This window comes from Podarcis cretensis, assembly GCF_951804945.1.
Source record: "Podarcis cretensis genome assembly, chromosome: 7".
NCBI classification, from domain to species: Eukaryota; Metazoa; Chordata; class Lepidosauria; order Squamata; family Lacertidae; genus Podarcis; species Podarcis cretensis.
The window spans coordinates 92,898,841-92,954,601 of NC_137176.1; the positions used below are offsets into that span (position 1 = coordinate 92,898,841).

The following is a 55,761-nucleotide window of genomic DNA, read 5'->3' on the forward strand; positions in this document are numbered from 1 at the left end:
AAGCAGTCCGTTTCCCCAAAGCCTTTTGCAACCAAAAAACAGGAGGAAGACAGCAAGGAAGGAGCCAGCTTAGTTTATCCAGGGAGGGGGTTCCTGAGTCCCCCACCAAGCAGGCCTGTGAGGGGGGGGCAGGACTGAGAGAAGGGTCTCCCTGGAAGATCCCCAAACCCAGACAGGTTATTTTTAGGGAACAGGGTCTTTCAGACCCTAATGGGGTTCCTTGCTGCTTCCTGAATATTAATATGTTTGCTGCTGCCAAGACTACAGCAACTCCCATAATCCCTAGCTAGCAGGACCAGTCGGAGTTGTAGTGCAAAAACAGCTGGAGACCCAAGTTTGGGAAACCTTGCTCTAGATGTTTCTTTTTTATTAAAGTTTTTCTTGATTTACAAAAGTGTTTGCAATGTCTCTCTCTCTTGTCCCCCCCGCCCCATGTAACATTTTTCCATGTCTCATTTGTTGAGGCATTAGGAAGAAAAGGGGGAAAGAGGTGGGGGGGGAGAGATGGGGGGGTCGGGTGGCGATGTTTCTATTTTATTTACTATATGTAGGGTTTGGTGTCAGCGTTGCTTGTGCAGGTTCTTTGCTGTTCGCTTGTGTTCCTTTGGTGGTGAGAGAGGTTGGGGTTGGCCTGGGATGTGGCTGTTCATTTGTGGTTGGCTGGGGTGGTCTTTGTTTCCGTGTGTGAGTGGGGTAGGTGGGTGTTTTGGGTCAGCTTAGCCATATTGATTTGTATGCTGTTGGTGGATTATTGTCATTGTCTTGTTGGGCTGTGTACGTGATAAAGGGGAGCCATACCGGGGAAAAGGCATCTTCTTCTATTTGTCCCTGTGTCAGTTTCAGTTTATTGGTTAATTTTTCTAGTAAGGCTGTTTCCCATACTATTTGGTGCTCTAGATGTTTCTGAACTACAACTCCCATCATCCCTGGCCCATCTAGGTCAGCATCCTGTTCTCACAGTGACCACTGGCATGAAACTGGCAGGCAGGAGCCGGGCATAACCTACGAGTCCTGAATGCCTCCTCCTTCCTTTGCAATGCCAGAGTCAGACTAGGAGACGGAGGTTCAGTTCCCCCATTCAGCCATCAAGCTCTGACTGGGTGGCACTGGGCCAGTCACCGCCTCTCAGCCTGACCCAGCTCACAGGGTTGCCACTCCAGTATCCCTGCCAAGAAAACTCCGTGGACAAAGGCAACAGGCATATACCAAACTTAGTTGGTCTCTAAGGTGCCAATGGAAGGATTTTTTTTATTTTGTTCCAAAAAAAGGGAGGAAGACCAAGTCCAGGCTTAACCTGGTTGCTCCCTTTGTTGTGCAAATGCCCCACGGCAATTATGCAGGAGGATTTCCTAACAGGGCTGCTAATGGTTGGCTAATGGCTGCTGATGGTGAGGGGAGAGCAGGCACCAACAGGGAGGTCAGAAGGAGGTTGCCAGCCTTTGGCTATGTGGACTTTCTCCCTAGCAGAGAAGGTCTAAGAAAATACTCTGTGCTTGGCCAGAGGAAAGGAAACCATCTCTATAGGTCCCCTGAAGAAAAGGCTATTGTCATGCATTTGCTTGTGTAGCATCAACAACCAGAATAATCAAATTATATAGAGTAACAAAGGGCCTCGTTAAACTAGCAACTTAAAATCCAAAAGAGATGGAGACAATGGATGGCAGAGAGAGAAGATAAGGGGCAAAGCTTTGTTTGATTAAATTTCTGGTTGAATGAGGTTTGGGCCTCCTCCCTTTGGAAAAAGTAGGTCAGCTGGACCAAATTCAGGTGTGCTAATTGAGCCAAATAAATCCAGAGGGAAAGGGTGATTTGTACAAGGCCAGACCAAATTATGCCAAACTATAACTGTACTGGTCCCATCACCTCCTGGCAAATAGAAGGGAAAGAAATGGAGGCAGTGAGAGATTTTATTTTCTTGGGCTCCATGATCACTGCAGATGGTGACAGTAGCCACAAAATTAAAAGACGCCTGCTTCTTGGGAGAAAAGCAATGACAAACCTAGACAGCATCTTAGAAGCAGAGACATCACCTTGCCAACAAAGGTCCAAATAGTTAAACTATGGTTTTCCCAGTAGTGATGTATGGAAGTGAGAGCTGGACCATAAAGAAGGCTGATCGCCGAAGAATTGATGCCTTTGAATTATGGTGTTTAGGAGACTCATTCAGGATCAGGGAGTCCCCCACACCCGCCCGCCTCCTGTCCCCCCAAAACAGTACTGTCTTGTCAGGATTCAACCTCAATCCGTTAGCCGCCATCCACCCTCCAACTGCCTCCAGACACTCACACAGGACCTTCACCGCCTTCACTGGTTGTGATTTGAAAGAGAGGTAGAGCTGGGTATCATCCGCATACTGATGAACACCCAGCCCAAACCCCCTGATGATCTCTCCCAGCAGCTACATGTAAAGGTAAAGGTAAAGGTACCCCTGCCCGTACGGGCCAGTCTTGACAGACTCTGGGGTTGTGCGCCCATCTCACTTAAGAGGCCAGGGGCCAGCGCTGTCCGGAGACACTTCCGGGTCACGTGGCCAGCGTGACATCGCTGCTCTGGCCAGAGCCAGAGCCAGAGCCGCACACGGAAACGCCGTTTACCTTCCCGCTGGTAAGCGGTCCCTATTTATCTACTTGCACCCGGAGGTGCTTTCGAACTGCTAGGTTGGCAGGCGCTGGGACCGAGCAGCGGGAGCGCACCCCGCCGCAGGGATTCGAACCGCCGACCTTTCGATCGGCAAGCCCTAGGCGCTGAGGCTTTAACCCACAGCGCCACCTGCGTCCCCTATGCAGCTACATGTAGATGTTAAAAAGCATGGGGGAGAGGACGGAATCCTGAGGCACCCCACAAGTGAGAGCCCAGGGGTCTGAACACTCATCCCCCACCACCACTTTCTGAACACGGCCCAGGAGGAAGGAGCGGAACCACTGTATGACAGTGCCCCCAGCTCCCAGCCCCTCAAGACAGTCCAGAAGGATGTTATGGTCGATGGTATCAAATGCCGCTGAGAGAATCCAGCAGAACTAGGAAACAGCTTTCACCTTTGTACCCCAACAACCTGGAGAAAGGATGGCAGAAAGCTAAACTCCTTTTTCTCGCCCTCCCTGCTTCTCTATGACCATCTCTCACCGTTGTGAGCTTCTGGGAACAAACGTCTCTTCGTGCCCCAAACAGGACACCATGCCTGGTTTTGTGAAAAATATATCCCTCATTCTCTGACCTTTAAGCAGGAAGAGTGAGATGCTTTAACTTTTTATTTTACCTTTTTCTGAGCATTTCCTGTCACTTTGGCCTAACTGTATTTTGTATTTTGTTTGTGGTTAATTGCAAAGGAACAGGTCTGTTTGGGGTCCTAACATTTATTTGGAGCTCAAGGTCACATGATGCATCTTCTCCATCCTCACAACAACCCTGTGAGGTTGAGAGGCAGAGACTGGCCCAAGGCCAAACCCAGTAAGCTTCATGGCTGAGTGGGGATTTGAATTCAGAACTCCCAGGTCCAAGTCCAACACTGACCACAATACCGCTTTGGCGCTTGTCCCTCATGCTGGTGGCCTTGAGATGGGGAGACTGGCCTTTGTTTTGCTTTGTGCATGGACTGGTCAACCTTTTTGAACATCCCTATTGCTGTGCTCCTTGGAAGGACAGATCCTGAAGCTGAGGCTGCAATACTTTGGCCACCTCATGAGAAGAGAAGACTCCCTGGAAAAGACCCTGATGTTGGGAAAGATGGAGGGCACAAGGAGAAGGGGACGACAGAGGGCGAGATGGTGGGACAGTGTTCTCGAAGCTACCAGCATGAGTTTGACCAAACTGCGGGAGGCAGTGGAAGACAGGAGGGCCTGGCGTGCTCTGGTCCAGGGGGTCACGAAGAGGCGGACACGACTAAACGACTTAACAACAACAAAACTGTACTTTGGCTGCCCCCCAAAAAACCCTCAGCTCTCCTTGAATGACCCACAGAGGCAGGAGGAGGGGGCAGCCCCCTAGCCTCAGAATGGGCCACCAGTTGTAAGTAGATGCTTTGCAAGGTGATCAAATCAGTAGCCGCCACAAGAAAAGTGACTCAGTTGGGTGTGTCAACTGAGCAGGTGAGGCCAATTAAAGGATGCAGTGAGAGATCAGGGCTGCTAGCCCAAGGCTCTAAAGGAGACCCAGGTTCAAATTTCGTTTCTTTGTTAAACCAACAGCATGTAGGGGTAGGCAGGCTTTAAGAACAACAAAATAAATTTTATTATTTGTACCCCACCCATCTGATTGGGTTGCCTCAGCCATTCTGGGTAATCTTTCGTGATATGGTGCCCTGTGCGTGGCCAAAATTTATGATCTTTAAGGTACCACAATACTGTGTTTTTAACATGGTCTAAGTCGCACCCAGAGAAGACCCATTTGCAATCAATCAACTAACCGTTCATCTCCCATAGGCGTGAATTTTTAAGTTTCCAGTTCCTTTTTAAAATAATATTTTTATTGGTTTTTACAATAACAAAACATCACTTAAGGAAAAACAAAAAATCATATATCAAAACATTAAATCAATTATATCTACATTCCATTTTAGATCCACAATTTGGGATTATTAAAATCCCTTGACTTCCCTGGTTCCTTTGTTGTATGTTATTCATGCAGGTCCATAAAAACTTTAATCATTTTTTTCTTTTCCATTCTTCTACCTTGTCTATAATATTACAAGCATTTTAAAAATCCTGCTAATGTATTAAGTTGTATACATTGCTTTTTTATATATATGCAATGAACATTTCCCATTCCTTCTTAAATTCATTTTCTTCATTGTTTCTTATTCTCCCAGTTAATTTAGCCATTTCCAAATATTCCATTAACTAATTTTGCCAGCCTTCTTTTGCGGGGAGGACAACTTCTTCTTCCCAAGATTAAGTTTCCAGTCCCAATCCTGTATTGACTTACCCAGGAGGTAAACCTCCACTGAACACAGTGGGACTTCCTTCTGAGTAGACATGTTGTTGTTGTTTGGTCGTTTAGTCGTGTTCGCCTCTTCGTGACCCCCTGGACCAGAGCACGCCAGGCCCTCCTGTCTTCCACTGCCTCCCGCAGTTTGGTCAAACTCATGCTGGTAGCTTCAAGAACACTGTCCCACCATCTTGTCCTCCGTCGTCCCCTTCTCCCTGTGCCCTCCATCTTTCCCAACATCAGGGTCTTTTCCAGAGAGTCTTCTCTTCTCATGAGGTGGCCAAAGTCTTGGAGCCTCAGCTTCAGGATCTGTCCTTCCAGTGAGCACTCAGGGCTGATTTCCTTAAGAATGGAGAGGTTTGATCTTCTTGCAGTCCATGGGACTCTCCAGAGTCTCCCCCAGCACCAGAATTCAAAAGCATCCATTCTTGGGCGATCAGCCTTCTTGATGGTCCAGCTCTCACTTCCATACATCACTACTGGGAAAACCAGAGCTTTAACTATACGGACCTTTGTTGGCACTGAGTAGACATAGGATCATACAATTGTAGAGTTGGAAGGGACCCAGGGGGGTCATTTAGTCCAACCCCCTACAGTACATGAGGCTGTTGTTAGGAAATACTCTAGATAAATGCAACTTCTGCTGCTGATAGTAGTACGACTCATGTAACACGTTGGTGACTAATACAGTGGTACCTCGGGTTACAAACGCTTCAGGTTACAGACTCCACTAACCCAGAAATAGTACTTCAGGTTAAGAACTTTGCTTCAGGATGAGAATGGGAAATCGTGCAGTGGCAGCAGGAGGCCCCACTAGCTAAAGTGGTGCTTCAGGTTAAGAACAGTTTCAGATTAAGAACAGACCTCCGGAACGAATTAAGTTCTTAACCCGAGGTACCACTGTATACGGGATGCGGGTGGCGCTGTGGGTTAAACCACAGAGCCTAGGACTTGCCGATCGGACTTTACTGGGGCTTGCAGACAACACAGTTCCAAGATAGTTTCCCAGGATTCTTCAGTGGTCTAATCTCAAAGCCTTGATAAGTGTATTGATATTCAATTTCATAAAGAATACTATTTCTTGATTTAAGTTTAAGAGCTTCGATTTGCTTAAGAAATACTCTGGCAAGGACAGAGCTAAAATTGGACCGGGGGTGGGGGGTGCGGCTTTCCAAACCTCTTCCTTTGTGCAGCCCAATGTGGAACCATCCCTCTCTCCCACCCTGAAAGAAATGCAGTGCATATAACAAAAGTCATTCACCACTTGATTGTAGCAAAACTTCAAAGAGACAATTAAACAAAGGTATTTTAAAACACTGAAAAATGGATAAGAAGGAACAATGGGCTAAAAAAGGATCAAAACATGTGTAACTTCTCCGTGTCTGATTGGCTTACCTAAACAAAAATGTTTTTAGCAGGCGCTGGAAAGAGTCCTTTGATGAAGATGCCTGCCTGGTCTCCATCGCCATCGGGGTCTTCTCCAGGGAGTCTTCTCTTCTCATGAGGTGGCCAAAGTCTTGGAGCCTCAGCTTCAGGATCTGTCCTTCCAGTGAGCACTCAGGGCTAATTTCCTTCAGAATGGATCGGTTGGATCTTCTTGCAGTCCATGGGACTCTCAAGAGTCTCCTCCAGTTGTTGTTGTTGCATAATTCAAAAGCATCAATTCTTTGGTGAACAGCCTTCTTGATGGTCCAGTTCTCACTCAGAGAGGTTGTTGTTGTTTAGTCGTTTAGTTGTGTCCGACTCTTCGTGACCCCCTGGACCAGAGCATGCCAGGCACTTCCACTGCCTCCCTCATGTTTGTAGCTTCAAGAACACTGTCCCACCATCTCGTCCTCTGTTGTCCCCTTCTCCTTGTGCCCTCCATCTTTCCCAACATCAGGGTCTTTTCCAGGGAGTCTTCTCTTCTCATGAGGTGGCCAAAGTCTTGGAGCCTCAGCTTCAGGATCTGTCCTTCCAGGGAGCACTCAGGGCTGATTTCCTTCAGAATGGAGAGATTTGATCTTCTTGCAGTCCATGGGACTCTCAAGAGTCTCCTCCAGCACCAGAATTCAAAAGCATCCATTCTTCGGCGATCAGCCTTCTTTATGGTCCAGCTCTCACTTCCATACATCACTACTGGGAAAACCAGAGCTTTAACTATACGGACCTTTCATGGAGCCCAAGAAAGTAAAATCTCTCCCTGCCTCCATTTCTTCCCCTTCTGTTTGCCAGGAGGTGATGGGCCCAGTGGCTATGATCTTCATTTCTTTGATGTTGAGCTTTAGCCCATATTTTGCGCTCTCCTTTTTCACCCTCATTAAAAGGTTCTTTAATTCCTCCTCACTTTCTGCCATCAAGGTTGTGTCATCTCACTTTAAAGACGCTTCGGGTTAAATCTTTTCAGACTGCGTCCCCCGGCGACCCGGAAGTACCGGAAAGGGTTACTTCTGGGTTTCGCCGCTCACGCAGACTCAAAATGACGTCACGCGCATGCGCAGAAGTGGCGAATCACGACCAGAGCACACGCAGACGCGGGTTGCATTCTGCTCAGGTTGCGAATGGGGCTCCAGAACAAGGAACCAAAATGCTTGTTAAAACGGTGTTTTATGGAAGACAATCTCACTCGGCTGCAAGCGATTGCCAAAAAAGAAGAAAGATAAATCCATTGTATTTGCATTCACGGCAAATCCAAACACCTTGATTTCAGCTGTGTTCACACATTTATACTGTTTCTGTTGCGATCCCAGTGGTTAGGGAAGCAGTGTACACACAATGTTACTCATAATCCCAATCTATCCTATAACTATTCTATTCTTTTTTTTTATGAAATACTGTGTTTTCAGCAAACCACCGTTGATCGAAACTGAAGGGCAAAAAAATCTAGCTACTTTTTAAACCAGTAATGTTTCTGCATAGTATTTCTAGGAAGTATGAATGAGCTATCCTATATTCCTTGGATACTTCTCAAATAAATAGGTTTGATAAGAAGGATGAATAAGATCTCCTTTCCGAAGAAGTGAACTAGATTGCAAGAGCTTTTTCTTGAAACCCTGCTCCATTTTGGACGGTGCTGCATGTTTTTATTCTGCTTGGGAAAGGCCACGGGGGCAGAAGTAATAATAATAATAATAATAATAATAATAATAATAATAATAATAATAATTTATTATTTATACCCCGCCCATCTGGCTGAGTTTCCCCAGCCACTCTGGGCGGCTCCCAATCAGTGTTAAAAACAGTACAGCATTACATATTAAAAACTTCCCTGAACAGGGCTGCCTTAAGATGTCTTCTGAATGTCAGGTAATTCTTTATCTCTTTGACATCTGATGGGAGGGTGTTCCACAGGGCAGGCGCCACTACCGAGAAGGCCCTCTGCCTGGTTCCCTGTAGCCTCACTTCTCGCAATGAGGGAACCGCCAGAAGGCCCTCGGCGCTGGACCTCAGCGTCCGGGCAGAATGATGGGGGTGGAGATGCTCCTTCAGGTATACTGGACCGAGGCCGTTTAGGGCTTTAAAGGTCAGCACCAACACTTTGAATCGTGCTCGGAAACGTACTGGGAGCCAGTGCAGATCTCTCAGAACCGGTGTTATGTGGTCCCGGCGGCCACTCCCAGTCACCAGTCTAGCTGCCGCATTCTGGATTAATTGCAGTTTCCGGGTCACCTTCTAAGGTAGCCCCACGCAGAGCGCGTTGCAGTAGTCCAAGCGTGAGATAACCAGAGCATGCACCACTCTGGCGAGACAGTCCGCGGGGAGGTAGGGTCTTAGCCTGCGTACCAGGTGGAGCTGGTAGACAGCTGCCCTGGACACAGAGTTAACCTGCGCCTCCATGGACAGCTGTGAGTCCAAAATGACTCCCAGGCTGCGCACCTGGTCCTTCAGGGGCACAGTTACCCCATTCAGGACCAGGGAATCCTCCACACCTGCCCGCCTCCTGTCCCCCCAAAACAGTACTTCTGTCTTGTCAGGATTCAACCTCAATCTGTTAGCCGCCATCCAACCTCCAACCGCCTCCAGGCACTCACACAGGACCTTCACCGCCTTCACTGGTTCTGATTTAAAGGAGAGGTAGAGCTGGGTGTCATCCACATACTGATGAACACCCAGCCCAAACCCCCTGATGATCCCTCCCAGCGGCTGCATGTAGATGTTGAAGAGCATGGGGGAGAAGACCGAACCCTGAGGCACCCCACAAGTGAGAGCCCAAGGGTCTGAACACTCATCCCCCACCACCACTTTCTGAACACGGCCCAGGAGGAAGGAGCGGAACCACTGTATAACAGTGCCCCCAGCTCCCAGCCCTTCAAGACGGTCCAGAAGGATGTTAGGATCACTCCCTAAAAGTGTCTCCAGGCTGGGCTGCAGAGATGGCTTCCTGAAACCTTGGAGAGGCTGAGCTCCGTGGACCATGGACAGGCCTGGATTTAGGCTGGATGAGGCCCTAAGCTCCCGAAAGTAATGGGGCCCTTTCTATGTCCAGCTGTCCTTTGTCAACAACAAATTGTCACTTTTTTGTGTTGAATTTATGCTATATGGTAATTTATGGACCTCATAGGTATCTCAAGCCATTTGCACATGCAGAATGTAGGCACCCTATATTTAGAAAGGAGCAAACCAGTGATATTTTAGGGAGCAGGCTAATAATAATAATAATAATAATAATAATAATAATAATTTTTTATTTATATCCTGCCCTCCCCAGCCGAAGCAGGGCTCAGAGCGGCTAACAACAGTAAAATAATACAGCATTCTAAAAACAATTCATTATAAAATCAGCTAGCAGGTGGGGCCCATCACTTACATCATAGGAGCCTACACAACACAAAACACTCTTGCTGTATGTCGGTTTTATTTTATTTGTTTTTTATCTTGTATTTTGGAAACGTACATCCAGGTTTTTTTCCCTTTAATTTTTTTTTGGGGCCCCCAGGAGAGTGAGGCCCTAATCTATATCTTGTTTAGCTTATATAGTATGTAAATCCGGCAATGGCCATGGATCTGGGTTGCTGATTTCTGATAAGGAGCTGAGTTATCAGATATCTGAGCTATCAGAGACAGCAAGATATCCTTCATTTAAGCCGATAAGTGAGGAACACCTCTGCTTGGGATCAGGCACCTCCCTACAGACCTTTAAGCGCAGGTTTATTTGCTGATAAAGAGGTTTGTCTTACCACAGAAGAGCAAAACCCTGGGGAAACAGATTGAAACGCATCATCTTTGTGCCGCAAGGCGCAGGATCCTTTGGGGAAAGGCTGGTTCTAATGTTTGTTTATTTCTGTCTCAAGGGACTATCTTAATTTATTTTCTTTTAAATTATTAATTTTATTAGCATTCTCTACACAACAACTGCAAAACAATAACAATAACAATACACAAAACACAAAAACAAGAATACAAAAAAACCCAGAAAACCAAATCCAAACCTTACAAATTAATAATATAAACACTCAAAAGAAAAACAAACATTGAGTTCCACCATCTTAATTTCACATATGTGCTCATGGGGTCTGAACTAGCGGTGTGACGGACTGGGAACAAGACCTTGGGGGGTTATAGCTCCACGAGTATGTCTCCCCAGGGTGTGTCAGCCATGAAAAAAGAACCCAGGAAAGGGATCAGAAATGGAATTGCTGGTCTCACAATGATGTTATGCAAATCTGTGGCGTTGCTGCGTTTGGAATATGGCGTAGTTTGGTCCCCTCACACAAAAAGGATGTTGTGGAGTTGGAAAATGTTTAGGAAAGGGCCACCAAAAATTATCAAGGGGATAAAATGACTCACCTATGGAGAAAAGGTTGCAGGGGAACTGAAACCTTATGGGGGGGGGGCGGGTTCAGGGAGAGATTCAGGATTCCTCCCTGTTTATTTTACGTATTTAACAAAATTTATATACTGCCTGGCTGTTGGTGTTTTTAAAAAGCTCTCTGAGTGGTTTAGGAACATAGGTTTACAAAATAGATTCTCCATAACAAGGTTAAAAAGGTGTGTAAACATATTCTAAAGATGATGGAAATAACCAGGAGCTAAAGTGGAAGAGCCCATGAACCAATTTGGTTTTTGCAATTCCCACCCAAACCTTCCTTCTTTTTGCAAAAGAGTAAAGAATTGGAGCTGAAGTGATAGCATCCATTTGTCCTCCAAGATTAAAATCTTCCTTCAGGATCTCTTAATGCAATCAGTTGTTCAGCTGGACCAAATCAGGCCCACAGCCCAGAGGGTTCCCATCTCTGCAGTAATGGCCAGCAGCTGCAGAAATGAGGAGCTCTTAATTGTTGTGGGCGGCCCTCTGACAAAGACTCGTTTCACAAAGAAACTATAGGATGCTCTCCTGGAGTTTTGTGCATGCAGCAAAGACCAACAACCTACAGGTGAAACTCGGAAAATTAGAATACTGCGGAAAAGTTCATTTATGCCAGTAATTCCACTTAAAAGGTGAAACTAATATATGAGATAGACTCATGACCTGCAAAGCGAGATATGTCAAGCCTTTATTTGTTATAATTGTGATATCATGGCGTACAGCTGATGAAAACCCCAAATTAACAATCTCAGAAAATTTGATTATTAAATGAAATCAGCAAAACAAGGATTGCAAATAGAGCAATATTTGACCTCTGAGAAGCAGAAGCATTCATATGTACTCAGTACTTGGTTTGGGCCACTTTTGCATCAATTACTGCCTCAGTGCGGCGTGGCATGGATGCATATTCAGTTGAATTACTGAAATAAATGAACTTTTCCATGATATTCTAATTTTTCGAGTTTCACCTGTAGACTGCTTTAACAGAGAATTCACAGGGGCTTTAATGGGTTGTCCTGGAACAGATGTTAAGCTAACTGGTCGGTAGCCTCCCGTATCCTCCCGGGATCCATTTTAAAAAACGGAGTCCTTTTCTCCCAGTGGCCAACCATTGATTCATGGCATTGTGCAGTTGGAGGGGACCCCAGGGGTCATCCAGTCCAACCCCTGCAATTAATAATAATAATAATAAGTTCTATGATTCTGACATCTGGCCTCCTTCCTCTGCTTCCATGCCCATAATAATAATAATAATAATAATAATAATTAATAATTAATAATAATTTATTATTTATACCCCGCCCATCTGGCTGGGCTTCCCCAGCCACTCTGGACGGCTTCCAACACAATATTAAAATACAGTAATGCATCAAACATTAAAAGCTTCCCTAAACAGGGCTGCCTTCAGTTGTCTTCCAAAAGCAATGCAGGAATCTCAGCTAAGGCGCCCAACCTCTGCTTAAAAACCTCCAAGGAAGGAGTGTGTATCACTTGGGAAGTCTGCAACCAAGACCCGAGTGCAAGGGCTTTCTCCCCTCCTAAAATTGCCGGAAGCTGACATTCAGAGGCATATTAAGATAGATTTCAGGGTTCCTTGTAATAGCTGTGCTCCCCCTCCAGGAGTTTGTTCCGATCAAAAGCAGGTGAGACAAACTCCTGGAGGAGAATGAGGCTATCAAAGGTTACCAATAGCAATGATTTTTCAACATCAACTCTGTTGGACTGGTCATGTTGTGCGGATGCCTGATGATCGTCTTCCAAAGCAACTACTCTATTCCAAGCTTAAAAATTGAAAGCGTAATGCGTTTAGAGACTCTCTCAAGGCAAATATTTAAAAATGTAGTATAAATACCAACAATTGGAAAACACTGGCCTGCGAGCGCTCCAATTGGAGAACAGCCTTTGCCAAAGGTGTCATGGGCTTTGAAGACACTCGAACTCAGGACGCAAGGGAGAAACGTACTAAGAGGAAGGCACGCTTGGCAAATCCACACCATGATCAACTCCCACCTGGAAACCTATGTCTCCACTGTGGAAGGACGTGTGGATCCAGAACTGGCCTCCACAGTCACTTAAGGACTCACTGTTAAAACCGTGCTTATGGAAGACAATCTTACTCGGCTACGAGGGATCACCAAATAGAATATTCTAAGGCACGGGTAGGCAAACTGAGGCCCAGGGGCCGGATCCAGTCCAATCGCCTGCTAAATCCGGCCCGTGGACGGTCTGGAAATCAGTGTGTTTTCACATGAGTAGAATGTGTCCCTTTTATTTAAAATGCAACTCTGGATTATTTGTGGGGCATAGGAATTCATCCCCCTCCCGCCAAATATAGTCCAATCCCCCACAAGGTCTGAGGGACAGTGGACCAGCTCCCTGAAGAAATTTGCTGACCCCTGTGCTAAGTATTTAAAGGTAAAGGTAAAGGGACCCCTGACCATTAGGTCCAGTCGTGGCCGACTCTGGGGTTGCGGCGCTCATCTCGCTTTATTGGCCGAGGGATCCAGCATACAGCTTCCGGATTATGTGGCCAGCATGACTAAGCCGCTTGTGGCGAACCAGAGCAGCGCACAGAATTGCCGTTTACCTTCCCGCCGGAGTGGTACCTATTTATCTACTTGGACTTTGACGTGCTTTCAAACGCCTAGGTGGGCAGGAGCAGGGACCGAGCAACGGGAGCTCACCCCGTCGTGGGGATTCAAACCGCCAACCTTCTGATTGGCAAGCCCTAGGCTCTGTGGTTTAACCCACAGCGCCACCCGCTGTAGTTGCATGTAAACTACCATTGTGCATCCTCTTCCATGTCTCCCCTAAGGAATGTTAAGCATAGTAGGAAAGGATCTATTAAATCAGTCTTATCCTTCCTTCACTCATGCTAGGAAGTGATGTAGCAGAGCAGACTCCCCTCAATATAGCTTGGAAGCTAGTTTGCAGATTCGTTTGAATCTCTTAAGGTAAAGGTAAAGGGACCCCTGACCATTAGGTGCAGTCGTGACCGACTCTGGGGTTGCTGCGCTCATCTCGCTTTACTGGCCGAGGGAGCCGGCGTACAGCTTCCGGGTCATGTGGCCAGCAGGACGAAGCCGCTTCTGGTGAACCAGAGCAGCACACAGAAACGCCGTTTACCTTCCTGCTGGAGCGGTACCTATTTATCTACTTGCACCGGTGTGCTTCTGAACTGCTAGGTGGGCCGGAGCAGGGACCGAGCCCCTCTATGTGAGCAATTCCTCAACAGCAAAAAAAAAAGGAAGAAGCTGAGATGCAAAAATGTTGGGTCTGGCTACCTCTTCGCACTTCACGGGATGAGGAGAGATGTCTTGCGGTGACACCTGGCACAAAAATATTTCAGATATTTGCCCATCCTTCTCTTTCTCTCCCCTGCGCACGGTTCGCAGCTTTCGAAATATCCCTTTCCCTCCTGTCGAAGTGAAGCAAACTGTGCAGTCCCCATTCCCACCCCACAACCCCGTAGCAAAGCTTTGAACATAAATGCACCCATTTTCCTGAAGCTTATAATTGCAAGGTGAGGGCTCTGTGGGGAATGGTATTCCCAAAGGCAGGACAGAGATCTCCCATAACGCCAGCCCTATGGCCTCATCTGCCATCCTGTATATTCCACCACAACACCATAGTTTGCTGCGGAGTGAATTTGTCTTTATTTATAAAAATATTTACATCCTGCTATATCTTTTTTTTAAAAAGACCAGTTTACAACAATATACATTTTTTTAAAAAAATTGAAACTTAAAAAATTTAAACCAGAGACCACCACCTTACTATTATGCAAATATGTTTTCTTAAGGGCCTGACGGCACAGAAAAAGTTCAGTTTGAAGTGGAAGGAGCCTGCTGAATCTAGTGGCAGGGAGTTCCACAGGGCTGGCTGGGCCGATGACACTGAAAGTTTGGTTTCTTGTTGGGGTCTGATGATCCTCACCAACTCAGGAGGTGGCCAGCAACGCTCTTGCGGATGATCTCAGCGGTTTGGGATAGAAGGGTTCAGGCGATCCCCGAGGTAGAATCGCAGAATCATAAGGGACCCGAGGGTCATCTAGCCCAACCCCTGGGACCAACGTTGTCCCCCCCCCAACTTTTTCCTTTTATTTATTTTTTAAAAACTTGCATTTCTAAAGACAGACTTGCTACCAGCCATTATTCTCAGCAGTTGACCAGAAGGTCTAAAGCAACAAGCTCTTCTCTGCATCTACTTCTAGAGTGCCAATTGATGGGAAAGTTCTGTGATGCAGTAGAAGCTTCCGATTATTAGGTGCCAATTGGCGTAAAGGTCTTTGGAGGTGATCACAGTCCTAGGACTTGAGAGACTGATTGGTGGAAAGATTTGAAGGGGTGAGGGTGGGGGAGATCTCCAGATTCCAAAATGTTGATTGGCCAAAAAGTGCCAGGGTCCTCCTGGGGCAGTGCCAGGAGGAAGCGACTGTTACGTTTGGGCATTGCACTCTGTCTCTGCCAGACACTCTCTAACCAGCACCCGGGCATGAATACCGTATTTTTCGCCCTATAGGACGCACTTTTTCCCCTCCAAAAATGAAGGGGAAAACTGTGTGCATCCTATGGGGCGAATGCAGGCTTTTGCTGAAGCCTGGAGAGCGAGAGGGGTCGGTGCGCACCGACCCCTCTCGCTCTCCAGGCAGCTATCCGCAAGCCTTCGGAGCCCTGTGGGAGTTCTTGCTGGGCTCCGAAGGCTTGCGGATAGCAGCCTGTTCTGGGGGCTGGGGTCAGGGGAAGCTCGGGCTTCCGCCGCCCCCAGCCCCACAAGCTCTGGGAGTGACGGCGAGGTTGCACGCAATCTCGCCGCCTCTCCTGGACCTGTTTTGGGGGCTTCCCCTGCCCCAGCCCCACGGCTAAAAATGAAGCCGCACGCAACCTCTCCCGGCTGGAGAGGTTGCGCGTAGCTAAAGAGGAAGCCATGACAGCCAGCGGGATGGATCCCGCTTGCCGTCTTGGCTTCTTTGCTCTTTGGGGCTTGGGGGGAAAATAATTTTTTTTCTTTATTTCCCCCCAAAAAACTAGGTGCGCCCTATGGTCCGGTGCGCCCTGTGGAGCGAAAAATACGGTAATTCCTCACGTCAGCCTCTCCATAGCACACTAGCTGCCTGCATAGGCAGGTTGAATCTCCCTGCCCGTCTCCTCAGTGACGGAAAGCAAGTCTGTGTCTGTGCTCTGGGAGCCTTGGGCACCTGGGGGCGTCATAGCCTGCACGTTGCCCATCGAAGGGGGCCCAAAATCGTTGAAGAGAGGTCGGAAGGGGGCAGAAGCTTCAGAGATCATCCCCGACTCTGCGCTCTCTGGTGCTGGCTGGCCCGCCTGGGACCAAAGTTGTCGAGGGCTTTGTAAATCAAGACAAGGACCTTGAACCTGGCTCAGCAGCAAAGGAGCAACCAGTGCAGCTCCTTTAGCAAGGGAGTTCAATGTTTTCGCTGGAAGCTCCCGTCAGCAATCGTATCGCGGCTTAGGAACCGGGTCCAAGGGCAGCCCTATGGAGAGCGCACTGTCCAGCCTCGAGGTTCCCAGTGCACCAGTGGCATAGCGTGGGGGGTGCGGGGGGGGCGGCTGCACCGGGCGCAACATCTGGGGGTTAGGGTTAGGGGGCGCAAATCCATGGGTTAGGGAGCGCAAATTACTTGCCTTGCCCCGGGTGCTGACAACCCACGCTACGCCACTGCAGTGCATGGACTATGGCTGTCCAGGAATGGCGAACCAAAGAGAGCTGGGCAAGATGGCACCTAATGGAGGGAGACTGGAATTTCTGTTTCGATTTCTCCGGTGAGATCTGGAACATTTGCAGTTGCGAATCCTGGGTGTTGGAGAGATTAAGCCATGATGTGTCCATGATGCGTCCAACTTTCTTTTCAGAGAGGCAAGTGGTCTGGGGACAGCAGCGCTTCTCCTGGCTGCTGGCCAGGCTGGTAGGGGGCCACCACCGTGCTCCGCAGAAAAGGCCCCGCCACGCTGGCAACTGGGAACACGATGTCGGCTGGCTGGGTCATCCAGGCGTCGAAGACGGTCTTGTTGGGCGGCATGGCTTGGTCCAGGTCAAGCGAGAGCCCCGAGGGATGGGCCAGGGCGGCAGGGGGCCTGGGCAGCAGCTCCCAGTACCCCGGGGGGCTTGCGAAGGGCAGGGGGCTGTAAATTGGCAGGCCCGGGACAGCGGCAAAGGCGGAGAACGGAGGCGGGTAGCTGGGGGGAGCCACCACGTTGGGGGCCACGCACTTGGTGTACGAGGTGGGCAGCTGCTGCAGGTGTGGCCCTCCGGCCCGTGGGGCATCGTCGGAGTCCGAGCTGCTGCTCTCGGGGTCCTGCAGGACCCGGGGGCGCTTGGCCAAGCTGTGGGGCGCGTGCGCCTTCTTGGGCCTCGGCCACCCGGCTTGCCTTCCGTCGGGGGACAGGGACCCCAGGGAGGAGAGGCTGCTGGAGGAGGAGAAGGAACGGAGGGCTGGCAGGCGGCTGGGGGGCCGCCAGGCCAGAACTGGGGGGCCTGTGCAGACCTGGTAAATGGGGACAGAGCCCCAAGCGTCTAGGGTGGCAGAGGGGCTGTGGGGCAGCTTGGGGGCTGCCCTGGGCTTCCCGCTCAGACCCACGTCCTGGAAGTCGCTGAGCAGGGTGTCGATGCTGATGGGACTGTTTTGGGGGGCTCCTTCGCTGGCTGGGAATGTCCTTGCGTCCTCTGGGGTGGGCATGTTCTGGGGGGCCGGGGGTCTACCGTTGAGTGGCCAGCCGTGGTACACATAGGGGGCCAGGTCGGCGGCAAACGCCCGCTCTTCCTGGCGGGAGATGGGGGTGTTTTGCAGTTTTAGGGCCTCCGGGGGAATGCGGTTCACGTCCACAGTCCAGAAATTCCCCTTGGCTTTGGGCTTGGAGGGGTCCTTCAGCACCTGTGGGATACGGAAGGGATGAGGTGCTTTAATAATAATAATAATAATAATAATAATAATAATAATAATAATAATAATTTTTTATTTCTACCCCGCCCTTCCCGGTTCAGAAACCGGGCTCAGGGCAGCTAACAACAAATTTAAGACACTTTTAATTATAAAAGCAGCATAAAATACAGTATAAAAACATGAATAACAATAAAATTCAAAAATCAATTTAGGGGAAATAAGCATTAGATAATCCCCAGGGCTAGCTGGCTGAATTGGTCCTACTTGGGCCAGTGAGGAGGCCAGGGGAGAATGAGCTGTGGGGTCTCAGAGCGGGTGATCTTCATAAAAGGGGAGGGGGAGGGAAGGAAGGGAATAAAAGATCAGGCTAAGTTCAAATTAAAGGCCAGGCGGAATAGCTCTGTCTTACAGGCCCTGTGGAAGGAGGTTAAATCCTGCAGGGCCCTAGTCTCATGGGACAGAGCTTTCCACCAGGTCGGAGCCATCACTGAGAAGGCCCTGGCCCTGGTAGAGGATAATCTAACTTCCTTAGGGCCCGGGACCTCTAAACTGTGATTATTCATGGATCTTGGTGTTCTGTTGGGAGCCACTAAGAGTGGCTGGGGAAAATAATAATAATAATAATAATAATAATAATAATAATAATAATAACCTGATGCTCTGCAATGATGCTGTCCGATTCTGGCCCCTCTTGAAGCGCAGGGTCCCCTTCAGACCCCAACCCTCCCTCCCTCCCTTGCGCCCCACACCTCACCTTGTAGAAACAGTCATTGGAAGACAGGTTGTGGCGGATCGAATCCTTCCATCCCTGGTAGCCTTCCTTGAAGAAGGGGAAGAGGGTGCTGATTTCTTGGATGATCTGAAAAGAGCAGGAAGCAAATGTGAAAGGATTCCTCGCTGGTCAGTGGGCACCGATCCCGGACAGTGGCCCCTAGAAACGCAGGCAATACTGGGAGATGATATATAATCAGTTGAAAAAAATGTTGAAATATACATTTATAAAGAAACCAGAAGCATTTCTATTGGGCATTGTGGGGAGTGATATAAATAGAAAGGATAAAGTTAATGGACTATGCAGAATTAGATAAACTAACAGGAAGGATTCAAAACCGGTGAAACCAGAAATTCATGGAAGACTGGAGTAAATTTACGGACTATTTGAAAAGTAATTGTGAAGAACAGACGACGTTTGTAGGGTTGCAAGAAATTTTGTGAGGAGTATTATTAGAAGTATTGTAAAAATGGATAAGGGGGAGTATGATTTGCTAAGAGATGTAAAGGCAATATAAAGTTAAGAAATGCATAAGAAGTGGTGAAAACGGTGGATCATCAGAGGTGCTGATGGAAGTCCAAAAAGATTGTATAAGTGATAAGCTTTGTGGTACATTTTATAATTTATATGTTAAAATTAATAAAAAATATTATATAAAAAAGAAAAGAAATGAAACGCAGGCAATACAACTCTTGGGGAGAACGACTCTGGATTCTAGGATTCTGCAATATCCTTCTGGAGGGCAGGAGGCCAGAATCTGGTAGAGAGCGCCATCTGCTGGAATGACCGGAGCTCTGCCACGCAGCTGACCGGGTGACCTTGGGCTGGCCAGCATCTCCAAGCCTTACCCGCCTCGCAGGGTTGTTGTGATAAGAGGGTAAGATTGGCTGCTTTGAGCTCCTTGGAGCAAAGGTGGGAAATAAACCAAACAAATAAATTGATTCCTGCGAGGGGGAATGGCTGGCCCAAGTATATATTGGATCAGATACAGCATTTTATATTTTATATATTTATATCTGAGGGCGAGAAGGTGGGACAGTGTTCTCGAAGCTACCAGCATGAGTTTGACCAAACTGCGGGAGGCAGTGGAAGACAGGAGTGCCTGGCGTGCTCTGGTCCAGGGGGTCACGAAGAGTCGGACACGACTAAATGACTAAACAACAACAACAAGCCAATATTATAAATACAATCATCTCAGCTCATTAATACCATGTTAATTTGAATGAATTCTGACAGCAGTAAATATGTGATCTATAGTTTTTTCTTCATGAAGTTGGTAAATAAGGTCGTATTGCTTTTTTCCAGCCAACCCATAACTGAATGTGCTCTATAACCTTAGACATTTCTGCAATATTCCAGCATGTTTTCACTGTTAATGTCATGCTAACATTCCTCTTTGTGGCAATTGAAATTTCTGTAGATGCTGAGAGCTTCATACTAGCTCATAAATATATATTTTTCTCACTACATCATTCAGATAACTTGATAAAATCACTTGAGAGTGCAGAGATTTTGTAACCTAATATTAGATCGCATGTGTGGTTATAATGCATAGTTAACCTTTTTTTCCAGAACAAGTTAATTGAGAAATTAGAAATCTGCTGTATTAGAAGAATTAGAATTTTATTATTACGGTCACAGACCAGTTCCAGCTCACTTACAATATCAGGGAAATCATAAAACACAACAGGAATACATTGAATTGCAGTTGGATATAACAGAGACAATTCAGATATAGCTGCAGTTAAAAATATATGAAATATGAAATGAGTATACCTCTAACCCTGATCCATCCTGCATTCTAGAGTCAAATACCGCATACTTTAATATGTAACATTTAATAATATTTAATAATGATTTCCTCTTATCTCTTGACAGATGGTTTTGACCCAGGCAAATATAAAATGCCGTATCTGATCCAATATATACTTGGGCCAGCCATTCCCCCTCGCAGGAATCAATTTATTTATTTGGTTTATTTCCCACCTTTGCTCCAAGGAGCTCAAAGCAGCCAATCTTACCCTCTTATCACAACAACCCTGCGAGGCGGGTAAGGCTTGGAGATGCTGGCCAGCCCAAGGTCACCCGGTCAGCTGCGTGGCAGAGCTCCGGTCATTCCAGCAGATGGCGCTGTCTACCAGATTCTGGCCTCCTCCCCTCCAGAAGGATATTGCAGAATCCTAGAATCCAGAGTCGTTCTCCCCAAGAGTTGTATTGCCTGCGTTTCATTTCTTTTCTTTTTTATATAATATTTTTTATTAATTTTAACATATAAATTATAAAATGTACCACAAAGCTTATCACTTATACAATCTTTTTGGACTTCCATCAGCACCTCTGATGATGCACTGTTTTCACCACTTCTTATGCATTTCTTAACTTTATATTGCCTTTACATCTCTTAGCAAATCATCCTCCCCCTTATCCATTTTACAATACTTCTAATAATACTCCTCACAAAATTTCTTGCAACCCTACAAACGTCGTCTGTTCTTCACAATTACTTTTCAAATAGTCCGTAAATTTACTCCAGTCTTCCGTGAATTTCTGGTTTCGCCGGTTTTGAATCCTTCCTGTTAGTTTATCTAATTCTGCATAGTCCATTAACTTCATCCTCCATTCCTTATCGACGGTAACTCTTCTTGCTTCCATTTTTGGGTCAATAATATTCTTGCTGCTGTTATTGCATATAAAATTGACTCTGCAATTCTGTGATAACCTAAGTCAGAGGTTTCCAACCAGTGTGCTGTGCATAGCTGTCAACTTTTCCCTTTTCTTGCGAGGAATCCTATTTGGAATAAGGGAATTTCCCTTTTAAAAAGGGAAAAGTTGACAGCTATGGTGCTGTGGAGGGACGCGGGTGGCGCTGTGGGTTAAACCACAGAGCCAAGAACTTGCTGATCAGAAGGTCGGCAGTTCGAATCCCCACGACGGGGTGAGCTCCCATTGCTCGGTCTCTGCTCCTGCCAACCTAGCAGTTCGAAAGCACGAAGTGCAAGTAGATAAATAGGTACCGCTCCGGCGGGAAGGTAAACGGCGTTTCCGTGCGCTGCTCTGGTTTGCCAGAAGCGGCTTAGTCATGCTGGCCACATGACCCGGAAGCTGTACGCCATCTCCCTTGGCCAATAAAGCGAGATGAGCGCTGCAACCCCAGAGTTGGCCACGACTGGACCTAAGGGTCAGGGGTCCTTTACCTTTACGGTGCTGTGGCACCCTGGGGTGCCTTGAATGATGGTCAGGTGTGTCCTCTGTCCCTCCTTCCTTCCCTTCCCTCCCTCTTCTAATGTCTCCCAAAGACTTGCACAGCTGCGGGATCACATTCACCCGGTGCTCTACCAGCTGCACTGGCTCCCGGTGGAGTACAGGATCAGGTTCAAGGTGCTGGTTTTAACCTTTAAAGCCCTATATGGCCTAGGACCCTCGTACCTACGGGACCGCCTCTCCTGGTATGTCCCACGGAGGACCTTACGGTCTTCAGACAAAAACATCTTGGAGGTCCCGGGCCACAGGGAGGTTAGGCTGACCTCAACCAGAGCCAGGGCTTTTTCAGTACTTGCCCCGACATGGTGGAACGCTCTGTCCCAAGAGACTAGACATCTTTCCGCAGGGCCTGCAAGACAGAGCTGTTCCACCAGGACTTTGGCCAAGGCACAGTCTGACCACCTCCTTTGGTCATCCTCATAGAACTCTAGCCCAATGGTTGCCATGAACGTGTTACTTCTGACTTTCGCCGCTCGCGCATGCGCTCAAAATGACATAACGTGCATGCGTGGAAGCGACAAATCGCAACCCGCGCATGTGCAGACGCGGGTTGCGTTTGCTTCCTTCAAGATGTGAACACGGCTCCGGAACAGATACCGTTTGTATCCAGAGGTACCACTGTATTTTAATTAAATGATTGTGATTTTATGTAAACTGTGTTACTTTTATTGTTGTTAGCTGCTCTGAGCCCAGCTTCGGCTGGGGAGGGCGGGATAGGAATAATTTTTATTATTATTATTATTATTATTATTATTATTATTATTATTATTATCATTATTATTTGCAGCAGCCCTGATCCTGCCATTGCTGGCTCCCAAGGTAAGGTGCTGACCTCGCTTTTACCTTTGGCCAGTCTCCGTTGGGCCACTAAGGCTGGGGGCATCCTCTGCCCTGTGGGGCAGCGTGAGGAACCCCCCTCTATTTTTTTTGGGGGGGGGAGCAGCTTAGAGACCAGGGGTGGCAGCAGCGGCTGCCCAAGGGACTCCCAAGAGAGGGGAGAGGAGAGTAACCACGGGGGGGGGGGCAGGTTTGGAAAAGGGTGAGGGGCTGCTGACTCTGCAAGCAAAGGGTGACCTAACTGGATGCTTATGCCCCCCCAGGGGTGCCACAGAAATAATGTACAGTGGACGCTCAGGTTGCGAGCGTGATCCGTGTGGGATGCATGTTCGCAACCCGCAGCTGCGCATGCATTGGTTGCGATTTGGCACTTCTGTGCATGCACAAAGCGCAATTTAGCACTTCTGCACATGTGCGACCACCAAAACGTGGAAGTAACACGTTCCGGTACTTCCAGGTTTCAGCGGTCCGTAACTCAAAAAAAACCCGCAACCTGAAGCAGCTGTAACCCCAGGTATAACTGTAGTTGGTTCAAAGGAGCCATGGACTCAAAAAGGATGAAAACCTCTGGCTTAATTGCATTCCCCACCAGAGATGGAAGAGGATGCCCCCTTCTGGGCAGCCTCTGCAACTGCAAAGGGAGAGACTCATGGAGTCGAGTCCCCCAGGGGTGAGATGCCAACAATGGGCGAATTTTAGCATAGACTCTCCATTTCCAGCCAACACCAATTGAAGCTGAGAAACCACCAAGTTCCCTTCAGCACTCGGTCAACTTCAGACTTGTCCCAGATCCTGCACTGGAGGGGGGTGGACTAGATGACAGCAGGAGGGACCCCTTCCAACTCTACTATGATTCATATTTAATAAAAATTATTATTATTATTATTATTATTATTATTATTATTATTACCCCGCCCTTCCTGGTTCAGAAAACCGGGCTCAGGGCGGCTAACAACAAATTTAAAATATTTAATTGATGCAACAACAAACAGCATAAAATGTGAATAACAATAAATTCAGAATTCAAAAATCAATTTAGGGGGGAAATCCATCCAATAAACATTAGATGATCCCCAGGGCTAGCTGGCTAAATTAGTCCTATTTATCATTTATATTGGTCATCAAATTGTAAATAAGAGAAGCTGTACTTTGTAACGATGCCTTATGAAGAACGGCTAAGGGAGCTGGGCATGTTTAGCCTGGAGAAGAGGAGGCTAAGGGGTGATATGATAGCCATGTTCAAATATATAAAAGGATGTCACATAGAGGAGGGAGAAAGGTTGTTTTCTGCTGCTCCAGAGAAGCGGACACGGAGCAATGGCTCCAAACTACAAGAAAGAAGATTCCACCTCAACATTAGGAAGAACTTCCTGACAGTAAGAGCTGTTTGACAGTGGCATTTGCTGCCAAGGAGTGTGGTGGAGTCTCCTTCTTTGGAGGTCTTTAAGCAGAGGCTTGACAACCATATGTCAGGAGTGCTCTGATGGTGTTTCCTGCTTGGCAGGGGGTTGGACTCGATGGCCCTGGTGGTCTCTTCCAACTCTAGGATTCTAGGATTCTATGAATTGTAACTGCCTGCCGTTCTCAAGCTGTGGGTCCCCAGATGTTGTTGGACTACAACTCCCATCATCCCTGAGCTCTGGCCTTGCTAGCTAGGGGGGATGGGAGTCGTTGTTCAACAACATCTGGGGACCCCCAGGTGGAGAAAGGCTGGATCTGAAAGGCCTCGCAATCGACTCCCAAATTAGGGAGCCCAACACCACCACCCTCTTTTGAGCATCGCTCTTGTGGCTTAGGGCCCTCGTATTTACGGGACCGCCTCTCCTGGTCTGCCCCACAGAGGACCTTAAGGTCCATGAATAATCATAGTTTAGAGGTCCCTAAGGAAGTCAGATTATCCTCCACCAGGGCCAGGGCCTTTTCAGTGATGGCTCCGACCTGGTGGAATTATCTGTCCTACAAGACCAGGGCCCTTCAGGATTTAACCTCCTTCTGCAGGGCCTGTAAGATAGAGCTATTCCACCTGGCTTTCAATTTGAACTTAGCCTGATCTTTTATTCCCCTTCCTCCCCTTTTTATGAAGATTCCGCGCTCTGGGATCCCACAGCTAATTCTCCCCTGGTCTCCTCGCTGGCCCAGATAGGACTAACTTAGCCAGCTAGCCCTGGGGATCGTCTAATGTTTATTAGATGGCTTTCCCCCCAAAATTGAATTTTGAATTTATTGTTATTCCCGTTTTATACTGTATTTTATGCTGTTTTTTGTTGCATCAATTAAGTGTTTTAAATTTGTTGTTAGCCGCCCTGAGCCTGGTTTTCTGAACCGGGAAGGGCGGGGTGTAAATTAAAAACTATTATTATTATTATTATTATTATTATTATTAAGCAGCTGTACCTGCCTCTCACTGCCAGAAATACTAGCTTCTAATAATTAAACGTTTCCTGCAACACACGGGCCGGACTAGATTGACCCTTGGCAACTCGACAATTCTATGAGTCTCTTAATTTCTTTTCTGGGATAGCGGTAGAGGATGCCTGGAACAGGAAACGGAAACCGTATCTCGCCTTTGTCCCACGTTGAGATCCAAAGCTGGCTTCCAATGTTAAAAAACCCTGTTAGGTAACCCTGGCCCACCTAATAATAATAATAATAATAATAATAATAATAATAATAATTTTATTTATACCCTGCCCTCCCCGGCCAGAGCCAGGCTCAGGGCAACTAACACCAATAATTTAAAATCACAGTAAAAACATAATAGGGGGAAAAACCTGAATTTAAAATACAGGTTAAGCTCCTGAAGGTAATGGGGGCCCTTTCTATGTCCAGCTGTCCTTTGCCAACAACAAACTGTCACTGTTTTTTTGTGTTGAATAAATGCTATATGGTAATTGATGGACCTCATAGGTATCTCAAGCCATTTGCATGCAACAAAATACTCGTATTTTATCAGAGCAACTGTTGAACTGAAATACAATACATCCAGGTTGTTTTTTCCTTTAATTTTTTTGGGGGGGCCCTAAGCTATAGCTTGTTTAGCTTATACCAGGGGTCAGCAAACTTTTTCAGCAGGGGGCCGGTCCTCTGTCCCTCAGACCTTGTGGGGGGCCGGACTATATTTTTTTTTGGGGGGGGGGGAATGAATGAATTCCTATGCCCCTCAAATATCCCAGAGATGCATTTTAAATAAAAGCACACGTTCTACTCATGTAAAAACACGCTGATTCCCGGACCGTCTGTGGGCCGGATTTAGAAGGCAATTGGGCTGAATCCATAGCTGTCAACTTTCCCTTTCTTTAAGGGAAATTCCCTGATTCCGAATGGGATTCCTCGCAAGAAATTATCTCTTTCAGCTTCTGCCTTCTGGAAGAAGGTACAGGGTTATAAAGACCAGGACTAGCCGCCTGAGAAACAGTTTCTACGCAAATGAAATTCTGGTTCTAAATGCAGCATAAAGAGTCTCTTTAGTATATTGTATTTTAAAATGGGGTTTCAGAGTTTTTAGCGGGTTTTGGATGTTTTATGTAGATTTCCAATTTCATTGTTCTGTATGGGACAATGACAATAAAGATATCGTGAAATTTACGGCATGTAATGCCCTAAGAGAGAATATTATGAAAATGATATACAGGTGGTACATGACCCCAGTCAAGCTTGCAAAAATTTATCATTTGCCCGATAACAAATGTTGGAAATGTAAAGAGACTGAAGGTACATTCTTTCACCTTTGGTGGACCTGCCCAAGGATCAAGGCTTTCTGGGAAATGATCTATAATGAAATGAAAAAGGTATTTAGATATACCTTTCTGAAGAAACCAGAGGCCTTTCTCCTGGGCATGGTTGGCCAATTGGTGTCAAAGAAAGACAGAATTTTTTTTATGTATGCTACAACAGCAGCAAGAATACTCATTGCAAAATATTGGAAGACACAAGATCTACCCACTCTGGAAGAATGGCAGATGAAGATGATGGACTATATGGGACTGGCAGAAATGACCGGCAGAATCCGAGACGAGGGAAAAGAGTCGGCGGAAGAAGATTGGAAGAAATTTAAAGACTACTTACAGAAATACTGTAAAATTAATGAATGTTAGAGCGATGTTGGGCAGAAATTAAGTGGTTTCCAGCTGTAATGTTTAAGAGATATGAAAAGAAAAAAAAAGGTTTAGAAATAAGTAAAAATTAATGGTGAGGATTTGCTGAACTAACAATTTGAATTGGAATACAAGAAGGGGAGGTATGAGGAGGTCTGGAAAATAAGTTAAAAGAAAATAAGTAATGGAAATTCTATGTGTTTTTAATTATTTTTGTATTTCTGTATTTTTGTTATTTTTTCTTTTTATTTTACGTTGTATTATTTTTTGAAAACTTTAATAAATATCCTATAAAAAAAGACAATAAACATATCGTATATCGTAAGAAAAGGGAAAAGTTGACAGCTATGGCCTGATCCAGCTCCTGGGCCTTAGATTGCCCCCCATGGTCTTCAGAGTTAGGAGAACTGGGGGGGTTCATTGAGTGGGGAAGCTTAGGGTCTGGATGGGGGGACCCAAGAAGCCTGTTATCTCCCCAGGCATCTGTCAGCTGAGCAGGCTCATTCCTCCTACTGTATGTAGTGTAAATATCTTCCCCACATCATCCATGGGTCAGAGATCGGTCAAGCCAGATGGGGATTAGCGCCTGCAGGGTGCAAATTGCTTTGGTGGAGGGGAGAGGAATGTTGCATTGGAATCAGGCAGCATCACTGGAACTCGCCTCCCTGCTGGTGCCCTCTCTCTCCAAGCCCTCTCAATTGTCTCCCAAGGCATTTGCCCAGGAGATCCGCAGGGGCATCGAATCGAGTGATCTGGGTCAGGCTGCACACTTACCGGAGAGTAAGTCCCACTCAACTTAGTGCAGACATCACAAGAGCAAAATCCAAACTTTGGAAGGAAAGAAACTTAATCAATACAGTGGTCCCTTGGTTCTCAAACAAGGGACCCTGCTGAAAAAGTTTGCTGACTCCTGCTGAAGACTATAAGCAAGATCCAGGATCAATTTTACAGAGGGACCTTCCACAAAGCGTTGCCAAGAGGCAGTCCTTGACTCCCAATAGCAATGGCCAAGCCCGACCCCTTGGGTCGAGGGCCTCTGAGAATGCACAGAGTGCCTATCAAACGTATTTATTTATTGCATTTGAGCCCACCTTTCCGCTAAGGGCCTCAAGGTGGCCACGTCGTTCTCTCCCTCCTCATGTCATCCGCACAACAGCCCTGTGAGGTAGGCTCAGCTAAGAAGGAGCAACTGGCCTTTGAGGCCACATCCAGTGAGCTTCACGGCCAAGGGAAGGGGATTCGAACCCTGGTCACTGGTGGAGGAACACGATCCTGATGGGGTGCCATTGCGGCCGCCCCCAGCTCCACCACTGATCCTGGTCTCCCACTTCCTAGTCCAGCGCTCTAACCATTGCACCACCACTGCCTTTCCAATTTCTAAACTTCACCCTGCACCTTGTATGCTGCCCTGTTTTTCAGTCACAATATATTCTGGTCCTATATTGCACGAATGAACCCCTTGCTCCCCCCCACGGATGGCCGTCGCTCCTCCAAACTAGTATTTCCCCAGAATTACACCCATGGCTGTAATTCAGAGGCATAACGCCCACTCTCATCGCCTTCAAAGGACTCTCATCCAGCAGCATCGACATCGAGTGGCAGGGAGTTCCATAGATTAATCCTGCACTGAGTGGGAAAAGTATATACCCCCCTTTGTCCAAAATCTGCTGCAGGAAGAACCACAAATTGTAGGCTTCTGGAAGAGGGAGAAATTCTTCTCATGAGTAAACCCACTCAAATTAATGGAGCTAAATCACTCAGGGTCATTCATTTCAATGGGTCTAGCCTGAGGACGACTAATAATAGATAGAACACTTTTTTTTCTGCGCCAAGTTCTCCATATAATCAAAATTAGAATTAACATGAATGAATAAAACCTACCCGGGCTAATTATACTATGATCTTTTAAACTGGGGGAGGCGGGTATGGATATTGTTTGTTACCAGGTTTTGTATTTTTCTGTTTTTATATTGTAAACCACCCTGTGATCCTTGGATGCTGATGTATAAATTAATAATAAATATAACAACAACAACAACAACAATATTTTCTTATTAAAATCTGAATTATTTCACTCCCTCTTTAGTTTCCTCCACCCTGAATTGCACAAAAACCAAACATCTCCCCCCCCCTAAAAAATACTATCAAGGGTTTTTTGGTGAGGATGGCTTCCCCCATTGCAGAGGTGTTGGAAGGGGGGCGGGAAGAGGAGATTCCTAGGTATCCCAGAGGGCTTTTTTATCTTCCTGAAGCAGCTTAGCACAGCTGGGGGGGAGAAACGGGTACCTGGAAATAAATATTCCCTTCAATTTCAGAGATAATAAAGGCTTGGAGCAAGGCATTTTGCTAAGTGGTTTGGGAAAGAGCAGTCCTTAGGCAGATAAGAGCCCTGGTCTTTGAAATCCTAGCCCTAGCCTGACCCCAGGATGATCTAGAATATTTATTTCATTTCCTAAAAGGTATACACTGAAACCCTCAAAGCATCAGTAAGGAAATTCGACAACAATTTTAGACTTCTGGAAAGTTAAAATAGATGAAAAACAGGATTAAATCTCTCATTGCAGAGGGTTGGACTAGATAATTATAAAGTGCCTTCCAACTCTTCAATTCTAAATATCTAGCTGGGCTGGTCTGAACAAAAATGTTCCCATCGGGCGGGCGCTGACAGTGAATATCAACAGGCAGGGAGTTTCAAAGTGTACAGGTGCCACCACACTAAAAGATTGAATTTCTACAAATGTGGGGAGGGTGTTGTTTCGGATCGAAGTGGTTGAATGGGTGCGTATGGGCTAAGACAATCTCTGATGGGTAAATAGGGAGCAATCCTGATTACTTGGACCAGAATGAAGCCCTGGAAGAGGGGCAGGCACTCCCATAAAAACATACGATGTACCAAAAAAAAGCTGCCTTGCTTTTACTGTCCTGCAGGAAACCCAGGAAAGCAGCGATGGTTGCAAGGCAACGGAGCCCATCTCCGCACAAGCCTAGGGATGTCAGAATTTCAAATAAATCCCATCATCCTGAATGATCATAGTGGAAAATAAGTCCCCATGATTTGGAAAGAGTTGTTGTGCTAAGGCAGCCTGTTCTGCAGCCTTTGAGGGATGAATTAAACACCAGTTGAATTGTGAAGCTCCACAAGGATCGGGCCCAGCTATTCCAGCATCACAGAAATTGGGACAAGTATCCCTGCAAGTAGGCTCAGGAAAGCTCCAAACCTAAAAAAGGTCAAGACAAAATCCTAAGGTTTTCTGGGTTCGAACACATTGCACAAGGCAAAGGATATTAATCCTAGGGCCGCTGAATTCGTAATGGAAGCGAATGCCATTAAGTCCTGAGCAGTAAAAATTTCCCTTTTGACCATAATACATTATCGATCTATTCCAGAATCCTGTTCTCACAGCAGCCAACCTGATGCCCATCGTGGGAAAACAACAAACAGGATCTGAGCACAAGAGTCTTCTCTCTCCTTTCCTGAAACTTCCAGTAACTGCCTCCAGCTGTGGTGGCAAAGCCCAGCCATTCTGGCTAGTAGCCCATGAATTTATCCAATCCTCTTTAAAATCCATACAGGTTGGTGGCCATCTCTGCTTCCCGCAGTTTAACTCTGTGCTGCCTGAAAAATGAGAACTTCCTTTAACCTGTTCTGAATCTCCCAGTATTCAGATTCCTGGGATGCTGCTACAGTTATGAGAGGAGGAGAACGACTTTTCTCTAGGCTCTTTTCCCAGGTCGTGCGTAATTTTACAAACTTCTATTGTGTCGCCTCAAAGGGAGAACCAATTCTAGGAACCTCCCTACACATCTGAAGGCAGCTTTTACAGTCGGATGTATGCTGTAAATTCTGCTGGAAGCTGCCCAGAGTGGCTGGGGCAATCCAGTCAGATGAGCTGGGTACAAGCAATTAATAATAATAATAATAATAATAATAATAATAATAGTAGTTTTTTCTCTAAAGAGTCTCCTTTTTTCATAGGAGAGTTGCTCCATCTGCTCCATCTTGGTGGCCCTTTTCTGCACTTTTCCCAACTCCATGATATCTTTTTGTAGGGACGCCCCCCCTCACCCCCCACCCTTCTGATCATCTTACCTGGGACAATTTGAGCTTCCGGCTTGGAGAGGTCTGGATGGCCAGTGCAATCATTGCTAAATAGGTGTAGGGGGGCTTGGGGTGACGGTGGTAGTTTTTCTTCTTCCTCTTTGCCTTTCTGCCCCCCTCCTTGGCCGGACCCTCGCCCTGCCTGCCACCAGGCTCCTCGGCAGACCCCAGAGCTTCCTTGCCCAGGGTGGGGTCCTGATCCAGGGTGCCATTGTCAGGATTTTGGTGTGGACTGGAGGTGGCAGACATTGCTGCTGCTGTTGCTGCTGCCTCCGCCTGGGAGAGCCTGAAGGGTTGGTCAACTGACCAGCAGGATAAACAGCTTGTTGCCCTAAAGGAGGAGGAAGATTTGGAACCCATTCATGTCTTTATCATGCTGATGATGGAATCTCAGCCTGGAGATGGAGAACCTGCAGGGCAGAAGGGTGTGAGGGGAGGGGCACAGGGGCCAGTTGGCAAACCATTAACATCTGGCTGCTAATCTCTGAGCCAGAGTTGCAGAGCCTGGGTGAGCCCCATGAGATACCTACTGCAGGCATGTAGGTATTTGCACCTCTTGGTAGCAGCGCCTAGTGGTGCTGCCCTTCGCAAGGGCTTGCCTGAGTGGCACGCAAAACATCTGGAGCAGAACCAGGTCCCCGGGCTGAACAGGAACCCACAAATTGGAGGTTTAATTTGTGGCGAGCAACCTATCCAAAGGTCATCAAAGTGGGAAGGGTAGCTAATGCTGCAGAAGACAGAATCGGGATTCAAGGTGACCTTAGGAAATTGGGGAACTGGGGCCCAAACTAACAAAATTGAATTTCCAGAGGGACAAATGTCAAGTTCTGAACTTACAAATATAACATTGGGGACATCCGCCTTACTAGCAGAACATGTGAAAAGGACCATGGGGTCTTAGTACAGTGGTAACTCGGGTTAAGAACTTAATTCGTTCCGGAGGTCCGTTCTTAACCTGAAACTGTTCTTAACCTGAACCACCACTTTAGCTAATGGGGCCTCCTGTTGCGCCACCAGAGCACGATTTCTGTTCTCATCTTGAAGCACAGTTCTTAACGTGAAGCACTATTTCTGGGTTAGCGGAGTCTGTAACCTGAAGCGTCTGTAACCCGAGGTATCACTGTAGTACACAAGCTGAACATGAGTTGACAGTGTGATGCGGCAGCAACCCCCCCCAAACCCCCCCACACTGATGCTATTCTGCATCAACAGAAATCTAGTGTCCAGATCAAGGAAATTCATAGTACAGTGGTACCTCGGGTTACAGACGCTTCAGGTTACAGACTCCGCTAACCCAGAAATAGTACCTTGGTTTAAGAACTTTGCTTCATGAGAACAGAAATTGCGCTGCGGCAGCGGGAGGCCCCATTATCTAAAGTGGTACCTCAGGTTAAGAATGGTTTCAGGTTAAGAACAGACCTCCAGAATGAATTAAGTTCTTAACCCGAGGTACCACTGTACCACTGTATTCTGCCTTGGTCAGATCACACCTGGAAGACTGTGTCCAGTTCTGGGCATAACAATTTAAGAGGGATATTGACAAGCTGAAATGTATGCAGAGGAGGGAAACCAAGATGATCCGGGGTTTGGAAACAAGCCTTGCGAGGAGCGCTTGAAGGAGCTGAATATGTTTAGCCTGGAAAAGAGGAGACTAAGAGGAGATATGGGATCCATCTTCAAATATCTCAAGGGCTGTCACATGGAAGATGGAGCCAGCTTGCTTTCTCCTGCTCTGGAAGGTAGGACTCGAACCCATGGCTTCAAGTCAGAAGAAAGGAGATTCCAACTGAACACCAGGATGCAGTCCTGGAAGGAAGCCCCACTGAGTTCAAAGAGACTTACTTCCGAGTAAAAAGGTAAAGGTACCCCTGCCCGTACGGGCCAGTCTTGACAGACTCTGGGGTTGTGCGCCCATCTCACTTAAGAGGCCAGGGGCCAGCGCTGTCCGGAGACACTTCCGGGTCACGTGGCCAGCGTGACATCGCTGCTCTGGCGAGCCAGAGCCGCACACGGAAACGCCATTTACCTTCCCGCTGGTAAGCGGCCCCTATTTATCTACTTGCACCCGGAGGTGCTTTCGAACTGCTAGGTTGGCAGGCGCTGGGACCGAGCAGCGGGAGCGCACCCCGCCGCAGGGATTCGAACTGCCGACCTTTCGATCGGCAAGTCCTAGGCGCTGAGGCTTTAACCTTTAGCGCCACCTGCGTCCCCTCGTTACTTCCGAGTAGACCCACTGTAAACTGCTCAAGTCACTGTTTCCACATTCCTGATTCTTGCATCTGTGGAAAGCTTTTGTGTGCATTATACTGATGCCTGTTGTGTTTGACTGATGTTTTATGATGAGTGTCCAGCAGGAAGACACAAGATTTACCCACCCGGGAAGAATGGCAGATGCAAGTGATGGACTATATGGAACTGGCGGAAATGACTAGCAGAATCCGAGACCAAGGTGAAGAGTTGGTGGAAGAAGATTGGAAAAAATTTAAAGTTTATCTACAGAAACATTGTAAAATTCAGGAATGTTAGAAGGATATTGGAATGAAGTAATGTGGTTTTAGCAGAAATGATATCAAGGATTAGGTAACAATTGATTTTTTAATTGGTGAAAGATGAGAATGTAAAATTACAGTATATTAAGATAAATTATTAGGATAAAAACAAAGCTGGAAAGGATTTGCTGAAACATCTAATTGAACTAGAATACAAAAAAGGGAGGTGTGAGGAGGTCAAGGAAACAAGCAAAGGAAAGAAAGTTATGTAAAAGTTTGAGCTGTTTTTCTTTTTCTAACTGTATTTTTTCTGTATTTTTTAATTTTTCTTTTTGTTGTTGTTTCTAATTTTCTTTTTGTAATCTTTAAAACTTGAATAAATATTATTTTTTTAAAAAATATGATGAGTGTCCAGCAACCCTGAGTGCAGGAATCAGAGCTGGGGATTCAGTGGTTCTCCAGATGTTGTGGAACTGCTGCTCCCATTTTCATCCCTGACCATCATCGGCCATCGTGGTTGCCTGGAGTTGACACAGAGAGCCAGGGTGCTGTAGCAGTTAGAGTGCCGAACTATGACACAGGAGACCTGGGTTCGAATTCCCCCTCCACCCTGAAGCTCACTGGGTGATCCACTCACTGCCTCTCAGCTGAACACCTCACAAGGTTGTTGTGGGGATTAAAGAGGAGGGGGAGAATTAGATCAGCCACCTTGAGCGGCTTAGAGGGAAAGGTGGGATATAAAAGGGTGAAAGATTTCTGCCTTGCAGGGGGTTGGACTAGATGACCACTTGTGGCCCCTTCCAACTTTGCAATTCTGTGATTCTAAGAAATTTTAAATATGAGTTAGATCCGCCAGAAGCTCTGCTCTGCTCTCCCCGGTCCCGGAAGGATCCTTTTAAAAAGTCCCATATGCTCAGAGACTTTGCGCCTATTCATTGGGGGAGATGGGAAGCCCAGAGCAGTTGTTCTTTAGATGTCCCTTTTATGAAGAGGCATGCAGTGAGACCATTGGTCCCCTACTGGTGAGGCTCGCTGACCTCCCGGAAAAGCAAAAATTTGACCTTCTCCTGTTAGGCAAAGATCATAAGACGACCCAGATGGTCGCCAGATTCTGTGTACAGATCTGTAGGCGCAGACCATCCCCCTGACCCAAACCAGCTCGTTAAGAAAATCCCCAAACACAGTTCCATGGGTGATTCTGGGTCATCTCTCTGCAGTGGCTTATCTTAAAATTTTAAGTGTCTATATGATTATCTCATTTATAAATTTTAAATTTATTGTTGTACATTGTTTTAATTGTTTGTTTTCTTTCTGGGATTGTACCCCCAAGTGTGTTTTATAAACTGGTCTCCGACCGTAATAAATTATCTATTTATCTGAGTTAGATCTGTATGGCCACTCCTGTTATGGGGAGCAAAGAAAGCACTGATTTCTTTTCCTGGAGGGAGAAAGAAACAGACTAGTCTGCTCCCCCCTCCGAATTTAAATTTTGCGTCTGGAGATGCAAGAGACTGGAGATTTTGGCTCAAGCACCCCAGAAGGGGTCCTCCTTTCAGGGAATTATCAGTCTCTTGCTTTCTTTCCTTAGGGAAAGAGTCCTTTTGATTCCTCATCTCAATCCACATGCAGAGAGCTTCAAACACTTGTCTGGCCCCAGAGGGGATCCCATCCTCTGCTTGAGTAGCTGCACTGAATGCCCCTCACAAGCCCCAGGGAGCAGGGAATGGCACAGGAAAGGGCAGACAGGAGCCTGTCTGTCCGTCCGTCCCTCCGTCTGTCTGTCTGTCTGTCTGTCTCTCTCTCTCTCTCTCTCTCTCTCTCTCTGCCTGTCACCCAGACACTCTCCAACTCCACCCAGCCTGCCCAATCCGATCCTCAGGTGGATCTGGCACTTCATATCAAGCTCATACCAAGAACTAACTTAGTTGGTCTTTAAGGTGCTACTGGAAGGAATTTTTTTTGTTTTGATACCCCTCCCCACCTTCTCACTATATAGACTATGGCAGACCAACACGGCTACCTATCTGTAACTGGCACTTCAGTATACCTGAAGGAGCGTCTCCACCTCCATCGTTCTGCCCAGACACTGAGGTCCAGCGCTGAGGGCCTTCTGGCGGTTCCCTCATTGCGAGAAGCCAAGTTACAGGGAACCAGGCAGAGGGCCTTCTCGGTGGTGGCACCCGCCCTGTGGAACGCCCTCCCACCAGATGTCAAAGAGATAAACAACTATCTGACATTTAGAAGACATCTGAAGGCAGCCCTGTTTAGGGAAGCTTTTAATGTTTGATGCATTACTGTATTTTAATATTTTGTTGGAAGCCGCCCAGAGTGGCTGGGGAAACCCAGCTAGATGGGCGGGCTATAAATAATAAATTATTATTAATTATTAATTATTAATTATTATTATTATTATTATTATGGGCATGGAAGCAGAGGAAGGAGGCCAGATGTCAGAATCATAGAACTTGAGAGTTTGCAGGGACCCCAAGGCTGCAGGATCTGATCTCTTTCCGCAGGGCCTGTAAGACAGAGTTGTTCCGCCTGGCCTTTGGCTTGGAATCAACTTGATCCCCTTCCCCTCTTTCCTCTTTCCTTTCTCCTTCTGTGATGGAACTCCTATTTGGGGACTTCCCTGGCTTTTTTCTGGCCCACGTAGGACCAGTCTGGATAGTTGGCCTTGGTGAAGACTTGACGTTTTCATCCCCAAAAAACTTTTTGATTTGAGTTTCTACTGAAATGAGGCTGCATTTTAATGTTGTATTTTTATCTTGTTTTTAAGTTGTAATGGTAACGGTAACGGTAAAGGGAACTCTGACCTTTAGGTCCAGTCGTGGCCGACTCTGGGGTAGCGACGCTCATCTTGCTTTATTGGCTGAGGGAGCCGGCGTACAGCTTCCGGGTCATGTGGCCAGCATGACTAAGCCGCTTCTGGCGAACCAGAGCAGCGCACGGAAACGCCGTTTACCTTCCCGCCGGAGTGGTACCTATTTATCTACTTGCACTTTGATGTGTTTTGGAACTGCTAGGTTGGCAGGAGCAGGGACCGAGCAACGGGAGCTCACCCCGTCGCAGGGATTCGAACCGCCAACCTTCTGATCGGCAAGCCCTAGGCTCTGTGGTTTAACCCACAGTGCCACCCGCGTCCCTATTTAAGTTGTATTTTAATCAACTGTTTTTATACCTGGTGTTAGCTGCCCTGAGGCCTTGGCTGGGGAGGGCGAGGTATAAATAAAAAATATTTATTATTATTATTATTATTATTATTATTATTATTATTATTATTATTATTTTCAGTCCAACCCCCTCCAATACAGGAATCTCAGCTAAAGAATCCATGACAGGTGGCCATCCAACCTCTGCTTAAAAACCTCCAAGGAAGGAGACCTCTGTTCCACTGTCCAAAAGCTCTTACTGTCAGAAAGTTCTTCCTAGTTTTTAGTCAAAATCTCCCTTCCGGTAACTTGCCTCCTCTTTCCCAGACTAAACATATGCAGACCTCTGGGCATTTTGGCCACCCTCCTCAGTTAGACTTCTTCACCAGCTGAGTGTATGTAGCGACTGGGTCGTTAAAATAAAAGGCTGCCCACAATATCTTTGCTTACTTCTGTTTTGAATATATAATAATCAAACAGCTGCAACTCACCACCCCTCACAACTCCATGCCAGCGCTACACAAAACACACGGTCAACTTAAATACAGTTTTCAAATAATCAATTACCCTACCACATTACTGCATTTGGTGCAGCAGTTAAACTCCCCCTCTAATTATTTAAATTGTCGAGAGACCACAGGTGTGTTGAATTGTCAAGAGCTCACAGGTGTGTTGCCATTCAGATCAAGACTACAAACATGCTTCTGAGTAGCACCATTCACCACCTCCATATTAGGAAAACCCAACATCCTCTGCACACCTTCCAGCTTGTCAACATCCTTCTTAAATTGTGGTGCCCAGAATTGGACACAGTATTTCAAGTTGATCTGGACACTAGATTTCTCTCAAGGCAGCCATTAGCTTTTTTTGCTGCTGCATCACACTGTTGGCTTGTGGTCTACTGTTGTTGTTGTTTAGTCATTTAGTTGTGTCCGACTCTTCGTGACCCCCTGGACCAGAGCACACCAGGCCCTCCTGTCTTCCACTGCCTCCCGCACTTTGGTCAGACTCATGCTGGTAGCTTCAAGAACACTGTCCCACCATCTCATCCTCTGTTGTGCCCTCCATCTTTCCCAGCATCAGGGTCTTTTCCAGGGAGTCTTCCAGGGAGGTGGCCAAAGTCTTGGAGCCTCAGCTTCAGGATCTGTCCTTCCAGTGAGCACTCAGGGCTAATTTCCTTCAGAATGGATCGGTTGGATCTTCTTGCAGTCCATGGGACTCTCAAGAGTCTCCTCCAGTACCAGAATTCAAAAGCATCAATTCTTTGGCAATCAGCCTTCTTTATGGTCCAGCTCTCACTTCCATACATCACTACTGGGAAAACCATAGCTTGAACTATATGGACCTTTGTCAGCAAGGATGTTGTCTCTGCTTTTTAAGATGCTGTCTAGGTTTGTCATTGCTTTCCTCCCAAGATGTGGTCTACGAAGACACCCTAGATGCTTTCCACATGTCCTGCTGGCAAGCCAGGTGTCCCCCACCCTATATTTGTCCATCTGTCATGGGTGAAGCATCTTCTTGGCACTCTCAATTCCATCTTCTTTCCCTCCCCTTCCCTCACCTGTTGTTCTTTGTCGGGCCTCTGGTCCAGGACCAGGAAGAAGACCTTATACTTATACACCTTGCTCAGTATTGTGCAGCCTTGACTGGCAGGGGCAGCCTGACCTGGATATGTCATGGCCGGCTGGGTTGAGGGGAGTTGTAGTAGTCCAGGCTGGCAGAAGTCCCACCATTCCTTCTGCCTACCCAGAGCCTTTTGCACCAGGCGCAACACAATCACAAACCCTTCCAGATCTGTTGTTGTTATTGACACCTGTCTGTCTCAAGAGGCAATGGAGTGTGCCTCCAGGGACGAAGCCAAAATGCTGCGTTGGATGAAGCGAAAATGCTGCGTCAGTAGCACCAAAGTGATCTCGCTGGGGTGCAAGCCTGGGTAGGGTGCTTGGAGGTCCTGGGATGCTCAGATGGCAAGACCCCTCTTTTGTTTTCGTTTTTTTCATAAATATTTATTAGATTTTTCCAAATTAATGCAAAAAACAAACAAAAAACAAAACCACACAAAAAATAACAAAAATACAGAAAAACAAAAACAAATGTAATTTTCATTACTTATTTCCATTAACTTATTTCCCAGACCTCCTCTCACCTCCCCCTTTTGTATTCCAGTTCGAATTCTTAACTCAGCAAATCCTTATTATAACTTGTTGTAACTTATTTTAACTTATTACTCAACCTTTACATTACAGCTGGTAACCACTTAATTTCTGTCCAACATCAATCTAACATTCATTAATTTTACAATATTTCTGCAAATAGTCTTTAAATTTCTTCCAATCTTCTTCCGCCGACTCTTTTCCCTGGTCTCGGATTCTGCCGGTCATTTCTGCCAATCCCATATAGTCCATCATCTTCATCTGCCATTCTTCCAGAGTGGGTAGATCTTGCGTCTTCCAATATTTTGCAATGAGTATTCTTGCTGCTGTTGTTGCATACATAAAAAAGTTCTATCCTTCTTTGGCACCAATTGGCCGACCATGCCCAGAAGAAAGGCCTCTGGTTTCTTAAGGAAGGTATATTTAAATAAGACCCCTCTTTTGACCTTGATGATGTGGCCCAAACGAAAGCAGAACGAGACGTTTGGCACCAGCTGGGCTGCCGGAAGGAGGCAGACAAGGCTCCACTTAACTGTCTTAGGGACTCCACTCCAGTTTTGTGTAGGGTTCACTCCTTAGCCTTTTCTTTTCCCCAATATATTCCCCACATAGGGAGCTTAGGGTGGGATAGGAGTGTCTCCGCCCCCATCGCTCAGCCTGGACACTGAGGTCCAGCTCCGAGGGCCTTCTGGCGGTTGCCTCCCTGCGAGAGGCCAAGCTACAGGGAACCAGGCAGAGGGCCTTCTTGGTGGTGGCGCCCGCCCTGTGGAAAGCCCTCCCACCAGATGTCAAAGAAATAAACAACTACCTGACATTCAGAACCCACCTGAAGGCAGCCCTGTTCAGGGAAGTGTGAAATAGTGTATTTTTCATCTTTGTTGGAAGCCGCCCAGAGTGGCTGGGGAAACCCAGCCAGATGGGCGGGGTACAAATAATAAATAATAATAATAATAATAATAATAATAATAATAATAATAATAATCATCCCGTTAAGGCTTTGTTCTATTTTAGGTTTTTCTAATAAGCTTTTTGATTTTTTATTATTTAGTTGATTTCCACAAGATAATATTTATAGTCAATTACTTCTCGTTTCAGGGATTTTCACGGTACAGTGGTACCTCGGGTTAAGTACTTAATTTGTTCTGGAGGTCCGTTCTTAACCTGAAACTGTTCTTAACCTGAAGCACCACTTTAGCTAATGGGGCCTCCCACTGCTGCTGCGCCGCCGGAGCACAATTTCTGTTCTCATTCTGAAGCAAAGTTCTTAACCCGAGGTACTATTTCTGGGTTAGCAGAGTCTGTAACCTGAAGCATCTGTAACCCGAGGTACCGCTGTATTTCATTTGCTTTCTGCAATTTCTCAATTCCGTGACTGTCTTTTTCTATTGGTTTCCTGGGGTGTGGCCTCTGTCGCCTGCAGATAGCTTCTGGGAGCCGCAGGTGAGAGTTGAGCACAGCGAGGGGCTCCAAGGTAGACCAACGACCCCAGAAGGAGCAAGGTGTGTCCCCCACGAGAGGTCCCAGCCCTCCCCTAACCCCCTTCCCACACATCTTCCCTCCTACCCTTCGTCAATCAAGAAAGGGACGCATCATCTCTTCATCTACACAGCTGCATCACAGCCATGGTTTATTCATACTCACACACCAGCTTGAATTGCATCACACGCCCTCCACGGCTTCCATGGAACAGGCCATTGGACCTGCTCTCACCCAGTGGCAAATATCCCGTGTTGCATGCAAGCAAGCATCCTTTTCGCACGGGGCTCAGGAGCCGCTGGGAAAACCTACCTACTGGCAGGGATACTGCTTCACCTTGCTGCCCCCTCCATTGCAGCTGTGCCCAGAGCAGGCCCAGAGTGCCACCTGCAACCCCTTGGCCCATCACTCCGTCTTCTCAGAGATCCCTTTGGCATGGCAACTTTGGGCGCACAGTCTCCAGCTCCAGACCCACGGCAGAGAGCCCTGGGCTGGTGAAGAGGGAGAAGCACGCTCCCTACGTTTAGCATGCCCTTCCCACGGGCAGCGCCAGGGTATGCCCGCTTCCGGTTCTGCCACCTGTTCCTGTCCTTTGCAGATGAACAGCCCCTGCTGGCGTCGGAGCCACCGCCTTTCGGAGCCTCGCCCACGCTGTGGTTCCCTCGTCCACATTGCCGCAGGCTTTCCTCTCGTCCAGTCCCTGGGCTTCTCGAGCCGATGGATCTAGTAGTGGCCTCGCAGTCTGTCCATGAAACTGGGCTTGGCCGTTCGCTCCCTCGCCTGGTGGCGCTTTGGGGGCCCCTCTGGCACTGCCCGGGGCCTGGGCTCATCACGCGGCATCTGCTCCTCTTCCTTGGCATGGGGCTTCCTTGCCTTGGTGCCGCTGGCCTGGTGGTGGCCTCGCCTGGCGTTCCCACGCGCCTTGCCCGCCCTTGCCCGCTTCTCCAGCTCCCTCTGCCGGGCTGACAAGTACGCCTTCTCCCTCTCCACGATCTTGGCCTCCCTCAGCGAACGGCGCTCAAAAGCCTCCACGATCCGGGGGATCCGGTTCTCCGCCTGCAGCTGCATGGCCACCTCCTCCGCGGAGGGGTCCGGCTTTTTCTTGCCGGAGACCAGAGTGGCGCGGGGCCTCTGCTGCTCGCAGAAGAGGCAGGAGCACGTGGCGGGAGAGGTGCTGGCATCGTCGCAGCTGTGGAGCCGGGGAGCCTGCAGGAGGGGAAACCAGTGAAAAAAAGACAGTCAGAGACCCAAGAAATTACACAGAACTAAAGAAATTACCGTGCAAATCCCTAAAACGAGAAGTAATCGACTACAGAATAACAAAAATCAAAAAATAAACTAGAATTAAAAAAAGACTTAACGAGGTGCCGGCTACAAAACTCATTTCACTGAACTAATCAGTTTCCTCAGAAGGAAATAAAGAAATTATAAGATTTTAAGTGATATCAAATAAGCTCAAGATCAGAGCTGAAAATGCTTCCTCGAGTTTACAAAGAAAGTATGAAAACCTCAATGACAAGTTTTAAACATAGCCCTATTTAAGAGAATCAAGCAGCAGTGATAAGAAATTGAGGTTTTGAAGTTTCAAACAAACTCAAAAACAGGGCAGAGACTCAGACAAGTTTTAAACATAGCCCTATTAAGAAATTGAGGTTTTAAGTTTCAAACAGACGCAAAAACAGGGCTGAAAAGCTCCTGACTGCTGATGTTAAAGAATGATTTTTGTGATTCTATAGTCAATTACTTCTCGTTTCAGGGATTTTCACGGTAATTTCTTTTGTTCTGTGCAGGAGGGGAAAGGCAGAAGGGCAGGAAGCGGAGGCTCAGCGGGTTTAGGGTATGGTTACCAGATTTTTTCCAATAAATCCGGGGACACATATTTTTCTCTTTTCTTTTTAAGCTGAGTAGCAACAGGGAGTCAGTACTGGGGATGGTGAGGCAAAAGACCCTGGGCCCAAGCACACATGCATATTGTATAAAGGTGCAAAGCCCTTCTTTTGCACCCTCTGAAACATAAATGAGCAGAGATTTTTTTTAAAAAACTGGGCAATGGCACACCACCCACCTGTGACTCCCGATCCTTCCCCGATCTCCTGCCCCCTTCCCTCAGAAGGCTTGGGAGTCGTGGGCGGCTGGCCGTTCCCCAGTTTTATTAAAACTGCGCATTTATGTTTCACAGGGTGCGAAAGAAAGGCTTTGCACCTTGCCTGGCAGAGAAACCGTGCGCCTTGTGCCCCTCCTGGGCAGTGCCCGCCTGCCAGTGACTCCCAATCAGGGGACATTCCGGGGACAGAATTTGTCCGGAGACAGATTTGCAAATCCTGATTCGGCAGCCTCTTATGGGAGTTGTTTGTAGTCCAGCCATATCTGGGGAATCCCGACAGCATCCGCCCTGGGGAACGCCCTCCCATCAGATGTCAAGGAGATAAGGAACTCTTTGACTTTCGCAAGACATCTGTACAGAAGTTTTTAATGTGTGATATTTAATAATAATAATAATAATAATAATAATAATAATAATAATAATAATTTATTTGTACCCCACCCATCTGGCTGGGTTTCCCCACCCATCTGGGTGGCTTTCAGCAAAGATTAAAAATACATTAAAATGTCACACAGTAAAAACTTCCCTGAACAGGGCTGCCTTTAGATGTCTTCTAAATGTCAGGTAGTTGTCTTTCTCTTTGACATCTGGTGGGAGGGCGTTCCACAGGGCGGGCGCCACCACCAAGAAGGCCCTCTGGCTGGTTCCCTGTAGCTTTGCTTCTCGCAGGGAGGGAACTGCCAGAAGGCCCTCAGCGCTGGACCTCAGCGTCCGGGCAGAACGATGGGGGTGGAGACGCTCCTTCAGTATACTGGACTGAGACCAATTAGCGCTTTCAAGGTCAGCACCAACACTTTGAATTGTACTCGGAAATGTACTGGGAGCCAATGTAGGTCTTTCAAGACCGGTGTTATGTGGTCTTGGCAGCCGCTCCCAGTTACCAGTCTAGCTGCCACATTCTGGATTAGTTGTAGTTTCCGGGTCACCTTCAAAGGTAGCCCCACATAGAGCGCATTGCAGTAGTCTAAGCGGGAGATAACTAGAGCATGCACCACTCTGGCAAGACAGTCCGTGGTCAGGGAGGGTCTCATTCTGCGTACCAGATGGAGCTGGTAGATGTTTAACTGTGGTCTTAATATTTTGCTGGAAGTTGTCCAGAGTGTCTGGGGCAGCCCAGTCAGATGGGCAGCATATAAATAATAATATCATCATCATCATCATTATTCCCCAGTCCTTCCCTCTGCCCCCTCACCTGATGAGTAGGATCCTCTTCCTGGTGGCTCTTCATTCTGTGCCTGGTCTCAGCTGTGGGATCCATACTTGGACAGCCTCCTGCCTCTCCCCAGGAATCCCTTTCCTTCTGATCCAGTGATCCATACATAGCTGGCCACCCCAGAGTGCCTGGGCTGCCCCGATGCCCAGCCCCACGCCCCTGTTGCCTTGGCTGGGCTGGAGGGTCTTCGGCCGGCGTCTCCTCCAGCCACTGCTGAACTTTCAAAAACCGGTCTGGCACCTGCCGCCGGCAAGGAGGGCCCGTCCTTTCCCTCTGGCGGGGGGCACTTAAACCCGCTCTCTCCTTGCCTTCCGGCAGACCCGAGCCGTTCTCCTGCAGCGTCTCCATGCCCGCTGGCGTGTCCCTGTTAAACGCTTGACAGGCGGTGCAACTCTGGACATGGCTGATTCTGCAGCGAGGAAGGATCCGTGCCGAGCTGCTGACGGCCGTGGAGGGCCTGCTGCTCTCCTGCCGCCAATAGACGCGCTCCGACGCCCCACCTTTGCCAGTGAGACAGTGCTGGAGGAGCCGTGGGCATGGCTGGCAGCCGTGGGCATGGCTGGCATCTCCTCTTCCTTGGGTTGCACGGCTGTGATCCTGCCTCCTGCAGTTTCGCTCGGGGCCAGCGTGTTCCTTCCTGGGGTCCCTCCAGGGCCCGCTGGGGTCTACGGGATCTTCCTGAGGGGTCCCCAGGTCCTCACAGGGGTCAGACAGGCGGGCTTTCATCTTCTGGGAGAAGAAAGTGTCCAGTTTCTCTGCAGCGTTGCGGTTGAACAGGGATGCCCTCTCTATACCCAGGCTGGGCGAAGATCGCACGTGCGGGCACAGCGGCGGCTGATGCCCCTCGGGATCCTTCGGGTGGTTCCACACTGGATCCTTACAACCCCGGAGGTGTCTTTGGCAATCGGCGTGATCTGGCCTTCTGGGAGGTTTCGACTTTCCGAGGCTGCATTCTCGGATGGATCTAGAGAGCTCTAAAGAGAAGTGAAACCGGGAAGACTCAGTGAAAAAGTGTCTCCGATTCATGGCCTCCTAGTACATCTTCTTTCCACAACTGGGAGTCCTCCAGATGTTTTAGACTACAATACCCATCAACCTCAGCCTGCACAGCTTGGCTGGGGCTGGTGGGAGTTGTACAGTCATAGGTAAAGGTAAAGGGACCCCTGACCATTAGGTCCAGTGTGGCTGACTCTGGGGGTTGCAGCACTCCTCGCTTTACTGGCCAAGGAGCCGGCGTGGCCAGCATGACTAAGCCGCTTCTGGCGAACCAGAGCAGCGCACGGAAATGCCGTTTACCTTCCCGCCGGAGCGGTACCTATTTATCTACTTGCACTTTGATGTGCTTTCAAACTGCTAGGTTGGCAGGAGCAGGGACAGAGCAAGGAGAGCTCACCCCGTCGTGGGGATTTGAACCGCCGACCTTCTGATTGGTAAGTCCTAGGCTCTGTGGTTTAATCCACAGTGCCACCTGCACAGTCATACCTCGAGATAAATATGCTTCAGGATAAGTATTTTCATGTTGCGCTCCGCGGCGACCTGGAAGTAACGGAGCGCGTTACTTCCGGGTTTCGCCACTCGCGCATGCGCAGACGGTCAAAATGATGTCATGCGCATGCGCGGAAGCGGCAAAACGCCACGTGCAGACGCGTCTTACATTCTATTCAGGATGCAAATGGGGCTCCGGAATGGATCCCGTTCGCATCCCAAGGTACCACTGTAGTCCCTGTCAAGCATCTGGAAGGCATCAGTGTGGTAGAAAACTAAGTGACAGGAGGAGCCAGCAATAAATCACACTGTGCACGTTGGAGTAAACCCTTTCTTAGAAAGAACACGACCTGTACACACTTGGTGGCGTGTCAGGCCTGAGGAGCAGAGCAGCTCATCCCACGTCAGTCTTGCCCTATGGACCAGTTTCTGAGACCAAAGGTCCCTACCTCCATAGCTGTCAACTTTTCCCTTTTTTAAAGGGAAATTCCCTTATTCCAAATAGGATTCCTCACAAGAAAAGGGAAAAGTTGACGGCTCTGCCCTACCTCCCCAGGGCTTTTTCCAAGCAATTGGAGACTGCGCCTGCATGGTTCCGCCCACTTCATGCCACTTCTGGTTCTGGGAGTCCAGGTTGGAGGGGAGATTGTTGCCGTAGGACACCCATGATTCTTCACCAGCCTGACTCATCTCTACCCCTTGACCTCCCTCTTCTCCTGCTTCAGCTTCTGTCTCTGAATCTGGACTGCTCTCTGCCACAAGCTCTCCCTTCTCATCTCCAGACACCTCCTCCTTCTAGTCTTCTCCCTCTTCTCTTTCTGTACCACCACCACTCCCTGGGTTCTGAGCCTTCTTCCCCTTGGGGTTCCCCAGCCGGTTCATCTCCTCGTTCCTCTGCATCTAACAAGTCCAAAACACACCGCTTAGAATGGATGTCATGAATCCACTCCTTGTCTGAATCTGCCCTTTGGGGCTATAATTCAAAATAAATGCAGCAAAGCCCAGCAATTTGGGGCAGCAACAACGTCTCCTTCCTAAAGTCCTTCCAGTTCATGTTTATGGCTTCCTTCTTCCCTAGGTTTATAGTAATTATAATCATAATCATAATCATAATCATAATCATAATCATAATTTATTTATACCCCGCCCATCTGGCTGGGTTCCCCCAGCCACTCTGGGTGGCTTCCAACAAAGTATTAAAATACAGTAATGCATCAAAGATTAAAAGCTTCCCTAAACAGGGCTGCCTTCAGATATCTTCTAAAAGTCTGGTAGTTGTTTTTCTCTTTGACATCTGGTGGGAAGGCATTCCACAGGGTGGGTGCCACCACCGAGAAGGCCCTCTGCCTGGTTCCCTGTAACCTGGCTTCTCGCAGTGAGGGAACCGCCAGAAGGCCCTCAGAGCTGGATCTCAGTGTTTAGGAAAGGACTTGAAAATAAAACTGCCAATATCGTAATGTAAGGTTACCAGACGTCCATGTTTCCAGGGGACAGTTCCCGGATTTACAAATCAGTCCCCATACAAAATTCACTGAAGTTGAAAAGTGTCCCCGGATTCATTGAAAAAAATCTGGTAACCTTATCGTAATGCTATTATACAAATCCATTGTGTAATTAACCATATTTGGAATACTGGGCATAGTTCTGGGCACCTCCACTCAAATGAGCTGGAAAAAGTTCAGAAAAAGGCCAAGAGGAAAGGTTGCAGTGTTTGGGACTTAACAGTTTAGAGAAACCATCCCAAAGGAACAGAAAAGACTTTTTATGTATGTGGTAACAGTAGCCAAGAGTTGGAAAGAAGAACGAGTCCCTATCAGATAGGAATGGCAAATTAAGCTGTTAGACTATGCTGAAATGGCAAAACTGACCGGGAAACTCAAGATACCAAGAAGACAAGAAATTCAAGAAAGAATGGGTAAAGGTTTATACAGGTTGCAGACCGCCGAAACCCGAAAGTACCGGAACAGGTTATTTCCCGGTTTTTGGCGGTCTCACATGCGCAGATACGCTAAATTGCGCTTTGTGCATGTGCAGAAGCACTGAATCACAACCCGTGTGTGCTCAGACGCACAGACGCAGGTTGCGAACGCTGCGGGTTGTGAATGTGCATCCGGCATGGATCACATCCGCAACCTGAGCGTCCACTGTAATTTCTTTAGGAGACCACTGTAAGCAGAAGAAAACATTAGCAGGATTTTACAGTAATACCGCTTGTAATGTAACAAATATTATGGATAATATATATGGATGGGTACAAAATAGAGACTATGAAATAATATGCAGTTGGAAATGTTGACAATAGGACCCATGAAATGGATGGGGGAAAGTTGCAAGATTCAGAGAAATCTCATTTTATTGATATGCATTTGGTATTGTAATTGATTTGCATTTGTAAAATCAAATGAAAATGATTTTTTTTAAATAGAGAAAATATATATATATATTTTTAAATAGAGAAAATATGAGAAAGAAGCAACATGATAGAAGTTTAGAGGTCCCAGGCCCTAAGGAAGCCAGACTATCCTCCCCCAGGGCCAGGGCCTTCTCAGTGATGGCTCCGACCTGGTGGAATGCTCTGTCCCGTGAGACCGGGGCCCTGCAGGATTTAACCTTCCATTGGGCCTGTAAGACAGAGCTATTCTGCCTGGCCTTTAATTAGAATTCAGCCTGATCTTTTATTCCCCTTCCTTCCCTTTTTATGAAGATTCCGCGCTCTGGGATCCCGCAGCTAATTCTCCCCTGGACTCCTCGCTGGCCCAAATAGGACTAATTTAGCCAGCTAGCCCTGGGGATCATCTAATGCTTATTGGATGGATTTTCCCCCTAAATTGATTTTCGAATTCTGAATTTATTGTTATTCATGTTTTATACTGTATTTTATGCTGTTTTTGTTGCATCAATTACCGTATTTTTCGCCCTATAAGACGCACTTTTCCAGCTCCAAAAATGAAGGGGAAATGTGTGTGCGTCTTATGGGGCGAATGCAGGCTCCTTGGCTCCAGAGGCTTCGCGTTGCTTCTGCTGAAGCCAGGAGAGTCTGCTCTTTGAGGCTGGCGGTGGGGGAAAGCAGCGCTTCCCCCCCCCCCAGCCCCAGAGGCTCAGGGGGCAGCAGGAAGGCTTTGCGCGAAGCCTTCCTGCTACTCTCCAACCCGGCTTGGAGGCTGGCGGTGGGGGAAAGCAGGCTTTTCCCCAAGGAGGGAGAAGGGACGGACTGGCGGAGTCCGTCCCTTCTCCCTCCTGTGGGCTTTTGCGGGAGATGGGGGAATTCCGCCACCTCCCGCAAAAGCAGGATTTCCCCCCCTGAAAACTAGGTGCGTCCTATGGGCCAGTGCGTCCTATAGGGCGAAAAATACGGTAAGTGTTTTAAATTTGTTGTTAGCTGCCGAGCCCAGTTTTTGAACGAGGAAGGGCGGGGCATAAATGAAAAATTACTACTATTATTCTTAGAAGTCTATTATTATTATTATTATTATTATTATTATTATTATTATTATTATTATTATTAAATTTATACTCCACCCATCTGGCTGGGTATAAACTTGGGAATGGCGTGGCATGGGGAAAGTGGACAGAGAACAGTTTTTCTCCCTCTCTTAAGACATTAGAACTTGTGGACTTCCCATGAAGCTGAATGTTGGAAGATTCAAGACCGTTAACCTCTAGAACTCCCTTCCTCAGGAGGTATTGATGTCCACCAACCTAGATGGCTTTAAGAAGAGGATTGGACAAATTCCTGGAGGAGGAGAGGGCTATAGCCAGGGCGCCTCTGCTCTGCCTCCACAGTCGGAGGCAAACCACAGGAGGGGGAGCGTTGCTCCTGTGTTCGAGTCCTGCTTGTGTGCTTCTCACAGGTATCTGCTTGCCCACTGTGAGAACGAGATGCCGGACTAGACGGGCCAAGCTCGTTGGACATAACATTATGATGGCTGACTGGGAACAGTTATGGACCACAGGCATGAAGTTTACGGCATGTACTGCCTTAAGAGAGAATATAATGAAAATGATGTACAGGTGGTACATGACACCAGTCAAGCTTGCAAAAATTTATCATTTGCCCGATAATAAATGTTGGAAATGTAAAGAGATTGAAGGTACATTCTTTCACCTTTGGTGGACGTGCCCAAAGATTAAGACCTTCTGGGAGATGATCTATAATGAAATGAAAAAGGTATTTAAATATACCTTCCAGAAGAAACCAGAGGCCTTTCTCCTGGGCATGGTCGGCCAATTGGTGCGAAGGGAGGATAGAACTTTTTTTATGTACGCCACAATAGCAGCAAGAATACTCATCGCAAAGTATTGGAAGACTCGAGATCTACCCACCCGGGAAGAATGGCAGATGAAGGTGATGGAATACATGGAACTGGCTGAGATGACTGGCAGAATCCGGGACCAAGGAGAAGAGTCGGTGGAAGAAGATTGGAAAAAATTCAAAGTTTATCTTCAAAAATATTGCAAAATTAAGGATTGCTAGAAAGATGCTGGGAAAAGGAAATTATGTGGTTTTGGTATAAATGACATAAAGGATTAAGTAAAAATGAGTTGGTGAAAGAGAGAATGTAAAATTATAGTATATTAAGACAAATTATTAAGATAAAAATAAGGTTGGAAGGATTTGCTGAAACAACAAATTGAATTAGAATACAAAAATGGGAGGTGTGAGGAGGTCAAGGAAATAAGTGAATGTAAGCAAGCGATGTACAGGTTTGACTTGTTTTTTTAAAAATCTTTTTTCTTCTGTTTTCTGATTTTTGATGATTTTTTTTATTATTGATTGTTATTATTTTCTCCCCCCCCCCCCCGTAATCTTTAAAACCTTAATAAAAATTTATTAAAAAAAAAAAAAATAGACGGGCCAAGCTCTTCTTGGGCTTACCAGAAATAATGGAGGCCGTCGAAATCTCACGATCTCCCCACGGCCTGCTGGCATTGTTGACGTAGTCCTGGTCAGTCTCCCAGTCGTCCTCCTCCGTGCCGTGAGAAAACCGCCTGGTCTGCTCTGGCCGCCTGTGGTCCCCGCTGCTCCTGCAGGCGTTTGGAGACCGGCCGGCCCAGGGACACCCGGTCTGGGCCATGTGGGAAGACCAAGAAGCCCTGGCACTCGGCCACGAGTTCAAGGCTGGTTGCACCGAGAGCTGGGCAAACCGAGCACGGCCTCCGTCCCAGCCCAGGTTGGTAGAGTCTGCCCACTGTGATGTCAGTGCGCTGTCACGCGTGGTTCTTCTGCACAACACTCCGCCAGAGCTGCATTCTTTGGAGGGGGGTATGGCGCATATTGGAAGGACCGCCGGAGTCCTCGGTTTTGTCAGCTGTCTGGCTTTGCCAAAGGCTGTTGGGGAGGGCTTGAAATGGGAGCATGGAGGAGTTGGAAGAAGAACAGAAGGGCAGCCCAATCGTCCAACGTCTCATTCTGCCCCTGTTCCCTTTTCTGGCCACTTCTGGGTTGCGGTGATGTGTGTTTGCGAGGTTGCGCAAATACTGAATGCAACCAAAACAGCATAATGGTACCTCTGGTTGCGAATGGGATCCATTCCAGAGTCCCGTTCGCAACATGAGCAGAACGCAACCCACGTCTGCGTGTGCACGGGTCGCGATTCCCCTCGTCTGCGCATGCACGTGAGGTCATTTTGCGCATCTGCACATGAGCGAGCGGCGACGGGACGCAACCTGAAAACGCTCAACCTGAAGCAAACGCAACATGACATATGACTGTAGTTGCATGCAAACTTCCATTGTGCATCCTCTTCCATGTTGCACCTCTCCTAAGGACTCCTCTGTGTGGGAATGTTAAGGATAGTAGGAAAGGATCTATTAAATCAGTCTTATCCTTTCTTCACTCATGCTAGGAAGTGATGTAGCAGAGCAGTCTCCCCTCAATATAGCTTGGAAGTTAGTTTGCAGATACGTTTGAACCTCTTTGTTGTTGTTTAGTCGTGTCCAGTTCTTCGTGACCCCCTGGACCAGAGCACGCCAGGCCCTCCTGTCTTCCACTGCCTCCCGCAGTTTGGTCAAACTCATGCTGGTAGCTTCCAGAACACTGTCCCACCATCTCGTCCTCTGCCGTCCCCTTCTCCTTGTGCCCTCCATCTTTCCCAACATCAGGGTCTTTTCCAGGGAGACTTCTCTTCTCATGAGGTGGCCAAAGTCTTGGAGCCTCAGCTTCACGATCTGTCCTTCCAGTGAGCACTCAGGGCTGATTTCCTTCAGAATGTGTATCTGAAGAAGTGTGCATGCACACGAAAGCTCATACCTAGAACTAACTTAGTTGGTCTTTAAGGTGCTACTGGAAGGAATTTTTTGTTTTGTTCCTTCAGAATGGATCAGTTTGATCTTCTTGCAGTCCATGGGACTCTCAAGAGTTTCTTCCAGCACCATAATTCAAAAGCATCCATTTTTCGGCGATCAGCCTTCTTTATGGTCCAGCTCTCACTTCCATACATCACTACTGGGAAAACCATAGCTTTGTCTATGCGAACCCCTTAGTTAAGATTATTCTGCCCTGACACTGAGGTCCAGCTCTGAGGGCCTTCTGGCGGTTCCCTCCCTGTGAGAAGTGAGGTTACAGGGAACCAGGCAGAGGGCCTTCTCGGTGGTGGCACCCGCCCTGTGGAACGCCCTCCCATCAGATGTCAAAGAGAAAAACAACTACCAGACTTTTAGAAGACATCTGAAGGCAGCCCTGTTTAGGGAAGCTTTTAATGTTTGATGCATTACTGTATTTTAATATTTTGTTGGAAACCGCCCAGAGTGGCTGGGGAAACCCAGCCAGATGGATGGGGTATAAATTATTATTATTATTATTATTATTATTATTATTATTATTATTATAAAGACACAAGAGTCTTTCTGAGTGAAGCAGCAAGAAGTTTGCTCCCATGTCAGTTCACGATTTGATCCCTGAAAGGCAGGCTTGAGTTAATAGTTACACGACAAAGTCTGAGTCTCATATGGAGGCCAAGAGCCAGCAGACAGCAAAATTTACATTAATAGAAGAAAATGGCTGCAGGAGAGCAGCATGGCAGCAAAAGAGAGAAGACAACACTGGAACAAGACAACTTGAAGGCTGAGAAAACGGCTGCATGACTCTGCTGTTTTATGGAGTCAGCCAGAGCCAGGCGCATCTCCCAGGTCACATGCAGGGGGAGAATGCTCCAGACCTGAATGGATGTCTCCCTGCCTGTGCCCATTCTAGGGAAAAAAGGAATGTTGCATTTGACTGTAGCAATGGATTACATCCCACACTAGGGACGCAGGTGGCGCTGTGGTCTAAACCACTGAGGCTCTTGGGCTTGCCGATCAGAAGGTCGGTGGTTCGAATCCCCGCGACAGGGTGAGCTCCCATTGCTCGGTCCCAGTTCCTGCCAACCTAGCAGTTCGAAAGCACGCCAGCGCAAGTAGATAAATAGGTACCGCTCCAATGGGAAGGTAAACGGTGTTTTCGTGCGCTCTGGTTTCCATTACGGTGTTCTGTTGCACCAGATGCGGTTTAGTCCTGCTAGCCACATGACCCGGAAAGCTGTCTGTGGACAAACACCGGCTCCCTTGGCCTGAAAGCGAGATGAGCGCTGGAACCCCTAGTCGCCTTTGACTGGACTTAACCGTCCAGGCGTCCTTTACCTTTTTACATCCCACACTAATAATAATAAATAATAACAAATTTTTATTTATACCCTGCCCTTCCCGGTTCAGAAAACCAGGCTCAGGGCAGCTAACAACAAATTTAAAACACTTAATTGATGCAACAAAAAACAGCATAAAATACAATATAAAACGTGAATAACAATAAATTCAGAATTCAAAAATCTATTTAGGGGGGAAATCCATCCAATAAACATTAGATAATCCCCAGGGCTAGCTGGCTAAATTAGTCCTATTTGGGCCAGCGAGGAGACCAGGGGAGAATTAGCTGTGGGATCCCAGAGCGGGTAATTTTCATAAAAAGGAGAGAGGGAGGGAAGGAAGAGGAATAAAAGATCAGGCCAGGTTCAAATTGAAAGCCAGGCGGATTATTAATAATAATAATAATAATAATAATAATAATCTTACAGGCCCTGCGGAAGGAAGTTAAATCCTGCAGGGCCCTGGTCTCCTGGGACAGAGCATTCCACCAGGTCGGAGCCATCACTGAAAAGGCCCTGGTGGAGGATAGTCTGGCTTCCTTAGGGCCCGGGACCTCTAAATTATGATTATTTATGGACCTTAAGGTCCTCTGCGGGGCAGACCAGGAGAGGCGGTCCTGTAAATGAGAGTGGACCATTGCTCTCTGTCTCCTTTTAGGAAGAGACTGGCACCAGGATCTGTCCCATCTAGCAGGGGAAGGAGAGCATAATAATAATAATAATAATAATAATAATAATAATAATAATTTATTATTTGTACCCCGCCCATCTGGCTGGGTTTCCCCAGCCACTCTGGGCGGCTTCCAACAAAGAAGAAAAATACACTAAAATGTCACATATTAAAAACCTCCCTGAACAGGACTGCCTTCAGATGTCTTCTGAATGTCAGGTAGTTGTTTATCGCTTTGACATCTGATGGGAGGGCGTTCCACAGGGCGGGTGCCACTAACGAGAAGGCCCTCTGCCTGGTTCCCTGTAACTTGGCCTCTTGCAGTGAGGGAACCGCCAGAAGGCCCTCGGAGCTGGATCTCAGTGTCCGGGCAGAACGATGGGGGAGGAGACGCTCCTTCAGATATACTGGATCAAGGCCGTTTAGGGCTTTAAAGGTCAGCACCAACACTTTGAATTGTGCTCGGAAACGTACTGGGAGCCAATGTAGGTCTTTCAAGACCGGTGTTATATGGTATCGGCGGCCGCTCCCAGTCACCAGTCTGGCTGCCGCATTCTGGATTAGTTGTAGTTTCCGGGTCCCCTTCAAAGGTAGCCCCACGTAGAGCGCATTGCAGTAGTCCAAGCGGGAGATAACCAGAGCATGCACCACTCTGGCGAGACAGTCTGCAGGCAGGTAGGGTCTCAGCCTGCGTACCAGATGGAACTGGTAAACATAGCCCTATATTCCTAAAGACAGGCAAGGAAAACATTTGAGTGTGCTGCAGCCGTTCCTAGGTTTTGGAGGAACGTTGAGTTCCAAGGGGAAACGAAAGGATTGCCTCCTTACCAGATCAGACCCAAAGCTCATCTAGTCCGTTCCTTTTCAATCTGTGGGGCGGTGGGGGATGTTTCTGGAAAGCCCCCTTTACTGTGAAAAAGTACCCCCATAACCCTTTGGGCTAACCAGAATGGGCATAAACCTGCCCTCAAAGGGGTGTACCTATTGTTGGATTGCATTGCAGATCTGGGCCTTTCTGATTGTAAGCTCCTTGGAGCAGAGACCTTGCAGAGCACCACTCTAAATAACAACAGCAGTAAAAGTGCAGGGAGATTTGTGCCAGCTCACATCTGCTCAGGCTCTCCAGGAAGAACAGCAGTACTTCTCTGTTTGGGTCACAGCCTGCTCTAGAACTGGCACAGAGTGGTTTCCGATAATCTATGTTTACCCTTGAAATACATTTATGATGTTTGGTATCAGGGCCGGCCCACCCATGTGGCAAGGTCAGGCAGCTGCCTCAGGCGGCAAGGTCCACTGGGGCAGCAGGTCCCAATGTCAATCTTTCTTGCCTCCTTGTTCCTGCTGTCAATCTTCCCTCGCCCCTTCTTCCCTGGAGGGGGGGGATACAATTTTGGGGTCTGCCTCAGGTTCCAAAATGTCTTTGGCTGGCCCTGTTTGGTGTAAGTCAAGTCTAAATTATTATTATTATTATTGTTGTTGTTGTTATTATTATTATTATTTTGTATACAGTACTGCCATTGATCCAAAGATCACAAGCCGGTTCACAACATAAAGCCTTAAGGGTGTTTAAAATTGTGTACGCTTGGAAAACATTGGCAGCATTAAAATAAATTCAACAGTATAAATAAGTTTTGATGGATGTAATAATGGAATACTGAACACTTCATTTTATATAAAATATGCAGGGATTTATGTTATGCAAAACGAACCAAGGAAGGAGTGGAAGGGAAGTCATTGATATTTGAAGGTTGTTTAAATGAATACTCTAAATTGTAAAACAGGAAAAAATGAATAGAAATATTTTTTTTTTTAAAAAAAGGATGTTAAAAAATTGCAAGATGGAAAGGCAGGGCGACGAAAGAAGAATGGCAGAGAAATTTAATGGGCTAAGCAGAACTGGATAAAACGACAGGAAGGATTTGAAACCTGCGGGACCAGAGACTTACGGAAGATTGGAAGAAACATATGAACTATTTGAAGAGCAACTGTAATCAACAAATAACACTAGTAGGATTACAAGAAGTCTTGTAAGGAGAAATATATGAAATATTGCAAAGAAGAGAGACATTAGTTATGAGATTTAAATGTAATAGTGAGAGTAAGAAATATATATTAAGTGAAAAGATTGGAAAAATTTCAGATGTGATCGATGGAAGTCAAAAAAATAGTATAAGATATAAAAGTATGTTTAATAATTGTTGAAAATGATATGTTAAAAAAATTATAAAAAATATTTTTTAAAAAGATGGGAAGACAGGGAGAGCCCCCCCTTTGTTACCCAAACAAGGCAACCTCTGAAGCCCCCCTGCACCCCCACTTGGAGGGTACAGTGTTTCGGGTGGAAATAGTCTCCCAGTCTAGCCAACCTCACAGGGTTGTTGTGGGGATATAATGAGGAGGAAGAGAACCATGCAGGCCACCTGAGCTCGTTGGAGGAAAAGATAGTATACACATGTAATCAATCAATCAATCAATCAATCAATTAACAAACAAAGCTGCTCAGGAGGGGCTGCCTTACTGAATGGGGGCGGCGTTGTCAAGTCTTCCTGCCTTCTGATCCGCGCAAAGCTCTGCAAAAAACCACAAAGGTTCAGGTAGGTAGCCGTGTTGGTCTGACGCAGTTGTAATAATAATAATAATAATAATAATAATAATAAATTGTCCAGTAGCACCTTATAGACCAACTAAGTTTGTTCTGATATAAGCTTTTGTGTGCATGCACAATGGA

The 55,761-nt window shown here is 47.2% G+C and overlaps 2 protein-coding genes across 2 annotated transcripts; both read right to left on the bottom strand.

Moving 5' to 3' along the window:
* Positions 1 to 16,577: 16,577 nt before the first annotated feature.
* Positions 16,578 to 30,921, bottom strand: FOXH1 (forkhead box H1; the record flags this gene model as incomplete). The annotated part of the gene is made up of 3 exons (XM_079982794.1): positions 16,578 to 17,600; positions 18,364 to 18,468; positions 30,664 to 30,921. The coding sequence occupies 3 exons, from the start codon at positions 30,919 to 30,921 to the stop codon at positions 16,578 to 16,580; spliced, it is 1,386 nt and encodes a 461-aa protein (XP_079838920.1).
* A 9,139-nt stretch (positions 30,922 to 40,060) lies between these two features.
* Positions 40,061 to 49,919, bottom strand: LOC307220400 (uncharacterized protein). The gene is made up of 3 exons (XM_079984358.1): positions 49,621 to 49,919; positions 43,239 to 44,233; positions 40,061 to 41,148 (listed from the first exon to the last, which is right to left on the bottom strand). The coding sequence occupies exons 1-3, from the start codon at positions 49,817 to 49,819 to the stop codon at positions 40,666 to 40,668; spliced, it is 1,677 nt and encodes a 558-aa protein (XP_079840484.1). The 5' UTR covers positions 49,820 to 49,919; the 3' UTR covers positions 40,061 to 40,665.
* Between the last annotated feature and the right edge of the window lie 5,842 nt (positions 49,920 to 55,761).

Excerpts from the sequence above, each read along its gene's own strand:
- LOC307220400 (XM_079984358.1), bottom strand. The coding sequence starts at position 49,819 with ATGGCCCAGACCGGGTGTCCCTGGGCCGGCCGGTCTCCAAACGCCTGC. Across the intron at positions 44,234-49,620 it reads GACGGCCTCCATTATTTCTG|AGCTCTCTAGATCCATCCGA; the intron begins GTAAGCCCAAGA and ends ACTTCTCTTTAG. Across the intron at positions 41,149-43,238 it reads AAGAGGATCCTACTCATCAG|GCTCCCCGGCTCCACAGCTG; the intron begins GTGAGGGGGCAG and ends CCCCTCCTGCAG.